This window comes from Tachysurus vachellii, chromosome 7 (assembly GCF_030014155.1).
Source record: "Tachysurus vachellii isolate PV-2020 chromosome 7, HZAU_Pvac_v1, whole genome shotgun sequence".
Taxonomy (NCBI): Eukaryota; Metazoa; Chordata; class Actinopteri; order Siluriformes; family Bagridae; genus Tachysurus; species Tachysurus vachellii.
In genome coordinates this window covers 29521310-29586197 of record NC_083466.1, presented here as the reverse complement: position 1 = coordinate 29586197, position 64888 = coordinate 29521310, and the positions used below count along the sequence as shown (strand labels likewise).

The 64888-nt window shown below is 40.3% G+C and overlaps 5 protein-coding genes across 7 annotated transcripts in view; all 5 read right to left on the bottom strand.

Moving 5' to 3' along the window:
* Positions 1-9301: 9301 nt before the first annotated feature.
* On the bottom strand, positions 9302-13541 carry LOC132849143 (zinc finger protein OZF-like). Its single transcript, XM_060875366.1, has 2 exons — positions 13392-13541; positions 9302-12286 (listed from the first exon to the last, which is right to left on the bottom strand). Exons 1-2 carry the CDS (start codon positions 13429-13431, stop codon positions 10956-10958), a joined length of 1371 nt encoding a protein of 456 aa, XP_060731349.1. The 5' UTR covers positions 13432-13541; the 3' UTR covers positions 9302-10955.
* Positions 13542-14794: 1253 nt separating this feature from the next.
* LOC132849141 (gastrula zinc finger protein XlCGF57.1-like) lies at positions 14795-28073 on the bottom strand. 3 transcript variants are annotated; one of them, XM_060875364.1, is made up of 3 exons: positions 27939-28073; positions 25423-26711; positions 14795-17804 (listed from the first exon to the last, which is right to left on the bottom strand). In XM_060875364.1, exons 1-3 carry the CDS (start codon positions 27976-27978, stop codon positions 16182-16184), a joined length of 2952 nt encoding a protein of 983 aa, XP_060731347.1. In that variant the 5' UTR covers positions 27979-28073; the 3' UTR covers positions 14795-16181. The 3 variants fall into 3 exon arrangements, with proteins under 3 accessions (XP_060731347.1, XP_060731346.1, XP_060731344.1); XM_060875363.1 differs by lacking the exons at positions 25423-26711; positions 27939-28073 and adding exons at positions 18203-18315; positions 19180-19312 and having other exon boundaries at positions 14795-18085; XM_060875361.1 differs by lacking the exons at positions 25423-26711; positions 27939-28073 and adding an exon at positions 19180-19312 and having other exon boundaries at positions 14796-18085.
* Positions 28074-41357: 13284 nt separating this feature from the next.
* LOC132849146 (zinc finger protein 850-like) lies at positions 41358-57692 on the bottom strand. Its single transcript, XM_060875371.1, has 4 exons — positions 57480-57692; positions 54827-55846; positions 51591-51608; positions 41358-42575 (listed from the first exon to the last, which is right to left on the bottom strand). The coding sequence occupies exons 2-4, from the start codon at positions 55830-55832 to the stop codon at positions 41665-41667; spliced, it is 1935 nt and encodes a 644-aa protein (XP_060731354.1). The 5' UTR covers positions 55833-55846; positions 57480-57692; the 3' UTR covers positions 41358-41664.
* Positions 57693-62066: 4374 nt separating this feature from the next.
* LOC132849145 (C-C motif chemokine 18-like) overlaps positions 62067-64888 on the bottom strand; it is a 7600-nt gene continuing 4778 nt past the window's right edge. The window contains exons 3-4 of the mRNA XM_060875369.1: positions 62408-62519; positions 62067-62323 (exon numbers count right to left, since the gene is read on the bottom strand). Coding sequence (XP_060731352.1) covers positions 62236-62323; positions 62408-62519 — 200 coding nt within the window. The 3' untranslated portion in view covers positions 62067-62235. The remainder of the gene's footprint in view (positions 62324-62407; positions 62520-64888) is intronic.
* The window catches only part of LOC132849147 (C-C motif chemokine 18-like), a 975-nt gene continuing 540 nt past the window's right edge, over positions 64454-64888 (bottom strand). Inside the window, exons 2-3 of the mRNA XM_060875372.1 lie at positions 64809-64888; positions 64454-64710 (exon numbers count right to left, since the gene is read on the bottom strand). The exon at positions 64809-64888 is cut by the window's right edge and continues 32 nt beyond it. Of these exons, the coding sequence (XP_060731355.1) occupies positions 64623-64710; positions 64809-64888 (168 nt within the window). The 3' untranslated portion in view covers positions 64454-64622. The remainder of the gene's footprint in view (positions 64711-64808) is intronic.

Genomic DNA, 64888 nt, shown 5'->3' with positions numbered 1-64888 from the left:
ACCTCGCTAATAATGAGGTGTCAGATCCATCAGCAGGCTTTCTGTGTGTTCTGCTTTGTGTTTTAGTTTTAAAATTACTTGAAACTTCTATACATCAGTCCAAGTATCAACAGGTGTAGGAAGCCAACAGAGCTTACAAAGGACCTGTGAAGCCTGAGAACCTGTTTAAGACAGATGACTGGTTCTATGTGTGACTGTATTGGTGTATTGGTATTAGATTAATTAGATTGCAGGTTATTGATGATGCATTTCATCCTGAAACTGCTGGCAAATACAAATTTTTAAAGTTGTCATGAACATTCAGTGGACAAAATGATCAGTGCTGATCCAACATGATATCCAAGCTTCTAAAAAATATGGACTCCAAATCATGCACCTTATATCCTGTGTCTGGTATCCAGCTCATTCTTTGCTGAGAGATCAACATGGGGGTCATTTTTCTGAAAAACATGCACATTTATTTAAGTTTGGTTTTTCAAGCTTGGTGTTAACTTTAGCAAACAATTTGCTTATGAATTTGGTTAAGAATTTAGCTATGAATCCAACCACTGTTTAAAGAATAAACATCACCTTTTGGTGTCTGAATCTCACCCATGTAGGTTCTGTGTTGGAATGTGTATATTTATTACACATATAAAATTGCATATAAGCCAAATGATCAGAAGGTCATGAGTTTGAATCCCAGGTCCACTAAAAGGTGCCACAGCTGGGCCCCAGAGCAATTCTCTTATCACCCAATTTCTCATTTAGATAAATTGAAAGAAAAAATATTAAGTAACTCTGGAAAAGGGTGTCTGCTAAAAATACACTCCAAGGGCATAATGGCTTTGCTCTTTGAGATTGTGTTTCCAGGCAATTTCAGCAGCCGTGCTCAGGTCTCTTCTCAGTCCTGGAACAAACTCATGATGGCTGACCACCTTATCATCACATAGGACATGCTGAAACATGATGTCGATCGGCAGCATCAGAATATGCCCAAACATAAGATAAAAAGGTGCAAACCCAGTCGTTTCATGCACAGTGTAAATGTCAATAAAGGTTAAAGACTGTAGAAGCTTACGTTCGTCTCACACCTCCAGGGTCGGGGTTCGATTCCCGCCTCCACCTTGTGTTTCTGGAGTATGCATGTTCTCCCCGTGCCTCGGGGGTTTCCTCCGGGTACTCCTGTTTCCTCCCCCGGTCCAAAGACATGCATGGTAGGTTGATTGGCATCTCTGGAAAATTGTCCCTAGTGTGTGATTGCGTGAGTGAATGAGTGTGTGTGTGCCCTGTGATGCGCTGGCACTCCGTCCAGGGTGTAACCTGCCTTGATGCCCAATGACGCCTGAGATAGGCACAGGCTCCCCGTGACCCGAGGTAGTTCAGATAAGCGGTAGAAGATGAATGAATGAATGAAAGTTAGAGTTACACCATTTGCTGTTATGAGACTGACAGTCTGGATATCACTAAACACCTTAACCTTTTCTGTGTCTGTCCTAACACCATTCCCAGTGATAACATGTCCTAAGAACTTAAAATGTTTCCTGTTAAGGACTCGCAACACACTGAACATTACTCTCCAGTTATTCAGGAGTACTGTACAACTCTTCAACAGCTATACAAGTGAAAACACCTAAGATTTTTGTGTTTTTCTTAAGAACGATTACGTTGTCTGTGGGTCCATAATTTTGAACAGCATTGTTATGTCCCAGTCTAGGGTTGAGCCACACAGCATTAGAACTTGGGATTCAGTAAGTTGATACTTTTATAATTGGGTAAAAGAACAACAAACACAAGACAGTTAAACGTTTTTTTGTAACCGGTTTGGGAATTGTCTGAATTGCCTATATTCTGCTCGACTCAAGTTTTTTACCTTCTGCAGAAATTAAATTTCCTTGGAACTTGGAACAAATTGCAGTTAGCTGTGTATGTATGTGTGTGTGTTTTTTATGCACCCTCCCTGGTTACTGAGGATGTAGCCCTTTGATTTATCACCTCAGCAAGGCCACATTCCATTTTCAGTTCTTATCGAACACCTGCACACATACTCCCCTAAAATTCCCATAACAGTTGGAAGAAGGAGGGCCTCTTGCTCTTTTCCCCCAGAATACTGTAAAAGCACATAATATTATATAAACATTAATGATATTTAAAAATTTCCACTATGTTGTAGAGAATCATGGCACCCCCCGAGGCAGACGTGTTTGCTCGCTCCGCTCTTGAATGCCGTTTTATCTTTGTTTTTTTTTTCTGTTTTGTGTTTTGTCTGCCATGCACAAATGCGGTGCACTGATTGTGTACAGCAGACAGGCATTACTGGACATCGCCAATTCATCCAACCACCACGAATTCACTGGTTTTATACCTCCGGAGCTACAACACATCAGTCGTTCCCAGAACCACCACCACCATCACCAGCAAGGCCCCAAAGCACCGAGCTCGAGTGAGATAGCTGACCAGAAGAGATCGCTCTGGAGGCGGCGATGCAAACAAGGCAAGAGGGGAGGGCTTCATGCTAAGCTAAAAGCTTGCACTAGCCGACCACCCCTACCAAGCCTGCTGTTAGCCAACATGTGATCTCTGGAAAACAAACTGGACGAGCTGAAAGCTAGGATTACATCACAGCGGGAAATAAGAGAGTGCTGTGCTCTAATTTTCACCGAGACCTGGCTTTCGGATAAAGTCCCGGAATCTTCTCTTCAGCTACAAACTCACTCCATACACCGAGGAGATCGGACCGCAGCCTCCGGTAAGGCCAAAAGGGGTGGTGTGTGTGTGTTTATTAACAACGCATGGTGTGAGAACATAAAAATTGTTTTTAAGCATTGCTCGCCTGATGTGGAGTTTTTATTGGTGAAATGCCGTCCCTATTATTTACCGAGGGAATTCACCACTGTGTTTATAGCTGCTGTTTACATCCCCCCGTGAGCTAACACCACAGTAGTGCTAGCAAGCTCCACGATGTACTAAATGCGCTGGACAGCTTCTACTCTAATGCTGACGCAGTGCGCATGTGGCAAGGCATGCAGCACATCGCAGACTACAGGACCACCACGAGCACTAATTTGAACTCCTCAGACAGCCTACCGGATGACCTTAACACCTTTTACGCCCGCTTCGAAACCTCCAGCACCGACACAGAGAGGAGGCACACACGCATTCAGCCCACCCAGCCCCCCACCCTGCCCCCTACTGTCTCATCAGCTGAGGTACACAAAGCACTGAGGAAAATCAACCCCCACAATGCAGCAGGACCAGACAACATCCCTGGGCGGGCCCTCAGAGCTTCTGCTACAGAGCTGACTGAAGTACTCACTTCCATTTTCAACCTCTCCCTCAGTCAGAGCATTGTCCCCACCTGCTTTAAGACCACATCCATCACCCCCTTCCCAAGAAGAGCCCAACATCCTGCCTGAATGACTACAGGCCAGTAGCACTCACTCCAATCATCATGAAGTGCTTCGAGAGAGTGATGCTGACCCATATTCAGAGCAGAGCAGTGTGCTGGACATATTGGACCCACTCCAGTATGTGTACCGGACCAACAGGTCCACCTCAGACACCATTGCTGCTGCCCTTCATATTTCCCTCTCTCACCTGGAAAATAAGGTACTTACACCAGGACCCTCTTTATTGATTACAGTTCCGCCTTCAACACGGTCATCCCTCACAAACTCACCCAAAAACTGCTTGTACTAGGACTACACCCCACACTCTGTATCTGGCTCCTAGACTTTCTGACTGGCAGACCACAGTCTGTTAGGATTGGAAAAAGACATCAGACACAATCATTACAAACATTGGCACCCCACAAGGTTGCGTTCTTAGTCCTATCCTTTACACGCTGTTCACACATGACTGTGTTGCCACACACAAGAACACCATTATTCTGAAGTTTGCTGATGACACCGCAGTGATAGGATGTAGCACAGGCGGGGATGAAATGGTCTACAGGCAGGAGGTGGCCAGTCTTGTAAAATGGTGTGAAGACAACAATGTTAACACAGACAAGACAAATAAAATGATAGGGGACCTGCGGAAAAAGAAGGGAACTCACAAGCTACTATTTATCCGAGAGCTTGAAGTGGAGAGGGTGAGCAGCTTTAAATACCTGGGAGTCCACATCAGCAAGGACCTCACCTGGACAATGAACACCACCCAGCTGGTTAAGAAAGCGCAACAGCGGCTGTACTTCCTGAGGAGGCTGAGGAAGTTTGGCATGTCAACCAAGATCCTCCACAACTTCTATAGTTGTGTTGTTGAGAGCATCTTGACCAGCTGCATCACTGCGTGCTATGGCAGCACTACTGCGTACGACCGCTAGCGTCTGCAGAGAGTGGTGAGGACTGCTGAGAAGATCATCAGGACTCCACTGCCCTCTCTGCAGTTCATTTACCCTTGCAGAGTCCAAAGTAGAGCTGCATCCATCCTTAAAGACCCCACCCACCCCCAACATTGAATGTTCACACTCCTACCCTCAGGGCGGAGGTACAGGAGTATAAAGTGCAGGACAACCAGACTAAAAAACTCCTTCTTCCCCTCAGCTATTAGACTCTTAAACAGCCACCCATCTCAGTGAACAGGCAGTCCAACTGTTCACCTCATTTGAACATTGTAATTCATATTGCTGCTATTACCACCACCATTATATACTGCTAATATTATTCATGTAGCCCCATCTTTATTTTGCACATCTGTTATTGTCATTGCTGTTATTGTTATACTATTTGCACTTTCTTGAAATATTATATTAATATTTGCACTCCATCTCAATTTTGCACATCTATTAATGTTATTGCTGCTTTAAATACCTGGGTTATTCCTGCCATTATTATAGTATATTGCACTCACTTGCAATACTATATTATACTGTATGTATATATTGTACAGTTTGTGTGTACAGTGTGTATGTACAGTCCTGGCATTCTTGTGGAGGGAAAAGTAAGAATTTTATTGCTCAGGGAAACCTGTTTCCTCACTGGGTATATGACAATAAATGCTATGAATCTTTGAATCTTGAATCTTTGAATCTAGAGAAGGAAAGGTTGTGAGCTTTGACTGAAGGGGAGAACAGATCTTTAGGCAGAGATATTGCAAGATCATGACCTTGGGATGAATCACCTGGGATGATCAACAGTTCAGTATTGCAAGGATTGAGCTTCAACTGATGTGTAGTCAGCCACGGTGATATTTCTGCCACACATGCTGAGATCCGAACAGAAGCTGTGGTATCTGAGGATGAGAAAGAGAATATAAGGTGTGTTTCATCAGCATAGCAGTGGTAAGAAAACCCATGTGAGGCAATAACTTTACCAAGAGTGAGAGTATACAGGGAGAAAAGAAGAGGACCAAGAACTGAGCCCTGTGTGACTGAGTGGAGCAGATGACACTCCCTCCATGTTACCTGATATGTGCATCCTTCCAGGTACTACATTGTTGAACACTATAAGATCAACAATGCTACAAAAAAAAATTCAAATCAAACTACTCTAGAACAAATTGAGTTAAGCAGAGAGTACACAAAAGTTAGAATCTTACCTTACCAGAAGAAAATATATTCAAATAAAAAGAGTTAAAGTACACTGGGCACAAATGCCACTGATATGACACACCTTACCTTCCTGTTCTTGTAAGAGAACAATCCCCAAACCTTGGTAGCAAGCATCTACATCCAGGACAAAAGGCTTGGAGAAATCAGCATATGCCAATACTGGAGTGGTGGTAAGTCTCTGCTTCAACCCATCAAAGCTCTCCTGATATGTCTTATTCCAAGCATCATGAAAACTTCACCCCAACTGTTCCTAGACTTGTTACAACCACCCGCAATCTCCTCAACCAGCCTATGAAATGAAGCGGCCAACTTGGCAAAGCCTTCAACAAAACCAAGAAAAGTTCTTGGACATTGTCAGTCTGTCGCCACTGCATTACAGCCTCAATCTTAGCAGGATCTGTTGCTACCCCCGGGACGAAATAACACTTAACCATTAATTTAACCTTCCCGCTCTAAGTGACTTAAAACAACCTCCAACCTCCCTAAGTGCTGAACAACAGAAGTGGAGAAAACCACAATGTGATCCAAATACAAAAGAAAGGACTGACACTGCTGATCCCCAATCATTTCATCAATTGCTGGAAGGTAGAGGAAGCATTGCAGATCCCAAGGGACATCTGATTCCACTCAAACAAGCCAAAAGGGGTGCAAAAAGACTTAGGCTTATCTCCCTCTGTGACAGGGACCTGATTATACCCACTGGCTAAATCCATAGTGGAAAACCAGCGGGCCCCTGTCAGCGCATCCAGCGATTCCTCATTACGAGTCAAGAGAAATGCATCCATTCTAGTCTTAGTATTAAGCTGATGGAACACACACACACAAATGTAAGCTACTGTCCTTCTTTTTAACAAAAACAATTGGGCATGCATAAGGGCTACTACTCTCCCTTATGAATTTGGTATCCAAGAGCTGATTAATATGGGCTCTCACAAAATCATGTTCAAAAGGGGGAAATCTACGATGACCTTGCCATACAGGAATATCATCTAAAAGCAGAATCTCAATTGGTACATCCCAAATCCCCTTCATGAGCAGAGAAAGTAGTCTGGTACTTCTGAAGCAAAGCCCTGGCTTCTGCTCCCTCTCTGACAACACTGACAGATCCATTGCATGAATCTGTTCCAACCTACTGTCTGGATGGCTTGGGAACACATGGAACCTACCTCTGGTCTAACCTTGGCCCTAACTCCTGCTTGTAAAACTGAGTACATGTACACTGGTCAGCGTACCCAACACTCTTCATGGGAAAAGCAAGACATCTGAAATGCCCACATTGACCACCGGTACGTGCACTGTGCGTAGTGTTACCCACAACAATGAGGGAGATGGCAACAAACCTTCCGGTAACCCTGACTGTAAGGTTTCCATAAGCACCGAACTACTTGCAAACTGTTCTAAAGGACCGCTCACTTTAACCTTGCCCACAGCCCTAAACTGACCTCCACTCTGATGGCAGTGTTGCAGAGCTTGAAAAACAGAACTTCAAAAAGTTCAGGACCACCAGCACTCAAGACAGCGGAACAATTTTACCACAAAAGGGCAATATTTATCTCCATGTGCCCGATATAAGGAATAGAAAGGCTGTTTGCCACCAGAAGCTGCAACCATGAACAGGACTGAAGACGCTCATGACCCCATGGTTCAAAATGCTGTAGAAAACAACTAATCGTGGATACCATCGAATCGGTGTCCGCCAAACACGAGACCAACACACCACCAATAAAAACATTGATATCTGGACAGGTTGACATAAGGTTTTGGAACAGAATCAGAAAAGACATTAATATCTGAGCCACCTCCCACCACCCAAGCTGTGGCACTTCAGTTGGGCGGGAGCTAGTTTTCTAAAGGCTGTGTAAACCCTGGCTGTCCAGCCCAGATGGCCCCTGAGCCTTCAGAGAATGCAAGGGAGGATAAGGCAGAACACGCTCTTCCTTACAGCAAAATGACCAGGCTTCTGATACCTTCTGCAAATAACGGGCCCTTACAATCAGGTGGGGTTCGAGGGCGACACTTTTGGCGAGTTAATAAAACTGTGCCTGCTGCAATTTTGATCTGCCTTAGCTCACACAACTCATCTCTTAACTAGGCGGCTTAATAACTAGAGATGGAATTTCACTAGAAGGGCCCACATAAAGACTAACAAATTTACCCTGCTCATGCTGCAACCCCTCATTATCTGCTCCAAGTTGAGCTACCAAATGGTGTGATTCTTGCAACTCTTCTTCCATTATCTACAACTTACAAATACCTCCTTTCACACTAGAGAAAGAACCAAGAAGGCAACAAAAGTCAGATCCCAGGCTGCTCCAAACCCAACCAGCCCAAGGTACTGCTGTCCTTGTAACAAAAACAAAATATAATTCCAAAACTTGAAAAAAAAGAAGAAAATCACAGATACAAAAGACAAACCACTCTGCAAAAACTTCTCCAATCCTATATCTAATTAAACCTGTCAACTATGCCAGATTGTGGCCAAGTTCTCCATGAATGTAATGCAGATTTAGAAAATCAATTAAAGAGCTCAAATTTAGTACACCGACTTTTATTCAATTCATTTATATAACCAGGGCAGATCAAGCACCATAAAAAATTAAAACAGAAATGGGCAGTACACCTTCTTGTCTTCACACACACACACACACACACACACACACACACACACACACACACACACACACACACACACACACACACACACTTACAAATAGACAACTATAACACCTCACCATGAGCCAAGTCAGCTCAGAATCCACCTCCCTAAATTGTCTAAAAATGAGCAGAACCGCAAGGGAGGACAACTCCAGGCCTGCCCTGAGGGCTTGAATCTTAGGACACACACAAGGAAATAAACAGTTAATCATAAACAAGGAACACAACTCAAAAAAATCAATATAGCAAACAACTCACTTACAAAGCTCACCATAAGTAATGTGCATAATACAATCCAAGACAAAAAGTCCATAGAAATTAACAAAAGGACATGAAGTCAGGATCTACTCATCCCATGCGAAACGACGAAGGACGATGATGCATACGCAGCCTTGACGAAGCACACGTTGAAGCAGGAACGTGCAAGAGAAAGCAATCCACGTAACACCAATATAAACAGCTCACAGACAAGGAAAATAATAAACAAAACCAAAATGAACAGACAACAAAGACAAATATATGCAGTAAAACAAGCAACAATAGTACCAAGAGGCAACAAAGGTCGCTGTAAAGACAAAAGTACAAAACGGCAATAAAGACTTGCCTCAGGACAACAGTGCCGCAGGATGCCACCCCGCAATCCACCTGAAAGGACATAAAGCAATTTTATACAGTGCATCAAATCAATGCAACATCTAATGATCTGTTCACCTACTGTCACTTGACACTACCGGAATTCCTGTCATACATACCCCAAGGCCAAATATTTCCCACCATCGGAGGAACAAGCCGTCAGAAGGGAGAACAGCCAAAGTCAACTACCGTGGCTGAAAACTAGACCCTATCGGCTAAGGGGAAGAAATGCAAAAGGTAAGATCATAAACCAGTCTAGTTAGCCGTAGCCCAATAGCAAGTCCACACATACTGTACCATTAGTGCAGCGGCAGCCGTGAGCCATACCGGATATGGTGGTCCCAAAGCTATGACGCACGCCGGGTGGTGCTCCATGACCCAGAATATATATACACTTGCAAATCATGCAGTAATTAATCCAGATTTTAAATGTGGATATTAAAACAAGGTATGATGATGTTTACTAAGAAAAAAGTTATTGTCTGCAGAGCATAACATAATCCCCATTTTTTACCTGATACTTTCAGTTCTTGTGTGTTGCCTTTCTCAGGAATTCTCAGAAACAAGATCATATTTTTTATTAATTCAACATGTGAATATATGCACTCCTCCTTCTACCCATAACAATGACAAGAAGGTGGCTTAACTTCTATTCAGTTTGAATTCAAGTGCTAAACAAATAACATTTAAACATCAAAACACAACACACACATTTCTGAAAACAGACTAGAGTGATGATAAAACCACAAGCATTATATCCACTGGATGAGGCGCGAGAAGTGATAAATGAGGTCCTTACGGTGAACAAGATCATCCCAGATCATCAAGATGCTCCAGAACTGACACCATTCAGAGTTTTCAGCCCTTGTTACAAGTGCAAGAAAAATTTAAACATCTTGAGCAGGACTTTATGGACAGCACAGACTTCATGAGACAGTGAGTGAAGCTTGAGTATGAATGGAGTAAATCTCTCAGACTTGATGGACATGGTGAAGCTGTGCAGTATTTACATAATTACAGTCTAATACAGTATATAGATTATTAAAGTATGTACAAGTTTCACAGCATTGTTTATGTTTCATAAATCAAGTTCAGAGATATGTCTTACACAGGAATTAACTGTGAACATTGTTAACAATATAACTGTTACCGGATATCATACAAAACAACATATTGCATTTTTCAGGCTCTGAAGAATTTCACTTATTGCTAAAGAACTGACCAGAAAGATCCAAACCAGATACGTATGTGTTAAGACTTTAAATGTCATTCTCAGTACAGTGGTACCCCGCTTATCGACCGGCTTGGACATCAACTTTCGACCGAAATTTGCGCCCGCTGAACGACCAAATCCCTGCTTATCGACCTCGACCCACGTGGCGCGAGGGGAAGGATCTTCCCAGTCTCGCCTCAGCCTTCGCCTCTATCGTAAATTAAACTTCGGTTTGTAAACAATATTAGTGTTATTTAGCGGTCAATATAACAATTTAGTGCGTGTATATTGTATACACAATACTTTGTTTAAAGTGTAAAACAAACACTTTAAACAAAAGTGTAAACTAACACCACCACTCAGCCTCCTCCCACCCACTCCATCAAGCCATCACTGCGACTTAACGAGTAAGTACAGTACAGTACAATCATTTTTTTTGTTACTTTTGTAAAGTTTTTAATGTATACTTTTTACTGTATTATATACAATATTATTTATGTACCTGTATTATTTTATGTATTATTTAGTATTAATACTGCTAAAAACGGGGCAAAAATTGTTAATTATTGGGTATCGGTGGAGGTCGGGAACGGATTAATAGGGTATCCATTATTTCTTATGGGATAATTACATTCGCTCTTCGACCTTTTCGCATTTCGACCGTATGTTTTCTGACAGATTTAATTAGGTTCCAACAAATATAAATAACTTAGTCATTTAAGCCATGTAAGCCTGACAAGCATAGAACAGAGGCAAACCCAGGAAGTTCCCATGTTAAAGAATGGTGCTTTTCTTGGTCATGCATGCAACAGATAGGAATGAACAATCAATATGCTACAGATTGTAACTATCCGATTTTTGGCCTAAACACGTTGTTTTTCTTTATCTAGCTATAGAGTAAGTAAATCGCTTGCTGAACTGTGATTAGAATGCATCAAGTGCGTCAGAGGCGTCTCCTGTGTGAATGCGCTGGTGTGATTTCAGAGTGTTCAGCTGACTAAAACTCTTCCCACACTGTGAGCAGACATACGGCTTCTCTCCCGTGTGAATGCGCTGATGGATCTGGAGATAAGTTTGGCGAATAAAGCTCTTCCCACACTGTAAACAGTGATAGGGTCTCTCTCCGGTGTGTATTCGCTGGTGTATCTGGAGACTCAGCAGGTGTGTAAAGCTTTTCCCACACTGAGTGCACTGATAAGGTCTCTCTCCTGTATGAATGCGCTGGTGTGCTTTGAGAGTGCTTCTTTTAGTAAAACTCCTCCCACACTGTGAGCACTGATACGGCTTCTCTCCTGTATGAATACGTAGGTGTGCTTGGAGAGTACTCGGCTGAGTAAAACTCTTTCCGCACTCCGAGCAGCGATATGGCTTCTCGCCCGTGTGAACAGTCTGGTGTTTTTGAAGATGGCCCACTTGTGCGAAACACTTTCCACAGTATAAGCAACTATATGGCTTCTCTCCCGTGTGAACGTTCTGGTGTTGCTGAAGATGACCCAGTTGTGCAAAGTTCTTGCCACACTCTAAGCAACTGTACGGCTTCTCTCCTGTGTGAATGCGCTGATGTGTCTGGAGACCACTTTTGTGGGAAAAACTCTTTCCACACTGTGAGCACTGATGCAGCTTCACTCCTGTGTGACTGAGCTGGTGTCGCTGGAGAGCGCTATGATGAGTAAAGCTCTTCTTACAGTGTGAGCAGTGATACGGCTTCTCACCTGTGTGAATGCGCTTGTGTCGCTGGAGAGCACTCTGATGAGTAAATCTCTTCTTACACTCTGAGCAGTGATACGGCTTCTCACCAGTGTGAATGCGCTTGTGTCGCTGGAGAGCACTCTGATGAGTAAAGCTCTTCTTACACTCCGAACAGTGATGTGGCTTCTCACCTGTGTGAATACGCTGGTGTTGTCGGAGAGTATTCCTGTGATTAAACCTTTTTCCACACTCCGAACACTTGTACGGCTTTTCTCCTGCATGGAGGTGGTGTTGAGTTTTGAGATCAACCACTTGAGTAAAACTGTTCCCACACTCTGTGTATTGGTGAAGCTCTTCCTCCAGAGGTTTGTGATTGGTGGTAGTTGGTAAATTACCACCAGTGTTCTGCTCACTACTGGAGCTTCCTGCAGGCATCATGTTTTCATATTTAATTTCTCCTAATTTCCCTTGGTGGAATGTCACTGTGTGTTCATCAAGATCAATTTGAGATGTGTAGTATAGAGGACACAAGGAGCAGGAGAAGACTATCACAGTGTTGTTCATTTCTGATGATAAAAAAATACAACGTTAAAACTATGTTTTTTTTAAATAAAGGTAAAATGCAGCACATTGTTAGACACACTGTCAGAGATTTAACAGTTTCAGGGGGGTTTCATGGTTTGGGGTGTTATACACTCTCTGTGTAAACTCTATATATACTCCATTATGTTTAAACTCTACAGACATCAGATCTCAGATCAATCTCAGATCATCAGTTTCCGAAATACTCACACCAGCCCTTTGTCTTCATTTTGATGTTTAATGAATATTAAAGGAGGGGTGCACAATGTTTGAGAGATGCTTTAGAAAACTGAGTCGGGCCGACTAACAAAACAAACATGTAGCCAATTAGCAGAAATGGGCGTGTCTTCTCAATATGCAGTGGAAAGAGTGTTCAGTGTGCATGTCTGACTTTAGCGGAAAGCGACTGAAACACTAACATGGTGGATACCTACCGTTACCTCTGCCTTGGGTTCTAGGTGTTGAATGTCGTCTTCGGCATGAAACGGAGCTAAACCTTTCAACAACTGTGTACAACACACAGTACTACAAAAACACATTTGTATTACCATAGTATTGCTCATTGTGTTCATTTACTGAAAAAATAAACCTTGACCAGCTGCCCCAGCAGGTTCCGCCATAATAGTTGCCTGGGTCACGTATGTATGTGTGGGGCGGAGCTATCAAAACAGGTGACACCCATTTGGGTTAGGGGTGTGTTTGTTTTGGTGATTTCAAATGTCAACATTGGCTTTCAAACATCATGCACCCCACCTTTAAGTGAAGCTGCTGGCTGTACCTGCATGATTTTTATTCATTGCACCGCTGCACATGATTGGCTGCTTAGGTAATTGCATGACTGATAAGGTGAACAGGTGTTCCTAATAGAGTGGCCAGTGAGCGTGAGGACACACTGTTATGAAGCAGGTGAGAAAAAAGGAAGTTCCTTACTTCCTTACTTGTTTATCCGTGAGGTGATAAAGTTGTGTAAAATAACCTGCTTTTTAGGTTTAAACCCCACAAACAACATTTAAACAGTTATTTTACATTATCTTAGCTTAAGCTAAGTCGAAATGAAGAACTCAAAGAACCACATTTACTTTACCTTACCTGGGGAATTAAAGCTGGAGACATTTAACCACTGCTTCATACCAAGGTTTAAGTTCAGATTCAAATCCAGACAGAAAAAGCTTCAGGTTGTGATGGTTAGATCAGTTGGTTTACTCAGAAAAGGTGTCTTCTTCTTTCCCTCAGTCTTTAAGTAGGTTGGTAGTTAAGTACCACCACCTAGTGGACTGGAGAATGTGGGAAATCAAGGGAGGTTTGGTAAAAAGGTGTAGTACTATGCAGGAAGCTCCTGTTAAATATAGCTACACTAACTGGGCACTTTATTACACCTACACCAGCGGTGTCCAATCTTATCCACAAAGGGCAATTATCTAATCAGCAGCACAAAAAATAAAATCATCAGACTAAGGTAAACGTGCCATCTTAGTGATTTTGTACATATCAATAAGTAAAAAAATTAAGTGAGCTTCGGGTTGTTGGGTCTAAACACATTGGTGATGAGAAATGTTAGTGGAAACACTAACAAAAAAAAACACTATTTACAAACTGGAAAAAGACCATTTCTTCCCCGATCTTCAGGTGAGTCTATTGTTCTTTGCAGACAGGAGTGGAGCCCTTGTGCTGTTCACCCATACACCTAAAGGCTTGATGTTTTGTCTCTTCCTAGCTGAGAAGTTGATTAGATTAAAGCATAATTAAGTATGCATTTATCTAATGCTGTGGCCAGTGCAATCCACCATGTAAAGGTTATTATTATTATTATTATTATTATTATGTCTGCAGTGGGGGGCACGGTGGCTTAGTGGTTAGCACGTTCGCCTCACACCTCCAGGGTTGGGGGTTCGATTCCCGCCTCCACCTTGTGTGTGTGGAGTTTGCATGTTCTCCCCGTGCCTCGGGGGTTTCCTCTGGGTACTCCGGTTTCCTCCCCCGGTCCAAAGACATGCATGGTAGGTTGATTGGCATCTCTGGAAAATTGTCCCTAGTGTGTGAGTGGATGAGTGTGTGTGTGTGCCCTGCGATGGGTTGGCACTCCGTCCAGGGTGTATCCTGCCTTGATGCCCAATGACGCCTGAGATAGGCACAGGCTCCCCGTGACCCGAGGCAGTTCGGATAAGCGGTAGAAAATGAATGAATGAATGAATGTCTGCAGTTGCCCATGACATGTAATGCTAAACTTAACAGTTTGTTAAACTGCAAAGTAACAGGATAGTTTAAATTATAACTACACACTCTACTACAACTGGGAAAATGTAAAGTTCATTATCATCATTCTGCAAAGGCAATGACCAAAGGCAAGTTTAGCTAGCTTTGTTAGCATAGTCGAACAATTTCCTGTCTGACCACAATTAAAGGAAAACAAAAACAACAAAAGTAAAATGGAGTCAACACTTGTAAAATTATTGTTTTATATATAATGTATTTTCATTGTTTAAAATAATTACATCTTTCTTAGTTTATTATTCATAGTTATTAGGAAATATCTGAATTGTCGTGTGTCACAGATAATGCAGAGAGAGATTTAAATACAGAGTTTTCATGACCGACTTTAGTTTTTATACAGAGAAAATACACAAAGAAAAGAATTTTTTTCTTGAAGAATTTTTATGTAGTTTGCTTCTACAACAACAACAACAACAAAACTAGCCAGTAGGGCAAGGACGTGCACATTCTAATAAAGTAGTGTTTTCATTCCCAACAAGCAGAAACCTCAATCTATTAAAAGCCAGTATCAACTGATTTAACAGGTGTAACCAGGTGTGGCTGTTGTGTGGTCGGACCCTTTCTATTAAGATGGGACACCCCGGCTCTAGTATTTACATTTCCTGCCCTACTGGCTAGTTATTACAGGGCTATACATCTGCCTAGAAGACCTTTTATGTTGAGGTGGCCAGGTTTGACCCAATGACTCTACAATGAGCGACAGTATAGAGTGGGACAAATGTTAAGACAGAACACCCCGGTTCTAGAGAACATTTAATTAGACAAAAAGAAGACCCATATTCAAAAAGAAAGAAAAACAACCCTTTCAAATGCTTTGTTCGAAGTGCTGGCGATCTCCAAAACTACTTATTTTTTATATTTACATATACTATTATACTGGCATATATGCACAAAGGAAGAGGTACAAAAACATCTGAATTAAAGTATTTGTGATAATTGAAGGGATAAATCATGTCCCAGGTGCTCAATACGTCGACCAATCATAACTTTAAAACCATTAACAGGTGAAGTGACCAACAGTGATTATCTTGTTAAAATGGCACCTGTAAAGGGGTGGGATATATTTGTCAGCAAGCAAAGAATTAGTGCTCGCTGATGTGTTGGAAGCAAAAAAGAGCAGGACCATTTTGTGATAACTTGATGAATTTGGGATATTATAGCTGAATATATACTGCTTAGCAAGGACTCACAAATCAGTGCCCACTCATAAAAGCATCTTGCACATTATCAGGTCAAGGATACCTGTGGTTGCCATATAGAGTAGGTCTCTGTAAAGGTTTTCTACTCCTAATTGCTCCAGAGGGGATACTGAAGCATCCCACCTACCTCCACAGACAGTCTCGAACAGCCCTTCTGCTCAGTTAAGTGTATGAACCAGCCTGCAAAATATTCCTGAAAATATAAACAAAAGACTAAATTATAAACTCAGTATGTTGTGCAGGACAAAGGTAAGTATTCAGTGCACACCTGTGAATGGGGCACTTCTTTGTTCTGCAAGCTTTATATGAGACACTGACTTCTACTTGTGTAAAATAAAAGACAGGTACCGTTACTTTATCGAGTTATTGAGCAATGTATGCATTCAGAAAAAATATTCATGTACTGTAATCAGAGACATAACTTCTGTCCTGTATGAATGCGTTGATGCATTTGGAGATTACTTAGCAGTCTAAAACTCTTGCCACAATGTGAACAGACATACGGCTTCTCCCCTGTGTGAATGCGCTGGTGAACTTTGAGAGTACTCAGCAGACTGAAACTCTTGCCACACTGTGAGCAGATGTACTTCTTTTCTCCCGTGTGAATGCGCTGATGTATTTGGAGATATGTCCAGTAATAAAAACTTTTGCCACACTGTAAACAGTGATACGGTCTCTCTCCTGTGTGAATGCGCATGTGTGCTTCGAGGGCACCACTTTTAATAAAACATTTACCACATTGTAAGCAGCGATACGACAACTCTATGTCAACAGGTTTGTCTTTTTGATGCTGATCCACTCGTGCAAAACTCTTTTCACACTGTGAGCCAGGATACGTCTTATCTCCTTTGTGAACGCGTCGGTGTTGTTGAAGATGACCCACTTGTGCAAAGCTCTTTCCACACTGAGGACAATGATACGGCTTCTCTCCTGTGTGAATGCGCTGGTGTACTTTAAGAGTACTCACCAGACTAAAACTCTTTCCACACTGCGAGCAAACATGGGGCTTCTCTCCTGTGTGAATGCGCTCGTGTATTTGGAGATGGGTCCGGCAATAAAAACTCTTCCCACAATGTGAGCAGTCAAACGGTCTCTCTCCTGTATGAATTCGCTCGTGTATTTGAAGGTGAGTCCGGCAATAAAACTTCTTTCCACACTGTAAGCAATGAAACGGTCTTTCACCTGTGTGAACGCGCTGATGTATTTGGAGGCGGCTCCGGCAATAAAAACTCTTCTCGCACTGTAAACAGTGGAACGGTTTCTCTCCCGTATGAATGCGTTGATGTATTAAGAGTGGGCTCCGACAATAAAAGCTCTTCCCACACTGTAAACATTGGAACGGTCTTTCTCCTGTATGAATACGTATGTGTGCCTTCAGGGTACCACTTTTGGTAAAACTCTTTCCACACTGTGAGCAATGATAAGGCTTCTCTCCTGTGTGAATGCGCATGTGTGATTTAAGAGTGCCACTTTCAGCAAAACTCCTCCCACACTGTGAACATGGAAAAGGCTTCTCTCCTGTGTGAATAGTCTGATGTCGTTGAAGATGACCCACTTGCGCAAAATTCTTTCCACAATACGAGCAGTTGTACGGCTTTTCTCCAGTGTGAACACGCTGGTGTTGCTGAAAATGACCTACTTGTGCAAAACTTTTCCCACACTGTGCGCAATTATACGGCTTCTCACCAGTGTGAATGCGCTGGTGGATTTCCAGATTACTTCGGTAAGTAAAACTCTTTCCACACTCTGAGCAGCAATGACGATTCTCACCCGTGTGAATACGTTGGTGTGTTCGGAGGTTCGCTTGACGGGTAAAACTCTTCCCGCACTGCGAGCAGTGATAGGGCTTTTCTCCTGTGTGAATGCGCTGATGTTGTTGAAAATGACCTGACTGTGCAAAACTCTTTCCACACTCTAGGCATTTATACGGCTTCTCTCCTGTGTGGATGCGCTGATGTACATTGAGATTTGCTTGGCAATTAAAACTTCTCCCACACTCCAAACACTGGTAAGGCTTCTCACCTGTATGGAAGTGTTGCTGTGGTTTGAGATCAACCAGTTGAGTAAAACTGTTCTCACACTCTGGGTGTTGGCGAAGATCTTCTTCCAGAGGTTTGTGATTGGTGGTAGTTGGTAAATTACCACCAGTGTTCTGCTCACTACTGGAGCATCCTGTTGGCATCATGTTTTCATATTTAATTTCTCCTGACTTCTCATAGTGACATGTCTCGACATGGCTGTAGAGGTCAATCTGAGATGTGTAGTAAAGAGGACACAAGGAGCAGGAGAAAACTTTTTTGCTTTTGTTCATTTCTGTGGTAAAAAAAAGAGAAAGAAAAGTGTCAATACCAATTTTTTTTAAACGTGAAATGGAAGCATTTAAGGTGTCTGCTTTTGCATAATATTTGTTATGTAAATATGTGTAATAACTTCTCTGTTATCGCCTTGGGCTGCATCACACCATAATGAACTCTCTTCCTATAACAGCTTGTCCATATATAAATAAGTTCCAATCCAACCCATTTATTTTTTGTCTTACTAACCTGAAAACAGAGAGAGAAAAAAAGATATAAAAGTGAATGATTGTAGCTACTGTAATATAAATGGTAGCAAGAAGTAACTTGTTTCCTGGATGATGCATATAAATAGATCTAAAGTATGATCTCTTTTTAATGAATAAAACAGTCCCAACTTTTGGAATATTGTTTTGTGATTAGAGGAAGGCACGACTTCTACTTTTTCCACCCTGGTTTTATTCTTTAAAATGTACATTAGAGAGGTGAGTCAATTGTTCTACCAGCTGTTAGCTGTTACTTGTGACGCATGTTTGTAATCACCTACAGTCTATACAACGTCCATTCATTGTTGACTAACGAATAATCGGTGTCTACTAGCTAACAAAATCAACTTTAATAACACACCTGTGCTTATTAAAACTATACACAACATTAAACAGGAGCTGTGTCTAAGGAAAAGGATTTTGCGAGTCTTGGCCAAAAAAAAAAAAAAAAAGAGAGAGAGAGAGACAGGGCAACGTTTTTATTTCGTTTAACAATTACTAAAAAAAACGAACACGTGCAGCACGTGCCTAGCAGAAATAATAAATTAAATTAAATTGTGTGCGCGTGCTGCAACTTAATCTTTAAAGTAAACGCGAAAAAAAGAGGCAAATGTCCACAATTATGATCCAGATTCAAGAGTGAAGGATGAAATATCTGAAGCTGCACTGACATCTGTATACATTTGTATGGCCACAGCTACAAAAATAATTCGATAAAATATTTAATTTAATTAAAAAAAAACACCACTCAGGCCTTAAACACGGTCTCTAAGTGACGGTCAGTGATTTTGTCTGTTGGTTATTAACCGTAATCCTGTCAGCAGCCCTGACACCCAGTTTCACTTACCTTAGGATTTAAAGCCCAACACATTTAACCCACTCAAACGCTGTTGTTTTCAACTCGATGACATTTAACTGTCGCAGTCCGAAAGGTTTTTATGTAAAGATGAAGCTCAGCTCGAAAACATACACTGATTTACCTCCACCTACTGGACTGGAGTTTGGGGCAAAAACATCAGAAATGACCAGTAGAATGCCTCAGTGTCAGTACCACCTTGAACTGTTCAGAGAATGTATGTGCAGAAATAATAATAATAATAATAATAATAATAATAATAATAATAATAATAATAATAATAATTCAATTAAAGTTTATTTGTATAGCACTTTTTACAATGGACATTGTCTCAAAGCAGCTTTACAGAACAAACATAGAACAGAAGATAAACATAAGGAGTAGTATAAAGAATTAATATAATAAAAATTCAAAATATATATAGTTCACAGTGTGTATGTATGTATGTATGTATGTATGTATATGTATTTATCCCCAATGAGCAAGTCTGAGGTGACTCAGGTGACTGTGGGGAGGAAAAACTCCCTTAATTGTTAAAGGAAGGAACCTTGAGAGGAACCAGACTCAAAGGGGAACCTCATCCTCATATGGGTGACACTAGATGGTGTGATTACAAATATACAGTCAGACAAGTGTTGTACTGGTGTAGGGATCACATGGAGTTCAGATCTCCTCTTAGTATCATAGAGTCCAACTGGAGCTGGTAGATCTGTAGATGTCTCAGGATTCTCACAGAGTCGGTCTCATCTCAGTGGAGGTCCAAAAACTTCATCGCACGGAAGACGATCGGAGCTGGTACAATGTCTGGGTGTCTCGGCATGGGTAGAAAGAGAGAAGAGCAGTGCAGAGGGATTAACATATCTGCTGTTCATAAAAATGTATAATTTTTAATAATAAATTATTTAATAATAATAATAATAATAATAATAATAATAATAATAATAATAATAATAATTGCATAAACCTCAAGGCAAACACAATTACATAAGTGCTTTCAATTAACTTGTTGACAGTCATTTTGCATATAAATTCAAATCACATACAAATTATACCAACGTAATTGTCAAATCGGTATGTTTCATTTAAGTGTAAACATAAAATACATCAATAATTAATTTTTTAATAATTAAAATAATTTTACATTTAAGACACAAAGTATGTGCATCCCGTTTACTGAAACAAATTTGTATTTCTGCAGTGCAGCATAAAGCCATTATTATTCAACATCCTAAATATCTGAGACTGAATGTTGTTTCCTTTTGTAAGGTGTTTTACCACCACCTACTGGAGTAAACTGTTTTTTTTTTTTTTTGGTTTAAAGATTACTTTCAGCCATTCTCTCTGTCTGATACAGAATCAGATTAATTTCAATCTGGATCCTATCCTGGCATCACATGGCACAATGTGAAGGAATTCACCTAGGATGCAAACCACAGGAAAACAATCACACATCTTTTTGTCATTGATGTGAAACCCACAGGAACAAATGGAGTACATGTGAAACTCCACACAAGCAGGTACCACTGCTGTGTGTCACCCTGATACCGATTATGTTAAGAATATCAGACAGTGAGCTGTTCAGTTGTACAACCCACATCATCCTCAAGATGATTCTTTTTTAACTAAAGTCCATAAGGTGTAAACAAAAAACTGTCTCTTTTTACAGCCAAAAAGCTTAACAAGGTCATGTTGTTGGAGAAAATTAATAATATAATTTTATTAGTAGAATACTTGGTCACAGCTCACAACCTTATGGTAACCATGTGGTAACCATGGACAACTGACTGTCCTGTTCCTTGCATGTTGCTAATATGTCATGCTCATGTCTGTTTCGTCTCTACAACCTCAGAAGGATTCAGCCATTTTTATCCACACAGGCTGCTCAAGTACTTGTTCAGTCTCTTAACATTTTGAGCTCTCTCTGTCAGGTCTGCCTATGAAGACAATTCATCCTCTGCAAATGATGGTGGAATGAAGTGGAATGAACTTCCCCTAAATGTCCGAACAGCTGAGTCACTGGATATCTTCAATCTTCAAATGACAAGTGAAGACCTACTAAACACTTAAACTAGCACTTTCTCCCTTGTTTCTTATGTGTACATTTAAAAAAAAAAATAAATAAAAAATAAATAAAACCTTAAGTCTGTAACCTAGTGAACCAGTATTAATGTATTTATCAAGAGACTTAAGAGCACTTTTGTACATTGTACGGTCTGGATAAGGGCATCAGCCAAATGCTGTAAACCAAAAATTCTACGATCAATTGCATACATTCATCTGCAGTGCGTGATATTTATTACACCTCCTAATACTTTGATAAAGTTTAAACCACTCTGACAGACTACTGAACATCCTTCAAGTAAAGTCAAGTCAAGTTTTATTGTCACTTCAGCCATATATAGCTGATGCAGTACACCGGGGGCCTGTTTCAGAAAGCAGGTTAAGTGAAAACTCTGAGTATGTTAACCCTGAAATGAGGGAAACTCTGGGTTTTCCATTTCAGAAAGGGAGGTATGTTAAACCCGGGAAAGCAGGTTAAGTTAAGCCCGTTTCTGAAAGAGAGGTAACTTATACTCAGAGTCAGTTACCATAGTAACTTACTCTGTGAACCTAACCTGGTCGGGAGCAGGTTTTCTTCAGTAAACCCAGAGTTTCTTTCGGTCTCCTCCCCCTTTTTTAAAGAGGAAGCGACGTTTAAACACCTCATTCATTGCCCACATTTCAGTTACACAGAGAGCATCAAAGGGAATGAAATGGCACGTCCTTTCATGGACGAAAAAAAAGGTTAGATTTTAATATAGTTTCAATACTTCCTAGAATTCACCTGTGACCATACACTCACCTTTAGCTTTTGTTTCAGAATCTCTATTTCCAGATCTGCCTTTTGGACCTGGGGGTCCAAGTATACAAGTTCTTTGCTGTTTTTTTCTTTCCGTACAAAGGTGCTTAAGTCTCTAACATTGAATACATTAACTCTGGTTCACTAGGTTACAGACTTAAGACACCATGAGCCTTAATCACTGTAAAGTTGTTTTTTTTACACTCATAAAACAAACAGGAAAGGAAGTGCTAGTCGAAGTGTTTCATGAATAAGTCGGTCTTCAACCTTTGTTTGAAAATAGCCAGTGACTCAACTGTCTGGACCCCTAGGGGAAGTTCATTTCACCACCTTGGTGCCAGAACAGAAAAGGGTCTTATAGTATCCTTACCTTTTATGCTGAGTGATGGTGGGACCATTGGAGCAGTTCTGGTAGCTCTGAGGGTGCGGGGTGCAGTGTGAGGAGTGATGAGGGCTATGAGGTATCAGTGTTTTGAATCTGATGCGTGCAGCTACCGGAAGCCAGTGGAGGGATCGCAGCAGCGGGGTGGTATGGAGAACTTTGGCAGGTTGAAAACAAGACATGCAGCTGCATTTTGGATCATTTGTAGAGGACAGGCTGTGTTCATATAGAGAGCTGCAGTAGACCAGGCTTGAGATGACAAGAGACTGAACAAGTACCTGAGCAGCCTGTGTGGACAAAAATGGCCGAATCCTTCTAATGTGTTAGAGAAGAAACCGACATGAGCGAGTCACATTAGCAACATGAGAGGAAAAGGACAGTTGATTGTCCATGGTTACCCCAAGGTTGTGAGCTGTGGCTGAAGGGGAGATCAGATTGTTGTGCAAGGATATTGCAATATCATGACCTGGGGATGAATCACCTGATGATCAGCAGATCAGTTTTGCTAGGATTGAGCTTTAACTGATAAGCCGTCATTCACGATGATATTTCTACCAGACATCTGATCAGAAGCTGTGGCATCTGAGGGTGGGAAAGAGAAGATAAGTTGTGTATCAGCATAGCAGTGGTAAGAGAACCCATGTGAGGAAATAACTTCACCAAGAGAGTGAGTATACAGGGAGAAAAGAAGAGGACCAAGTACTGAGCCCCTGAGATACATTGGAGATTATTATACTTATGTTAAAATATTTTTTTTAATCAATATCACATGTTACCTTTAATACCTTTATACCAGAATTATTCAAATACACCTTGTAGTTTTTGAGATGTACTCATTTGAATTTGAGCATGTCGTTTTCAAGCAAGAGGCTTAAAATTAGGCCTGCGGTGAAAAAGGCAGTGAAGGCAACAAGGTCTGATGGCACTCACTAGGAAAAAAATAAAGTTATTGTCTGCAGAGCATAACAAAAGGAAAGGAAGCAGGCATTTTATATCATTTTGTAACCTGCAACGTTTGAGTTTTAACCTGGACCAGACTTGGAATAATAATAAGAAGAAGGCAGGTTTATTTCTATTAAGGAGTTATTATTGAGAATATTTATGAGTTCAAGTGGTATACAAGTAACATTTAAACAGTCAGAAGACAATACACACATCAACACAGTTTTTCTGAATACAGGCTACAGTGATTATAAAACCACACGCATTTTATCCACTGGAAGAGGTGTGAGAAGTGATAAATGAGGTCCTTACAGTGAACAAGATCATTCCAGATCATAAAGATGCTCCAGAACTGACACCTTTTCAAGTTTTCGGGCCCTTGTTAAAAGTGCAAAAAAAACAAAACTGAATTGAATTTAAAATTAAATCTTGAGCAGAACTTAATAATAATAAAGTATTTATACTAAAATAATATAAGATCATATAACTGTTACTGGATACCATTCGAAACAACATATTGTATTTTTCAGGCTCTGAAGAATTTCACTTACTGCCAAAACGTCTGACCAGAAAGATCTGAAAGTATTTTAAGCCTTTAAATGTCATGTTCAGTACTTTCAAATGTGGCACAAATACAAAAAAATGAAATAAATAAATAAATACAATTACAAGCAGAAATATTCAAACCTCAAATAAAGCAAGGATTTTGAACATTAAACATTTCTGCAGAACATGATTTTTAACAGTTCAGACACAAACCTTCATGACTTTGGAAGAAAGACCAAAATCTTGTAAAGAGGACTTAACCTTTTCATCAGGAAAATGAAGACAGTCTGCAGGGTAACTGCAAAATCTGAAGAACCCCTATCAAAGTTTTAGACTGATGGTATTCTTAGTAAACCAGTATCAAAGTATTAATTGATGGCAACTTCAAAAGCACTTCTCTAAGTCTCTCTGGGTAAGTACATGAGATTATAAGATCTGATTATAAGATCACATCATGGCCAGACTCCACAGATCCCAGTCTTGCCCAGAAACACAAAAGAGGTTGACTGGAATATGGCATTTGAATAGACCTGGAGTGAGGAAACAAAACCAGAACTGTATGGCCATATGGATGTCAAGCACCAAGGTGGGTCAAGGACGATGTGGGGATGTTTTTCTGATTCAGGAAGTGGCGACCTTGGTCGGTAACATTCATCATGGATTTTCAGATCAAGCCAATTTGGAAAAGGATTGCGGTGAACTTGAACCTTGCTGACATTTGGATTCCTCAACAATACAATGATCCCAAAAACACTCTCATATCAACCGAAACTTGGTTGATGAATGCCCTTGAGTGGCCTTCTCAGTCTCCAGATTTAAATCACATAGAAAATGAGACACCACACAAGATAGGTTTCAAAAGCCAATGTTCTTGTCTGTGTTTATGAAAACCGCTTGTTAGAGGTTATAAAGGCAAAAGGATGCGCCACCAAGTACTGATGGGGGGTTTAATAACAGTACACATGAACATTTCTAAGGAGAACTATGTTGATATATGTTCTAAAATTGCTTGTATATAACACTTGGAGACCTGGGTAGGGGTCAAGATGCAGTTTGTTAAAAACTAGTTGGCTAGCTTAAAAAGCCTGAACATTAGTGATCAATTTATTATGTCTAGATCACAAAAAAACTCAACAGGTGACTTGGACGGTATCAGAGCAATTATACACATGACAAGAAGAGGTTGACCAATCCCATCCGCTTGGACTGTCATTATTTTATGTTTTCTGACAGATTTAATTAGGTGTATTCCAACAAATATAAATAACTTAGTCATTTAAGCCATGTAAGCCTGACAAGGATAGAACAGAGGCAAACCCAGGAAGTTCCCATGTTAAAGAATGGTGCTTTTCTTGGTCATGCATGCAACAGATAGGAATGAACAATCAATATGCTACAGATTGTAACTATCCGATTTTTGGCCTAAACACGTTGTTTTTCTTTATCTAGCTATAGAGTAAGTAAATCGCTTGCTGAACTGTGATTAGAATGCATCAAGTGCGTCAGAGGTGTCTCCTGTGTGAATGCGCTGGTGTGATTTCAGAGTGTTCAGCTGACTAAAACTCTTCCCACACTGTGAGCAGACATACGGCTTCTCTCCCGTGTGAATGCGCTGATGGATCTGGAGATAAGTTTGGCGAATAAAGCTCTTCCCACACTGTAAACAGTGATAGGGTCTCTCTCCGGTGTGTATTCGCTGGTGTATCTGGAGACTCAGCAGGTGTGTAAAGCTTTTCCCACACTGAGTGCACTGATAAGGTCTCTCTCCTGTATGAATGCGCTGGTGTGCTTTGAGAGTGCCTCGCTTAGTAAAACTCCTCCCACACTGTGAGCACTGATACGGCTTCTCTCCTGTATGAATACGTAGGTGTGCTTGGAGAGTACTCGGCTGAGTAAAACTCTTTCCGCACTCCGAGCAGCGATACGGCTTCTCGCCCGTGTGAACAGTCTGGTGTTTTTGAAGATGGCCCACTTGTGCGAAACACTTTCCACAGTATAAGCAACTATATGGCTTCTCTCCCGTGTGAACGTTCTGGTGTTGCTGAAGATGACCCAGTTGTGCAAAGTTCTTGCCACACTCTAAGCAACTGTATGGCTTCTCTCCTGTGTGAATGCGCTGATGTGTCTGGAGACCACTTTTGTGGGAAAAACTTTTTCCACACTGCGAGCACTGATGCAGCTTCTCTCCTGTGTGACTGAGCTGGTGTGTTTTGAGGTTGGTTTGCCGATTAAAACTCTTCCCACACTGTGAGCAATGATATGGCTTCTCTCCCGTGTGAATGAGCTGGTGTCGCTGGAGAGCACTGTGATGAGTAAAGCTCTTCTCACACTCTGAGCAGTGATACGGCCTCTCTCCTGTGTGAATGCGCTGGTGTGTCTGGAGATTTGTATGGTGATTAAAGCTCTTCTTACACTCTGAGCAGTGATATGGCTTCTCACCTGTGTGAATACGCTGGTGTTGTCGGAGAGTATTCCTGTGATTAAAACTTTTTCCACACTCCGAACACTTGTACGGCTTTTCTCCTGCATGGAGGTGGTGTTGAGTTTTGAGATCAACCACTTGAGTAAAACTGTTCCCACACTCTGTGTATTGGTGAAGCTCTTCCTCCAGTGGTTTGTGATTGGTGGTAGTTGGTAAATTACCACCAGTGTTCTGCTCACTACTGGAGCTTCCTGAAGGCATCATGTTTTCATATTTAATTTCTCCTAATTTCCCTTGGTGGAATGTCACTGTGTGTTCATCAAGATCAATTTGAGATGTGTAGTATAGAGGACACAAGGAGCAGGAGAAGACTATCACAGTGTTGTTCATTTCTGGTGACAAAAAAAATACAACGTTAAAACTATGTTTTTTTAAATAAAGGTAAAATGCAGCACATTGTTAGACACACTGTCAGAAATTTAACAGTTTCAGGGGGGTTTCATGGTTTGGGGTGTTATACACTCTCTGTGTAAACTCTATATATACTCCATTGTGTCTAAACTCTACAGACATCAGATCTCAGATCAATCTCAGATCATCAGTTTCCGAAATACTCACACCAGCCCTTTGTCTTCATTTTGATGTTTAATTAACATTAAGTGAAGCTGCTGGCTGTACCTGCATGATTTTTATTCATTGCACCGCTGCACATGATTGGCTGCTTAGGTAATTGCATGATTGATTGCATGATTGATCCTAATAAAGTGGCCAGTGAGTGTGAGGACACCAGGGCTCTCATGTATCATGCATTGAGCATGACAGTCACTCATTCTGTTTTTTTGTTACACTCTCCCGCCACACATTGTATTTGTCACGCAGAAAAACGTACTATTTATCATATATTTAATAAGCCGCAGCGCCCAAAATGTTACAACAAATTCACAACTTGTTTGACACAAACAATGACATTGTGACTGCTGTTAGAGACGTTTCCCAGATCATCAGCAGGAGTTTTTCATGAGTGTCTGTAACTTTGCTAACAGTTTTACAGCCTGTTCACTGACACCACCTGCTCAGAACAAATAGTCTAGGGTCAGTGGTTCTTAAACTGGGGGCCCTGAGATGGTGCCAGGGGGCCCCGGTTCACTGACATTTTATAAAATAATGGATGCATCATAAATTAAATCTCAGAAAAATAAGGCTACTAACCACCAGCACTACATTGTATAATTTAATATGTAATTTAAATAATAAGTTTTGGGAATGTTTTATGTCATAAATTTTCTTGATGGGTGGGGGGTGTGGGGGTCAGCTTTAGACATATTTAAAATATGTCACTCTTGCCTGTCTTCAAAACGTGAGAGCCCTGGGACACAGTGTTATGAAACAGGTGAGGAAAAGGTAGATAAGGCTTAACTGTTTAATAAAGTTGATTTTAAGATGAAATTAAGACTTTAGCAGTTACGCTTCCTTACTTGTTTAACCTGAAGTGATAAAGTTGTGTAAAATAACCTGCTTTTTACGTTTAAACCCCAAAAACAACGTTTAAACAGTTAGCTTAGGCTAAGATAATGTAAGATTAGTCTAAATGTAGAACTCAAAGAACCACTTTAACTTACCTGGGGAATTAAAGCTGGAGACATTTAACCACTGCTTCATACCAAGGTTTAAGTTCAGATTCAAATCCAGACAGAAAAAGCTTCAGGTTGTGATGGATAGATCAGTTGGTTTACTCAGAAAAAGCATCTTCTTCTTTTCCCTCAGTCTTTAAGTAGGTTGCTAGCTAAATACCACCACCTAGTGGACTGGAGAATTTGGGCAATAAAGGGAGGTTTGGTAAAAAGGTGCAAGTCAAGTCACTTTTATTGTAACATCACCACAGCACATGTGCCTTGGTGAGTGAAATTCTTAGGAGCCTTAAGTTCTGGAGTTCATGTGTACTATATTTTGACATGTGCCTACCTACCTAAACATTGTTGCAGACCACATACATGCTCATGGCAACAGTGTTCCCTATAGGCAGTGTCCTCTTTCACCATTATGTTTGCCCCCTGCAAAAATTAATCAGAAATGGTTTGAGAAATTGAAGAATTGAAGGTTTTGTCTTGGCCACCAAATTCCCCAGATCTTTATCTGATTAAGCATCTGTGGGATGTGCTGGCTGGACAAACATGGCTTCTCTCCTGTATGAATTCCTTGGTGTGTTTTAAGTTGGCCCTTTTGAGTAAAACTCTTTCCACAATCTGAACAATGGTTACGTCAGTCTGCATTTGTATGAGATGATTACTGAAGCTTTTCGGGGGCATCATGGCCTCATTTATTTCTAGGTGGAAAACAGCTGGAACGCAAAAATAAACAGAAACCCAATGAGAAACATCAAGACATAATGAGTTAATGTTAATCTCTAATAATAATTACATATTAATATCTGATGCAATGGTGAGTCTAGATCCTCCAAGCCTCCAAGTTTTAGAAGTTAAGTGGAGTTACTACGATCCATCAGTCTTCTTAAGTGAAAGCTGCATCACAAGGAAGAAACATCAATACAAAACTGTATCCCAGCAATACAGCATAAATCCACTATTATACAACAGCCCAAATATCTGAGGCTGAATGTTGTTTCTGCTGCATGACTGATTAAAGCAGCCGAGGTGTAAAATTCCTGGAAGCTGAAAATGTACCTCATGAGCCTCAGTATGGATCATCTTAAAGATGCAGCATGTAGTTCAGACACCACAGTTTGGGATTGCACAGAAAGGCCAAAGCTAAAATCCAGGAAGGAAATTAAATCACATTCCAAGATGATTATGGATTTGGGTTCACACATGGTTCCTCTGAAATTGATTATTTTAAGGCAGGTAATAATCCTTCAATAAAGCATTCCATAAACCCGACAACTAGGGGCAGTGGTGGCTCAACTGGTGAGCAAGGCCCTCAACCCTCCCTGCTCCAGGGGCACTATATCATAGCTGCCCCTGCACTCTGACCCCTACCCCCTAAGTTAGGGTGTGTGAAGAAAAGAATTCCACTGTGCTGTAATGTATACTGTATGTGGCGATAATAAAGGCTTCTAAACCCCCCATTCACCCCATGTAAGGAGTAAAGGATGCTACGTCTACAGCTAAGCTCACAAACCTTAGAGTCTGATCAGGTTCTGACCACGGGGCAGCTCGAAACTCCAGTTTCACACTCCAGTTTGGCTGAAACTGTGCTTGGGATAGCTTCAGATTTCTGCCCTTATCTGACAGGAATGAAACATTATGATGTGGTTTGCTACTGCTGTAGCTCATTCATCTCAATGTTGAGTCTGCTGAGATGCGTTTCTGCTCACTGCAGTTGTTAAGAGTGACTATATGAGTGACTATATCATCAGACCAGTCTGATCATTCTCCGTTGATCTCTCTCATCAATATAGCATTACAGCCTGCAGACTCCAACTCACAGGATGGTTTGGGGTTTATTTTTTGAAACTCTTGAAACTGAAAATCAACGTGTGATTCAGAACATTTAGCTGCTGCCACTTGATTGGCAGATTAGAGAAATGGTATAAATGGTCTTTAATGTTCCTAATAAATTGAACAGTGAGGGTGGTTGGTATATAAATGTTAGTTAGGTAATCAGGGCTCTTGAAAGCAATCCTGACACACTTGTGTAGCAGAGGGGCAGATGAGTGGTACATTAGTTAATAAAGTGATTTATTATATTGTATAATGAGTCATCAGATTATTAAGCTTTACAGATTCCATGCTTACATCAAAATAAGTTACTATACATTGAGCAGTGAATTATATTATATATTATAATATTCATTTCCTCTCAGTTTTGTAGGACCACGATACAATGAAACTGTCAGCAAAAACTCGACCCAGTAATAAGAAGACAAACTTAACTTATCTGCTTAACTCTGAATAATACCTTATAATGCATGAGCTTGTGTTCAGAATCAGTTGAGATACGTCAGTGTGCACAGTTGGATTGGACCATTTACATCAGTAAGTTATACATGAGCCAACATCATCCTAAGGTGGTTTCACAGCTAAAAGGTGTTCTACATATTGGACTGCACTGTCGGAAAGGAAGTTAAAGATCAATTTAAATCTTCCTATTTTAGGTTCATTATCAATCAATTAATAAATCAATCAACCAAATCTGTTTAATTCCTTTTTTTTAAGATTTCTTTCAGCCATTCTCTCTGTCTGATACCAAATCAGATTCATTCCGATCTGGAATATTCCTATCCTGGCATTACATTTCACAATGTGGAGGAATTCACCCAGGATGGGACGCCAGTGCAAAGCCCAGGACAACATTCACACATCTTTTAGTCATTGTTGTGAAATCCACAGGAAAAAATGGAGTACATCTGAAACTTCACAGATACACTTAACCCTGATGTGTATCACCCTGATACCGATTATCACCCTCAAGATGATTCTTTTTCAATTAAAGTCCATAAAGTGTCTTATGTCTCTTGTTACAGCCAAAAAGATGGACAAGTTCATGCTGTTGGATAAAATTAACAGAATATTACTAACAGAACTAAAAATTCTATAATCAGTTGCATAAATTCATCTGAAGGCTGCTATTTATCTGCTCATACTGTGATTCATTTTAAACCACTGTGACACAGACAAGTGAACACCCTTTGTTCTCTTCTCTCTATTAAACAGAGGTATTGAGGACTACAAACAGAGCTACTGAAACTCACACTAGGTAAAACACCACATTACACTTGGTCAGATAATTAAACCAATAAAATCATTGAATCCGCTTAAATGTGTTTATTCGTAAACAAGTGTTAGTTTCGGTGCACAAATAAATTGGACATTTCTCACCTACATGACAGACTGCAATTCTTTACCAAAAGAACTCATTTTCCAAACTGTTTTTATCATGAAGTGTCTTGAGTACGTTTTCACCCCCTTAAACTGTGTTGTGTTACAGCCTGAAGCTGAAATCAATCTATTTTAGTACTTTAAATATGGATAACAGAGGGATGGTACAGGATGTGAACGTTTTTGGTTAACTGCTCGATTTTGCCTGCTAGTACAATAACTTTTTTAAAGTACCCAGATTATTGGTGGGCCAGATTAGAAATGTCATCTAGTTCATATATAATATCCCATGACACAGAATGATGGACACTGCACCACTTAATAAATTCTAATCTCTGACACTGTATTTTGTACTTCCCTTCTTAGATAAGCTGTTCAATTTTACAGAGTTAAATACTTTGCGTCTATTCATTACGGAGGGAAAATCATGGTTCAGGCCTCAGCGTCATTACAGCTAGTTTTATGTAACTGTGTATCTAATAACCCCTGATAGACACCAGGGTTTTCTGGGACTGGAAAGTAGCAATTTCACCTCTTTCACCACCAAAAATAAAAATTACATTTAAGATCATGTCACATTTTCATGTCCAATGCAGTTTGTTGATGGAACGCTTGGGTGTCTCTGTTCAAAATATAAGCAAACAGACCTAATACAGCTTCTGTCTCATGTGAACGGCCTGGTGTTTTTGGAGATTACTCGGGTAAGTGAAACTCTTTCCACACTGTGAACAGTGATACGGTTTCTCTCCCGTGTGAATGCGCTGGTGATACTGGAGTGTATCCTGTCGATTAAAACTCTTCCCACACTGCGAACACTGAAAGGGTTTTTCCCCCGTGTGAATGCGCTGGTGTGCTTTGAGTGCGCTTCTTTGGTTAAAACGTTTTCCACACTGTGAACAGCTATAAGGTTTTTCTCCAGTGTGAATGCGCTGATGGGTCTGGAAATTACACTCCCGATTAAAACATTTCCCACATTGTGAGCAGTGATACGGCTTCTCTCCAGTGTGAATGCTCTGGTGACGCTGGAGGGACCTGTTATGGTTAAAACTCTTCCCACACTGTGAGCAGTGATAGGGTTTTTCTCCGGTGTGAATGCGCTGGTGCTGTTGGAGAGCAGTCTCTAGATTAAAACTCTTTCCGCATTGCGAGCAGTGAAATGATTTCTCCCCTGTATGGATTCGTTGGTGATGTTGGAAATTACTCATGTCTGCAAAACTCCTTCCGCATTGTGAGCAGTGATATGGCTTCTCCCCTGTATGGATTCGTTGGTGTGTTTTGAGAGTACACTGGTGAGTAAATCTTCTCCCACACTGTACACAGATAAACGGTTTCTCTCCTGTATGAATTCGGTGGTGTTGTTGGAAATTACTAAGTCGAGCGAAACTCTTGCCACACTGTGAGCAGTGATGTGGCTTCTCCCCCGTGTGAATGCGCTGATGTAGCTGCAGATGACTTCTCTGATTGAAACTCTTTCCACACTCGGCGCAGAGATATGGCTTTTCTCCTGTGTGAATGCGCTGGTGCGTTTGTAAACTATTCTGGTGAGTAAAACTCTTCCCACAGTATGAGCATTGGAGAAAGTCTGTGTGCATTCGTACTTGGCTGGTCATAGTATAAAGAAAACCAGCAGTGGTTTGATGTTCAGTGGAATCTCTTGTGGGCATCATGTTCTTGTGTGTATCTGGGGAGAAAAAAACAGTGAAGTCAATAACATTAAAAATACAAAGCAGAAAAATCTCAATGCCTCATAACTGGTGAATTTTTTGTTCATGCATTAATACAAGGAGTTCATTCATCTTCTACCGCTTATCCAAACTTCTCGGGTCACGGGGAGCCTGTGCCTATCTCAGGCGTCATCGGGCATCAAGTCAGGATACACCCTGGACGGAGTGCCAATCAACCTAATCACACACTACGGACAATTTTCCAGAGATGCCAATCAACCTACCATGCATGTCTTTGGACCAGGGGAGGAAACCGGAGTACCCGGAGGAAACCCCCGAGGCACGGGGAGAACATGCAAACTCCACATACACAAGGCGGAGGCGGGAATCGAACCCCCAACCCTGGAGGTGTGAGGCGAACGTGCTAACCACTAAGCCACCGTGCCCCCTTAATACAAGGAGTTAAGGAGTTTAATTCCATTGCTCAACAATAGCAGCAGTGTCAACATTTAGCATACCAAGTATGACTGAGTATACAAGGACCTTTTTGCCTGTTTATAGTGATACATAATACATTCACACATACAAAAAGTACACTATAGTGCTGGATGTAAACATGACACAGAGTAATACAAAGCACTAATGACAACTACCACATGACAGTTAAACACTAACACAAAGCAGTTAACACATTGAGAGTAAAGCAATCTCACAGTCCAGTGATTGTTAGAAAACAGTATTATGTATGGATTTTACCACAGGATTTTTAGCTTTCAGACAGATCAGGAGCTTTCTGATTCATGCAACAATCTTCCAGCCACAGCTTTTTATTAATTGTAAAAATTACTTTACAAAAAAATCATAATAAACCTATAAATAAACATATATTAAAGAAAGTGGAAACTACAGTTTGCATTGGAGTCGTCAGCTACGAAAGGTTCAGATATCCAGTTCTGTGAAGGTCTCAGGTTCTTGTTCTTGGTTTACAGGAGTGGAACCTGATGTTGATTTCTACTGTAGCTCATCCATCGCAAGGTTTGATTTTTTGTCCATGCCGAGTTACTTTTTTACTCACCTTAGTTGTAAAGACTAACTACACGAGTCACAATATCCTTCCTGGCGACTTGAACCAATCTGGTCATTTTCCTCTGATCTCTCTTAGCAAAGAGGTGCTGAGACATGATTGGCTGAGTAGATAACTGCATACCTGTGCAGGTGTTCCTAATAAAGTACACCGTGAAGGTATAACTCCTGAAAGGCTGGAACTGGCTGTCTTAACTGATCAGTGTAATTATGTTGGCTTTGTAGAAGCCAACATTCTGTTTTCCTATTTAAGCTTAGACAAAAATTTAATCAAGAGTAACTCCTCCTAGGGCTTTCGAGCCACATGCACCAAATTCAAATATGTTGTAGTCCCTGGTCTGAAGTTTGTTGCTATTACTTTTATAAGCGATCCGAGTACCGGTACTTCCGGTATCGGGTCTCAATATGGCCTTTTTTCCCCATAGACTCCCATTATAAAATTTGGAGGTTTATAACTCGGCAAGCTTTCGAACTCTCTACACCAAACTCAACCAGCTCCTTTAGGTTGATACTCTGAACAAACTTTTAAATTGGTGTACTGACTGGCCTTCCGGTTGTGCCACAGCCCCGCCCCCAAAATATGCAAAATCAAAAAACGTTTTACAACATGGACATGTGACATATCAAAACACTCAGAACATGCTCGTCTCCACTTACCTCCAAATGTTTTGGCACCCTAGCTTTCTGTTTACTTGCTTCCAAAAGTAACAGTGACCCTTATGTCCACTCGCCTCCAAAAATATACTTGCCTCGTCAAAGCCAACATCAAAGTTTGTCGCGACAAACTTTACAAATCTAGTTATAATTGAGTTGTCCTGACAGTGCGACGACACAGGGATGATGATGATGATGATAATTAAGATTAATGTGGAATATGTTTCCTAAATTAACTTCTTCAGTAAGAGAAAGCAAATTATAAAAACAGCAATCAGATTTATGTAAATACTTAATTAAAGGTCTCCTTCTAAACATGTGAAGCAAAGTGTCAATGTTATTATCTGAGAGAAAGAGAGAGAAAACATCTCAGGTAAACAGTTTCACTTTAACTTACCTCTTTGTGCTTCTAGTTAGAAGGTAGTTAACCACACCAACCACTACAAATACAGACACAGTAATGAGCTTTTCTTCTAACCACCTAATCCTCAGGCAGAAGAGGTGTGCAGGACAGAAATACAACCATATTCTTTTGTAAACAGGAGAACTAGAGCTTCTTCTGCTTCTTCTTCGACTTGAAGTGGATGACAGATGAAAGATGCTTTACTACCACCTACTGGTTGCACCTAATAAAAATAACATTTCCCCAGATCCTGTGATGAAATTCTTTTATTCCATCCCCTGAACTCTCAAAGAATGATTTCATGACTGCAGGACCATTTGTGACCCACTGTCTTTACAGTTTACGAATTTAAGAAATTCGTATTGAAGAAATAAAGGACCTTCATGACAACATGCATGCTTTTAAAAAGAACAAATCTGGGACTAAACATTAATTGAAAATGAACAATAATGAACTCCATATATATTTCATTTATTTCTAGATCCATCGTTAAATTATTACTTCATTGTTTTATCACAAAATGACTCTTTTGTGGACTCTTTTGAATTGTGAATTGATTTTATTTTTTACTATAATAAATGATACAGAAATTTGAAAAGAATTGGGCTTGTGGACTCTGTTTAAAGGAATTTGTTCGAGAAGTGAAATACAAATGACATGAATATGGTCCTTAGTTTAAAACATGCACATATACAAAGTGCTGTAATTCCTACACTGTTGAACTGATTTGGATTTAAATACCTTATGGTGATGTACTGTGGTGGTCAGCTAAAATAATAATCCTGTCAAGTCCAGAATAATATGGAATTAAAACGGAAAACGGACATCGCTATGTTACTGCCTACACCTGTGTGTTTTAAAATTACTTTACATCTCTGTTGTACGTGTACATGTAGGTGCAGGTGTACATAGTGGATACTGGTGATGTTGGAGATGATGCAGATCTGGTGTCTACACACTCTGTGAGCAATGATGCACTGTTTTTCTCCAGTATGAATGCGCTGGACTTCTTGGAGGTTTTCACGTGTGACTTTCTTGGTGGCGTTGGAAAGTACTTATATGAGCAAAGCTCTTTCCGCAGCGGGAGCATTGATACGGCTTCTCTCCCGTATGGGTGCGTTGGTGTGTTTTTAGAGTGCCTCGCTGAGTGAAACCTCTTCCGCAGTGTAAGCAGATAAAAGGTTTCTCTCCTGTGTGAATTCGCTGGTGTTGTTCGAAGTTACTGCGTCGAGTGAAACGCTTTCCGCAGTGTGAGCAGTGATACCGGTCGTCTCCCGTATGGATGCGCTGGTGATCTTCAAGGTTGCGTTCTAGATTGAAACTCTTTCCACACTGTGAGCAGCTAAAGGATTTCTGTCCTGTGTGAATTCCTTGGTGGCGCTGGAAATTATTCATGTGAGCAAAACTCTTTCCGCAGTGCGAGCAGTGATACGGTTTCTCTCCCGTATGGATGCGTTGGTGTGTTTTGAGAGTGCCACAGTGAGTGAATCTGCTCCCGCACTCTAAGCAGATAAACGGTTTCTCTCCTGTATGAATTTGTTGGTGTTGTTTGAAACTACTGAGTCGTGTGAAATGCTTTCCGCACTGTGAGCAGTGATAAGGCCTCTCTCCCGTATGGATGCGTTGGTGTGTCTTAAGGTTACCCAGATGAGTGAATCTGCTCCCACAGTCTAAGCAGATAAACGGTTTCTCTCCTGTGTGGATATGTTGGTGTTTCTTGAAACTACTGAACCGAGTGAAACTCCTTCCACACTGTGAGCAGTGATACGGCTTCTCTCCGGTGTGGATGCTCTGGTGTCTTCTGAGAGTGCTCGACTGAGTAAAGCGGTTTCCACACTGTAAGCAAATAAAGGGCTTCTCTCCAGTGTGAATTCGCTGGTGTTCCTTGAAATAACAGAGTTGAGTAAAACTCTTTCCACATTGCAGGCAGCTGAACGGCTTCTCTCCCGTGTGAATTTGTTGGTGTCGTTTGTAATTTCCGAGTCGATTAAAACGCTTCCCACATTGCGAGCAGTCATAGGGCTTCTCTCCTGTGTGATGGCGCTGGTGTTTCTTAAGACTACTGAGGTAAGAAAAACTCTTCCCACAGTCTGAACACAGATGAAGCTCAGTCTTTATTTCAACATGACTAGAGACGGGACAAGCTGTAGCAGAAGATTGCTGCTGATTACTGAAGTCTCTTGTGGGCAGCATGTTCTAATCTATCTCAAGGAAGAGGGGAAAAAATAAATAAAACATTGCTGACAATAATAGTATCTAAAATAAGACCACTCAATGGCGCCACCTATTGGTGCAATGATGTAACTTCGAACGTTTTGATGTAAACAGTCACTGAAAGAATCAGAGCATGAATCATTTTTGGTGAAATAAAAAATTCTAGAGCAAAAGGATATTTGCACATGAAAAAGAACGATTCACTCAAGTCAATTGTTAACCCTGAGTCATATAAAATGATTCGAAGCATCACAGTTTAATTACTGAGTTTTTACACTTTGTAGATAACAGAAACTTGGTTATTGAGGTTCAGTAATAACAGGTTCCAATAATCGAAAACAAATGAAACGGCTAGCAGTAAGAATGCATTTATTTACCTACCATTTAATTATATAAGAAAGTAAAAATCTAACTATCTGCATTGGAGATTATTACATATGAACCAGAGATCCATGGAGAAACTCAGGTAACCAGTTTCACTTTCACTTACCCCAGGATTTAAAGCTCCACACATTTACCCTCTTCAAATGCTGTTAGCTTTAAAACACTCAGATTTAATACTGTGCTGTGCGAATGCAGGCAAGAACATCTTCATAAACAGATGATTAGCTCGCTCTTCTTGTTCAGTACAAGATGATTTCACAACTGAAAGATGATTTATCGCCTCCTACTGGACTGAATGCAAATGATCATCTTCTCAAACCTTACTGTATTCTGTTTAGTAAGTCTAAAATTACCTACAAATTAAAAAGTTCACCTGGGATTCACCTGGAATAAGCCCCCCAAAATTAAATTTTTGTTCTCTGATGAGATTCATCACACCGCCTCATCCATCAGTCATGTCGAGTTTAAACCACTTTGGCATTCACAGCCTAATCATTTTACTTCCTATTTCAGTTTTGTCACAATATCAAAAGCTCTAAGAAGATTGGAGGAAATATTAAAGTGAATACAAGAATCGTGTAGAACAAGATAGTGAATTATACTTGTGGTGTGGTGTCTGTTCAGTCTTTATAAAAAATATTTTATATATACACCAATGAGCCATTACATTATGACCACCCCCAGCCTGGAGCATTGATGGTCAATTTCTGTTAATGTCTTGGCTTCCAAATTTACCTGGCATTAATGCAAACATTTGTGGTTCCACTTGGAAAGGCAGGTTCGCGCTACATCACCGACACCCCACAAGATCTGCTGTTGACATTATGATACCAGATCCCCCAGAGGTGTGGCCACTGCTTTGCAGGCTAAAGGAGGTCCCACAAGCTCTTAGATAGATAGTCATAATGTAATGGCTCATTGGTGTATGTAAAGCCATGTGAAAAAATTAGGACACCCCATTAAATATTGAGTTCTTTATTTAGAAATGTATTTATTTATTTATTTATGTCAATTTCTGATCTTGTTTTAATATGCACCTGTAGATGAAAGTGATGTAACCACATGCAGACAACTAAAAAGAGTTGATTAGATATATTACTTGAATCCTTCAATATTGTTAAAATGAAGATCAAATGGCCAAATGTTTAACTATGTAAAAAAAACAAAAAACACAGACTTTCATGACATGTCCTAATTTTTTTCACATGACTGTAGATCCAGAAGGAGGTTGGGTCAACTAAACACTAGTGTTTTCTAGTACAGAAAGGTTAGCTAGAAATAAAGGTAAATATGTGAACCAAGCCAGTATATATACACAGTTATGTTTGAGCCCAGTGTTTTGAAGACATTTACCTCAGAAGACGTGTTGATTCGTTGCGACTCTTCTTGAGGAGAAATATGCCGTGAAGCTCTCCCGCGGAGTGAGGAAGAGGTGGACAGTTGAAGTGTCCAATGGAGTTATGAGATTTGCGCTCAAGCTATTTTCAAGACTTTAGATTGGTTAATAACTTGTAAAAATAACAGACCCACGTGGGGACTGACCAATAGCATCCATATGTGAAAAAATATGAAATTGACCAAATTTGGACATACGAGGTTTCCGCCCGACAGCGATGATATATAAAAATATAGTGAAAGTTATAGTGATAGTGAAATTTCTCAAAACAGGTTTAGTTTTTTAGAGTTTAATTGGTACAAATACTGCTTTCTCTTCCAAGGCCAGAATAAAAATTAAAAATTAAAAAATTTATGCATCAAAAACAGTATTTGAGTTTTATTGTCCATTCTGTGTCTATGAAGAATGTAAGAATGCCTGTGCTAAAAAAAACATAGGCTAAAATGTACTGGATAAACAGTAATTATGCTGCCATTATGAAATAAGGTGCCATAACAAAATCTCATTTTATATGTTTATTATTCAATATAAAACCATTTAATTCACTGTTACTCTTTTTATTCATTTACAATTTAATGGATAATAATACCATAGCTAGCTAGCATAAGCCACTACTGAGTTATGACAAGTCAACATGTCTTTGAAACATATTTTCAGAAGATATAAACATGGGATATTAAAAAGACACTGGTCCATGAATCAGTTATTACTAAAGAGGTTTGTTTGAAATGTCATATTGGCCACAGAAAATTGACTATTCTCTAATGCCCCTATGAATCAAAGTGAAAAGTCTTAGTCTTGTGCCAAATGTCCTTGTTAGTTTTAGTCATATTTAGTCTTTCACATATCTTTTTTTGTTAGTCAAGTTTTAGTCGACTAAAAGTCTCATCATTTTAGTCTAATTTTAGTCAAAAGAAAACTCAAGGTATCTTAGTCAAGTTTTAGTCGACTAAAAGTCTTTTAATTTTAGTCTAGTTTTAGTCAAAAAATTGTAGTCTTTTTTAAAATAACACATTATTACTGAGATTATTACTGATAAACATTTCAGTAAAAAAAAGTGTTTCACATCTGTTTCACTCGAACTTGACCGCACATCACATTTTTTACTTTATTGATAGTGATTTTAATTGTAATGCAAAGACCGGTCATCGGGACATATTTTTTTGAGCGGCGTGTGGACGAATTCTTTCTACACACACTAAACAGCGCGAAGCCGCGAACTCGCTCTGAATATTTTAAAGGCGTAACAGCCAATGAAAAAGCAGACAATTGTAGACGAAAACGAAGAGAAGAAAAAATCTTTGTTTTTATTTTATATAAAACATTTTTGTCTCGTCTTTTTTCGTCAACAATAATGCATGTTAATTTAGTCTTAGTCAGTGTTTTTGGACAGTGAATGTGCTGGTGTCTTCGGAGAGTACTCCTGCAATTAAAACTGTTGCCACACTGTGAGCAGTGATACGGCTTCTCCCCTGTGTGAATGCGCTGGTGTCTTCGAAGAGCACTCTTGCAGATAAACCTCTTCCTACAATGTGAGCAGTGATAAGGTTTCTCCCCTGTGTGAATGCGCTGGTGGATTTGGAGTTTACTCTGGGAAGTTAAAGTCTTTCCACAGTCTGAGCAAGTGTGACAATCTTTCTTCATATGTGAAGAACTGGTTGTAGTATCCAGTGTACTGGAAGTCTTTTGAGGGTTACTGGAATCTCTTGTGGACATGATGTTTTTGTGTTTGTCTAAGAAGAAGAAAAATACATAAAACAGTATTGTCCCAATGCCCCAAATGTAAGATGTAAGAAAAATTTGCAGACAATTTTTTTGGAATTTGCTGACAACAAATTAACTATTATAATATGTAAATTACTTAGTTGTATCTTGTAGAGACTATGCTGTGCACAATGATTGTGCAATATCCAGTGCTTTACATAACATATAGGACAAAGACTTTCATTTTGTTTCCCCAATTTTAATGCACCATAATATTCAGTGTGTTTTATCATTGGTGTTTGTTATTACTCAAGTGGAATATAAAACTTAAGGAAATCATAATAAGTAAACAAATACCAACAGTCAGAGACATCTTCTAAACCCTTTGACTTGTTTGGAGCATTATTAACCAGGGAGAACCAGGGAGCTTAGTTTGGACAGAATGATGTTCATTATATTCACACATAGTTTTAGGAAGCTCTCCTGTCTGCTTCTCCTTATGGAACTCCTTTTTAGTTATGCTGACTATAGCTAGTCATAGAGTCCCTGCTTGCACTCTGCACACAATGTACATTGTCCTTAACCATCGTGTGACTAAAAGCATACCTAATAACCTCTTTCTCTCTCTTAATGCACATGGTTCGCCTGGGATATTGGTATCCACCGTGATGCCCTACTTCTGGTTGAAGTTGTATCAAATATCGTCAACAATAATGCATGTTAATTTAGTCTTAGTCAGTGTTTTTGGACAGTGGTGCAGTCTTGTCATCGTCTCGTCTTAGTCATGGAAAAAAAAAAAGGTTGTTGACGAACATATTTTGTCTCGTCTCGTCTGACGAAATTAACACTAGTCTGAAGTACCATAAGGAGAAAGTCAAAGAGGAGAAAGTCTGCTGGCCCCCTGAGCAAGGCCCTTAACCCTCAATTGCTCAGTTATATAAAATAAGCTATAACATAAGTCGCTCTGGATAAGAGCTTCTGTCAAATGCCGTAAACGTAAAGCTTCCCCTACACTGTGAGCCTGTGAATGCGCTGGTGTGTTCGGAGGTGACTTCTTTGATTGAAACTCTTTCCACAATCTGAGCAGTGATATGGCTTCTCTCCTGTATGAATGCGCTGGTGTCTTCGGAGAGCATTTGAGAGACTAAAATTCTTTCCACACTGTGTACAGTGATATGGCTTCTGTCCTGTGTGAATGCGCTGGTGGTTTTGGAGAGTACTCGGCTGAGTAAAGCTCTTTCCACAATGCGAACACTGATATGGCTTTTGTCCAGTGTGGATGTGTTGGTGGTTTCTTAGAGTAGTCGGTCGAGCAAAACTCTTTCCACAGTGCGAACACTGATACGGCTTCTGTCCGGTGTGAACATGCTGGTGGATTTGGAAATGACTCTCTCGATTAAAACTCTTCCCGCAGTGTGAGCAATAATAGAGTCTCTCTCCAGAGTGAATAGTCTGGTGCTCCTGGAGAGACGTCTTGTGTTTAAAGCTCTCCCCGCACTCTGAACAGTGATACGGCTTCTCTCCCGTGTGAAGTCTTTGGTGTGTTTTGAGATTACCGCGCTGAGAAAAACGTCTTCCACACTGTAAGCAGATAAACGGTTTCTCTCCTGTGTGAATTCGTTGGTGTTCACGTAAAATACTCAGCCGAGTAAAACTCTTCTCACAGTGCAAGCAGTTATACGGCTTTTCTCCTGTGTGAATGTGCTGGTGTCTTCGGAGAGTACTCCTGCAATTAAAACTGTTGCCACACTGTGAGCAGTGATACGGCTTCTCCCCTGTGTGAATGCGCTGGTGTCTTCGAAGAGCACTCTTGCAGATAAACCTCTTCCTACAATGTGAGCAGTGATAAGGTTTCTCCCCTGTGTGAATGCGCTGGTGGATTTGGAGTTTACTCTGGGAAGTTAAAGTCTTTCCACAGTCTGAGCAAGTGTGACAATCTTTCTTCATATGTGAAGAACTGGTTGTAGTATCCAGTGTACTGGAAGTCTTTTGAGGGTTACTGGAATCTCTTGTGGACATGATGTTTTTGTGTTTGTCTAAGAAGAAGAAAAATACATAAAACAGTATTGTCCCAATGCCCCAAATGTAAGATGTAAGAAAAATTTGCAGACAATTTTTTTGGAATTTGCTGACAACAAATTAACTATTATAATATGTAAATTACTTAGTTGTATCTTGTAGAGACTATGCTGTGCACAATGATTGTGCAATATCCAGTGCTTTACATAACATATAGGACAAAGACTTTCATTTTGTTTCCCCAATTTTAATGCACCATAATATTCAGTGTGTTTTATCATTGGTGTTTGTTATTACTCAAGTGGAATATAAAACTTAAGGAAATCATAATAAGTAAACAAATACCAACAGTCAGAGACATCTTCTAAACCCTTTGACTTGTTTGGAGCATTATTAACCAGGGAGAACCAGGGAGCTTAGTTTGGACAGAATGATGTTCATTATATTCACACATAGTTTTAAAACAGGCCTAGCTCCAAAGCCAGGGAGGAGATAAGAAGGCTAAACTGACCATCTGCTAACTGCAATGAGTCATGATCTAAGTTCTAAAATACTGAGTATGTATTTAGCAGAAACATGAATTAAACCAAATGAGTATGTGGCATTAAAAGAAGTAAGTCCTCCAGGATACAGTTTCCTACACTTGCTTCGTCTAACTGGCAGATGAGGAGGTGTTGCAGTCAAGGGAAAAAGCTAGCACCCGGGTATAAATCACATGCACCTTAAAAACAGACAACTGGAAAATTAGAATGTAAACTGTTACGTGTTTCAACAAATCTAGACAGACGCCAGCTTAATAAAACTGAGAAATGTGTAAAGAACATTAGACAGTGGACGCTTACTAACTTTCTCCTGTTAACCCTGACAGACAGAAGTGCTTGTACAAGGACCACATGCAGACAGGAGTAAGCTTTCTGATTCCTGAGTAACTCTGGATGGTCTTTCTATTTCATCATGTTCAGTAATAAAAAAAAGACCTTGGTGTGATTATTGACTCTGGTCTCTCATTTGAAGCTTATGTAGATAATATTACTATGGTTGCTTTCTTTCATCTCAGAAATATTGCTAAGATAAGAAATATGATGTCATTACATGATGCAGAAACACTAGTTCATGAACTCTAGGCTGGATTATTGTGATGCCTTATTGTAGGGGCATAAACAATCACCAGTTAGTCCAGAACGCAGCAGCTAGTCCTAACTAGAAGCAGAAGATATGACACATAACTCCTATCTTATCCACACAGCTCCTAAAGTGACTACTACTGACCTACAAAGCACTGAATGGTCTCACTGCACAGTACCTGAACAAACTTTTGGTCTTTTATTAACACACCTACTTTGATCAAACAGTACATACTGTAATATTGTTGGTACCTCAAGTATTAAAGGCTACAGCAGGGGGCACTGCCTTCTGTGAAATTCTAGGCTGATGTTTCTTTCTCAGGTTTGTTGATAATGCAGTGGCTAACTACTTTATGTCCCAGGAAGCTCTCCTGTCTGCTTCTCCTTATGGAACTCCTTTTTAGTTATGCTGACTATAGCTAGTCATAGAGTCCCTGCTTGCACTCTGCACACAATGTACATTGTCCTTAACCATCGTGTGACTAAAAGCATACCTAATAACCTCTTTCTCTCTCTTAATGCACATGGTTCGCCTGGGATATTGGTATCCACCGTGATGCCCTACTTCTGGTTGAAGTTGTATCAAATGGAGGCTGCTCAATGCTGCTGAAGATGGTCCACATGGAGAACCTGGGGATACAAGAGACTGTTGTGGAAAATACCAGGGAGATGGCTCACTTTTGTGGCTAGTGGTTTAGACATTAATGGCTGTGTGTTGAGTTATTTTGTATACACTGTTATACAAGCTGTACACTCACTACTTTACATTATAGCACAGTGTCATTTCTTCAGTGTTGTCAAATGAAAAGTTATAATAAATGTGAGGGGTGTATTTACTTCCGTGAGATACTGTAAATCTAGTTCGCTCTAGATAACGGCATAAATGTAAATGCAAACAAAATAAACTTAATGTTTAAACTACAGTAGAAAAAAATTCCAGACTACCCAATTAAACTTTTTGACAACATAGTACAGTTATAGACATGATATTATTCATGATCACACTATCGAGCTTCACCCAGATGAGGCTAGGATCCCTTCGGAGTCTGGTTCGTCTCGAAGCTGCTTTCTAATTTCATCTCAGTGGGTTTTTTGCTTGCCACCATCATCTCTGGTTTGCTCAATAGTAATAAGTCTTTACATTGAACATTATGCAAATAAACTTAATTGAACATAAAGGGACTGGTAAGGCAAGAAAGACCTCTACAGCTGATGACAAGAAAATTCTCAAAGTCAACTGAGGACTCAGCAGCAGAAGTAAACAATAGCACTTACATTGTACTATCTTTAGATTATACTGTATACACATGTATTTGTTTTAGGAGACAAATAATGACGTATAATAATATACGTCACAGATAACTGCCTAGCAACAATACCTAAGATGAAGGCGTCATCAACAGAGTTATGCGTTTATATTTACAGATTATTGAGTAATAAGTCCCGTTACTTCGTGTTTCCCAGGTCAATAGTAAAATAAAGTCAACACTATGATCATTCATATTCAGAAATAACGCTTAGACGATGAGGATAATGTCAGCTGAAGTAAACTAAAGAAATATTAAAGTTAAAAAATTAAACTCTTATTCTTCTTATTAGGTCTGTAGACACTATTAAATATGAAGCAGAGATCTAATTAGAATCCAGTCAGAGATCTTGTAACGGATCCCGAGCAGCTCAGAGAAACAATGTAACTTACCTGTAGATTTAAATCTTAACGGCTTTTTATTTAAAAATAAACCGAATTTAACCGTCGCCACATACAGTAGATGTAAACATAGAACTGCTTCTTTTTCTGTGGTTTCAGAGCTGAAAAGTGTTTTACTGCCACCTACTGTAGCACCTTCATCCAACTCAAATTGCCCTATATTCTGTTCCATAACTTTGGAATGGTGTTCTAAGTGTTACATCTATACAATATAGGTGTATATTGATGTTACACTACCTGAAATGTCTGGTTTCTGTGGTATTTTTTCTTTTGTTTTGTTTCCAGCAGGAACAAGATTACTTACTAATTCTTTCTATAGCTTTACTCCCTGTTAAACGTTTACATGAAGGGATATAATATCTGGATGAAGGCTGGAATAGAAGATAATCTATTTATTTATTTATTTACTTACTTACTTACTTACTAGACTGTGAATGTCACAGTAATAAACCAGACACTACACACATGGTGACATGGACATCATCACAGAAATTCTAATGGTTTCCACTGTAAATGACCATTGTTAACCATTAAAGGCATCATTAAATCATGATCAAAGTAACCTAGAAGCATGGATCTGGATGAGTAATGATGTCCTTATAATGGCTCCAGTAGATACCATGTGATCTACAAGTTATATTAGACCTAGGGTTAGGTACTATACCAAAATAGTACTATTTTCTATTAGTGTATTAGCAAGAGGAGGTCATTTATAACCAAATTTGGCCAATGGAATGCCAGCAATTATGTATTTTATGGCTTTGATTATAAAAATGTCTTAAGTCTCATGGCAGAAAATGCAGACCGAGACAATGCACTGTCTCAAACCTGTTAATATTCATTCATTCATTCATTCATTCATTTTCTACCGCTTATCCGAACTACCTCGGGAGCCTGTGCCTATTTCAGGCATCATCGGGCATCAAGGCAGGATACACTCTGGACGGAGTGCCAACCCATCGCAGGGCACACACACACACACTCATTCACTCACACAATCACACACTACGGACAATTTTCCAGAGATGCCAATCAACCTACCATGTGTTACACACAAGGTCCACAAGTGTGTTGATATTTAGACAAATGGTTCGTTTATTTCAAAACTTTGTGAGCACAACGTGGATCAGTATATTACTGCACTTCCGCATCTCGCATTCTCGCGCACTTCCACTAATAACACCTGTCTGTCGAGCTCCGGTTTTTTAAAGACACAGACACAAATATGTTCAACTAAGGGAACATGAAAAAAAACCCAAAACATTACAAAACCCAGAAGAAACAAATGTCATCAGCATTAACAATACAATCCAGTTAACAATCATAAGCATAAAAAAAATAAACAAAACATCTGGGGGGGCTTATTTCCCTTACACTCTCCCCTCCAAAAATGATGTCGTCCCCGTCATCCCGTTTAATCCCAACATCTGAGACGTGTAGGTTGAGCCGCAGGAGTCAGTTATAGTTATGCAAGGATACAATATTGGCTTAGCCAAAATCACATATACAAATATCTCCTATGTTCTTGTAATGTGTCTGTAGCTCACATCATTGTGCACCATGAAATCAGCTACATTGTCTGTTTTTAAAACATATACAATATCCTTCAGCAGGTCTTTTATACCGTCAACTCAAACAACCCTACTAGATTAATATGTGGCACGTTTTAACGCAATTCAGTCTCTTATGGCACTTCTTCCAGATCTTACTCTTGCACACGACTTCTTATTGCCATACTCTCACCAATATGTCATCATCATGTCTGATTAAACAGGGTCAACGGAAAATTCAACAATTTTCACTCCTAACACATCAATTGTATCAGTAACTTGTATCTTAAAATGCTATACATCAAATAACATACAAAAAATAAGTAGAGTGAATGTTTTCTTTCCCTCCACAACCTCTCTACCTGAAAATGTGTATGCATGTATAGGTACGTATGTATGTGTTCGTCAGTATGGATGAATGTGTGTGCCTGTCTGTAAGTGTATGCGTGTAATGCTTGTGAATTAGACTATTCTAGTGTAGGTTGTCCTAGTGTGTGGTACGTAAATGTCTGCTTTTGCTTTCTTTTTCTTAAAGGATATAACCTCTGTGGCAGTGCAGGTTCTAGCCTCTGGACCCCATCTTCATCTAGCTCGCAGATGTCTTCATTTGACTCAGTCCTTAGCAGCTCTGGTTCCCTCTCAAATCTCACCACTTCCTCTGTCTCTGAGGACTGTTCTTCTTCAGACACACTTATTCCTTCCTCTTCCCCCTCTTCCATTCCTTTCTCATGATGCTCGGCTGGTTCTGTGGATGAGCTGTCCATTACTGCAGGTTCATTTGTAGTTCCTGGGTAGAACTCTTTAGCGTCAGGACGGAGCTGTTTGTGGAACTGACCAGTACTAAAAGTACCCTGAAATCCAATCCAGTCACTCTCATCCTCTGAGCTACTGTCTCTCGCCTGCTGCTTGGTGTTATTTTTGCTGTTATTTAATTTTAATGCCTTTTTCTGAATGACTTTGGCATCTTCTACTGGCAGGAATTCACAAGGAAGAAGCATGTTACGGTGAAGCACCCTGACGCGCCCTTGTCCTGTTTCAGGGTGCACCTCGTAGACTGGGCACTCTGATCTCTTTTTCTGGACCACATGGACATGTTCCTCCCAATACGATCTAAGTTTACCTGGGCCCCCTCTTTCTGTCATATTCCTAATGAGAACTCTGCAACCAGGCTGTAACTCTGCTCCATAGATCTTATTGTCATACCTGCTCTTGGCCTTTACACCCTCCACCTTTGATGCTTCCGAAGCCAGCTGATAGGCCTGATCCATTCGTTTCCTCCAGTTACTCGCATATTCATGATGAGATGTTGATTGGTCCCCGGGGGTCAGGTTGAACATTATATCAATTGGAAGCCTTGGGTGACGTCCAAACAGCAAATAGTAAGGTGCAAATCCTGTGGCTTCATTGCGTGTGCAGTTGTATGCATGAACAACTTGGGAAAGGGAGTTCTTCCAATCAGCTTTTCCCCTGTCAGTTAAATTCTGTAACATCGATAGGAGTGTTTGATTGAATCGCTCGACCTGCCCATTCCCCTGTGGATGGTAGGGTGTCGTTCGGGAACCTTTAACACCACTGTGCTGCTGAAGTTGTGCAAACAATTGGTTATCAAACTCCTTCCCCTGATCATGATGCAGCCTTGTAGGGAACCCAAACTTTAACACAAAACCCCCAAAGATCTTTTGGGCTGCTGTCTTGGCTGATTTGTTGCGGCATGCGTAGGCTTGGGCAAAGCGTGTAAAATGGTCCATGACGACCAAGATATACTCGTATCCACCTCTGCATCTCTCCAGGTGGAGGAAGTCAACTGAAACCAGCTCAAAAGGGTGTGTTGTTTCAATGGAGGTGAGTGGTGCTCGATTTGGCTTGTTGGGGCGTTTCGTCTTCAAACAACGACACACTCTTAAGACATGCTGTTCAACATCCTTTTGCAGGTGTGGCCAGTAAAATCTGTCTCTTATCAGGTTAAGCGTCCTCTCTACACCAAGATGACCCATGTTCTCATGCAACTCCTTAAAAACCAAACCGTGAAATTTCTTGGGCAGTACAAGCTGTGAACGGGTTGCTGTTTTCCTGTACAAAACTCCATGCTCGTCCAAGACCAACTTTTTCCTTTCTCTCATCAGTACTGACCGGCCATCATGACCACTCCATTCTCCATCTTTCGGCCATTTGCCTTTCTCTATGCAACCCAGCACTTTGCTGATCACTGGATCCTCTTCTTGGGCTTCTCTCAGTGCCGTCCAGCTGAAAGCCAATGGGTCATTCCTTTCCTCACGCAGCGCTGTCTCAATAGTTACTGGACACATCCACGGAGTGTGTTCTTTTGACTGGATACTGAGGGCCTTGGTTACACAGCTGATGACATCTGGACTCACTTCTTCTGAACACCTCTGCATATATTCCTCCATTTCCAGCGGCATACGAGACAAACCATCTGCATCTGAGTTGGCTTTTCCTGGACGATACTTAATAACAAAATTAAAATCGGCCAGCTCTGCGACCCAGCGATGTGTGGTAGCATTTAGTTTGGCTGTCGTGAGCACATAGGTCAATGGATTGTTGTCGGTGTATACAACAAATGAAGGGGTATAGTATAGGTAGTCCCTGAAGCGTTCACATATTGCCCACTTCATGGCCAAGAATTCGAGCTTCCCAGAATGAAGATGGTAATTTTTCTCTGGGGCTGTTAATGTCCTTGATCCATAAGCAATGACCCGTAACTTGCCCCCCTGTCTTTGATACAAGACCGCCCCCAGGCCTTCTTGGGATGCATCACAGTGAAGACTGAATGGTTCTTCAAAATTGGGATAACCCAGAATAGGTGGTTGTGAAAGAAGACCGATCAACTGGGACAGAACCTTGTGATGCTCTGGCGTCCAGATAATAGGATGGTTTGAGGGGAGCTGTCCCTGGCTGTTCCCTTTCCGAACGGCTTTCACTTTACTTTTAGGTTTTGTCTGGCCTGGACCCTTTTCCTGGCTCAGAAGGTCATAGAGTGGTGTAGCTATCCTAGAGAAGTTTGGTATATATGAGCGGAAATATGATACAAATCCTAACAATTTCCTAACATCTCCTACTGTTGTTGGTGTCCTCTCTCTTAAGGCCTGTACCGGTGCTATGTCGGCAGGGTCCATGGTATATCCATCTTTGGACACCAGTCTTCCCAGGAACCTCACTTGACTCTTAAAGACCTCACATTTCCTTGCTGTCAGCTTGATCCCATGCTGTTGATAGCGACGCAAGATTTTCCGTAGGTCATTGAGATGGTCGTCAAAGGTTTTGCTGTGCACAAGGTTGTCATCCAAGTATGGTTGACATATTTCATCTCTCAGCCCTACTAGACACTCCTCCATGCAACGTTGGAATTCTGCGGGTGCCGAAGACAGACCAAATGGAATTCGGATCCATTCGTATAGGCCCCAGGGTGTAATGAATGCAGTCATTGGACGACTGCTCTCCTCCAAAAATCCTTGGTGGTAGGCTTTTCCCTGGTCTAAGATGGAGAACCAAGCACTTCCACTGAGACTATCAAGCATGTCTTGGATGCGAGGAATTGGATGACGATCTTGTATGCTTTTCTGGTTCAATTCGCGATAGTCGCAACACAGTCGCAGACTTCCATCTTTCTTTCTCACACAGACAATGGGCGAAGAATATTCAGATCTTGATTTTGTGATCCATCCGCGGTTTAAGAGATCTTCCAGATACTCTTTGACTTCCTTATGAAGTGGTTTTGGCACAGACATGTATGTTCGCCTGACTGGTGTTGTGTCTTTGAGTCTGATTTTCAACTCCAGCGATGGAATACAACCTACATCTTGATCATCTTTGGAGAAAGCAGCACATTCTTCCCTCAGCAGTTTCCTCACCTCTTTCTGCTGTTGGGGTGACAAGTGGTTAACTGGAACAGGTGGGTCCCATAGATCTCCATTACACTGGGTCATCGATCCCGTGTTCAATTCTTTGGTTGTTATGGGGTTTTCTACTGCTGGTGATTTCATGCTGTGGTCCACTGAGTCTTCTATCTCCACAGGTTTTGCAGCAGCAGGGTAGACCGCTTTTACGCTCTGTACATGGCCTAACACGGTGCGTGGTTGAAGTATAATGTCATGGCATGTATCATTACATACTGGGATGAGGGCCTTTGACCAGGTGCCTCTCTGGAGCCTGACTACATTCTCAGTGACTGTGAGTCCTTCAGGCCACTCAGGACTCTCAACTGGAACAAACAACATCTCCTGGTTACATGTCAATGGAACAGTCCGCACAGAACACTTTACCATTTTTGTCTCACCAGGTGGTATTTTTGTTCTTTGTCGGCTTCCTCTAACTGTTCCCTCACAAGTGCTGGAATCTCCTTGTTTGACCAATCGTATGAGCCCCTCGGCCCTTTTACAATCCACTGAAAAGGCTGCGGTCAATGTATTTATGATAGCTTGAGATGGTTGTTCTTTCTCTTGCTGCAAAAGATGTTCAATAACATTATACCCAATGATTGGCTCTTCTGCCACACCAGGTGTCTTTGATACCAACAGTGGCACAAGTAGCTCTGTGTTAGATGTATTAGAGGTGTCCAGCTGGAACTTTACCTCAATCCATCCGCTAAAGGGGATGTCTGTCTGATTCACAGCCCTGCCCATCAATGTCCCAGGTCCAAGGATTTCCTCTGTGCCTCTTACTCTTACATGAGGTAGATGCTCTTTACGCCACTGTTCATTAATCAGACAGACCTGTGAGCCAGTATCCCACAATGCTTGAGCAGGAACCCCATCCAACAAACACTTGACAGTACATTTCTTTCCCACCAAGTTCAGCAGCTGAGCTTTACGTTTCGGAGAGAGGTGGGCTGCGTAGATGGATCCTTCTAGCCTGTTTGCACTTGCAAATTGCTGCTTTGCATCTACTTGCTGTTCAAGATGTTTTATGCTTTTGTTAAGCAGCCCAGCAACAATGTTGCATGGTCCATCCCATCTCAGTGTTTGAGTGTGAAGCTCCATTTGATCAACTGCAATTACTTAGTCCACATTAACTGTATATCTTTGTGCCCTACAATCCTTTGAAAAATGTCCCTGCTGACCACATTTAAAACAATGATTACACTGCTCACTGTTCCCACTGTCTTGACATATTTTACATATCTTTCTAGAGGATGGACGACCATAACGAAAGGAGGGTTGTGATTCATGGATGCTCTTTTTGATTTCTGCTATCTCCTCTTTTAACTGTTTGACAAGTTCGAACAATTCAGCTTCTCGTTTGGAGGAGGGGCTCTGACTCTTCTGTTCTTTGCCTCTAGCCGCTGCCCCGTCCCAGAGTTTATGTCCATTATCTGTTGCTTCTACTTGTCTATCCAATCTTTGTAGTGCTTGTACATCAGCCTGGAGCTCATTTACTTTTGTCACTTTTGCACATGCATTTTTCTTTTGTTTCTGTTGTCTTTCTGTTTCAATACCTGTAGCGTCATTCATCCTCTCGATGAGCTCTTCATCTGTAATACTCTGATTTTCCAAGTCAACTTTCAACTGAAATTTTATGTGGTCACTTATGAGACCCGTACTGACAGACCGTAAGAACTTCTTTTGAATCAGCTCAACACTATACTGCTCCTCGGCCTCACCATCTCTGGAGGCAATCAGAAGTCTCTCTTTCAGTTCTATGGCCCTGAACAAGAAGTTTTGAGGCGATTCCCGGTTATCTTGTGTGATGTTTACCAGTTTGTGGTACAAATCAGTGGGCCCATCCTCTTTGAAATGGCCTTTTAGGATAATCTTTAATTGGGGAAGCGTCAAATTGCTTTTAATTTCAAGCATATCTCGAAGGCTGAGTCCAGGAGTGATAGATCTTACAACAGCATCCACAATTTCTGTCTCAGCATGTCCTTTTTGAACTCCACTGTCTATCTGATGCATCAAATTTGTGTATGACAGTCTATCCTTTTGACCTCTCTCACCTATTTGTCCCCAAATTTTAAAATCACGTCTGATGGTCACTTCTGGCACTCTTGATGGCTGAGACTCGGCATCCCTAGGTATAGCTGAGGCTGACCTGCTCTCTTTTTTCTTTACTTGATCACTAAGCCTCATAATTTCGCTCTCCAATGATTTTGTGGAACTCTGAAACATCAACTGGAGGTCTGCATATTGTTTTTTTAACTTTGCCAGCTCATCTTCGTCCTCGCTTAAACTCTTTTCTGCCTCCCGAGCGTTTTCATTTTTCATCCGTTTTATTAATTCCAAAACATCTCCAATAAACTGACGTGCTGCCTCCTTATCTTCCTTCTCGATAACTACATCAATCTCTTCATTGATTAGGTGAACGATAACATGCTTTTTTCTCACCTTATCCACAGGAACTTTTGCAAATTCAGCCAATTCTTTAAGCTGATCCCATGTCAGGTGCGGTAACTCCGCGCCGAGCTCCTCGTGCAGCTGCCGAAGATCCATCTCCGTTTTCCGCGTTGATCTTTTTCACTCACGCGCACACTATTGAAGCCGCACTCTCGCTATTTTCATGTATGAAATCTCCTGGCTGGCTCGCCAATTTTGTTACACACAAGGTCCACAAGTGTGTTGATATTTAGACAAATGGTTCGTTTATTTCAAAACTTTGTGAGCACAACGTGGATCAGTATATTACTGCACTTCCGCATCTCGCATTCTCGCGCACTTCCACTAATAACACCTGTCTGTCGAGCTCCGGTTTTTTAAAGACACAGACACAAATATGTTCAACTAAGGGAACATGAAAAAAAACCCAAAACATTACAAAACCCAGAAGAAACAAATGTCATCAGCATTAACAATACAATCCAGTTAACAATCATAAGCATAAAAAAAATAAACAAAACATCTGGGGGGGCTTATTTCCCTTACACATGCATGTCTTTGGACCGGGGGAGTGTTGAATTTCTTTGTCATTAAAATTGTGTATCAAGTATCTATGCTTTTACATAGCCTACTATGGGAAATACATTCATAGAAAAGTTCAGAGACGGACCAGAGACACAGGACGAATGGAATTACCAGACACATTAAAACACGCAAGAAACACCAACAAGCAAACTTTACTGCCACCTACTGGACTACATTGCTGGGCAAAGACATTCATTTCCCTTTATTACGTACAATATATATAAAATCACAAACATGGGTTTCTACATAGTTTTTATTTATCAAAGGCTTCCTTCCACCTGCTCCATTTGTTTGGAGAATTTGTGACAAATCTGAATTATAATCATGTATGATGTTCCTTGATGGTCTTGGGTCCCTGAGTGTAGGAGTAGATTGTTTGTTTAAAGGATAAGGGTTTTGTATCTGGTAGCAAAATCTTTGAAGTGATAACAATTATAAGATTTAGTTTTGTTCTCACATATAACGGAGTTATGAATGCTTTGACATTTTTCCTGACTTACAGGAGATACTGTAAGTAAGTGGTCAATGTTTGTATGCAGTGTGTTAGACTCTTAATGCTGCTACTCTTTGTGATAGTTAGTCTCAGAGTTTTCTCTGAGTGAGAATAAGTGAAAAAGTGAGAATACAGGGTTAGTACTAATTGTATTATACACAATTATATATTATATTGTATAGTATTATAAATGTTTATTGGGAAGCACGACAAATACCTACAGTTTACACAGTTAACACAAAAACGACTCTCTTGGCACATTTGTGTTATTTTTTTTGTTTGGTTTATTCCCCCAGTGTGAATGCATTGGTGAAACTGGAGTTTAATCAGTTGTGCAAAACATTTTAGTCAGTAATGATGGGAATTATCCTTTGTGTGAATGCGCTGGTGTCTTTGGAGAGTACTCGGGTGGGTAAAACTCCTTCCACATTGTGAACAGTGATACGGTTTCTCTCCCGTGTGAATGCGCTGGTGATGTCTTAGTGTATCCTTTTGATTAAAACTCTTCCCACACTGCGAACACTGAAACGGTTTTTCCCCCGTGTGAATGCGCTGGTGTGCTTTGAGTGCGCTTCTTTGGCTAAAACGTTTTCCACACTGTGAACAGCTATAAGGTTTTTCTCCAGTGTGAATGCGCTGATGGGTCTGGAAATTACACTCCCGATTAAAACATTTCCCACATTGTGAGCAGTGATACGGCTTCTCTCCAGTGTGAATGCTCTGGTGACGCTGGAGGGACCTGTTATGGTTAAAACTCTTCCCACACTGTGAGCAGTGATAGGGTTTTTCTCCGGTGTGAATGCGTTGATGCTGTTGGAGATTACGCAGGAGGTTAAAACTCTTTCCGCATTGTGAGCAGTGAAATGACTTCTCTCCTGTGTGAGTTCGTTCATGCTGTAGAAAGTTACTAATATCAGCAAAACTTTTTCCACAATGTAAGCAGTGATAGGGCTTCTCCCCTGTATGAATGCGCTGGTGTGTTTTGAGATTGCCCTTGTGAGTAAACTTTGCCCCACACAATACACACATAAATGGTTTTTCTCCTGTGTGAACTCGTTGATGTTGCTGGAAATTACTCAGTCTGGCAAAACGCTTTCCACACTTAGGGCAGTCATATGGCTTCTCTCCTGTGTGAATGCGCTGGTGAAGTTGGAGAGTGATCAGCTGTGAAAAACTCTTCCCACAATGTGAGCAGTCATACGGCTTCTCTCCTGTGTGAATGCGTTGGTGTCTTTGAAGCATACTCCGATGACTAAAGCGCTTCCCACAGTCTGAGCAGTGGTGAAGCTCAGTCTGCATTCTTTCTTCATTGGTCATAGTACAGAGAATAGAAGCTGTCTGCTGAATACTGAAGTCTTTTATGGGCATCATGGTATTGTCAATTCCTGGGAAGAGAAAAACAAAAAATAAGAAGAAAAACACAAACCTTATTGTCCTAAGACATGCACTGTTGATAACAAAATGAGAAAACTATTTTAACCAATCAGGGCTCATGGAACTTCTTTTTAAACCACTGTGCTAAGGAGCTAATTCAAGTGCTACTTACAACCCTTTAATATATATATAGTTGTTAGTAATCATTGTTGCTCATGTGTGTGAATGAAAGGGAGGGAAGTGGAATAGTAAGGTTACAGGGTGAAGAGGTGAAGAAGGTACAGGAGTTTAAGTACTTGGGGTCAAGAGTCCAGAGTAATGGAGAGAGTGGGAAAGAAGTAAAGAAGCGAGTGCAGGCAGGTTGGAGTGGGTGGAGAAAGGTGTCAGGAGTTCTGTGTGATAGGAAAATATCAGCAAGAATCAAGGGGAAGGTGTACAGGACAGTGGTGAGACCGGCCGTGCTGTATGGTTTAGAGACAGTGACACTGAAGAAGAGACAGGAGTCAGAGCTTGAGGTAGCCGAACTGAAGATGTTGAGGTTCTCTTTGGGTGTGACAAGATTGGACAGGATTAGGAACGAGTACATCAGAGGGACAGCCCATGTTGGACGTTTGGGGGACAAAGTTAGGGAGGCGAGATTAAGATGGTTTGGACATGTTCAGAGGAGGGAGAGTGAGTATATTGGTAGGAGAATGTTGGACATGGAGCTGCCAGGCAGGAGGCAAAGAGGAAGGCCAAAGAGGAGGAATATGGATGTAATTAATGAGGATTTGAAGCTAGTGGGTGCAAGTGTTGAGGATGCAGAAGATAGGGTTAGGTGGAGAGAGATGATTCGCTGTGGTGACCCCTGAAGGGAAAAGCCGAAAGAAGAAGAAGATAAATCATTGTTGCTACCTGAAGGTCTTTTCCATAGTCTCTCTAAATCCCTTCACTGCCTGAGCTTTTGTAACTACCAAATGTACCAAACCCTTCTGTCTTTTCTAAACTTCTCGAGTGAATGATGATAGCCTTCAGTGACCATTATTTGGAAGGTTTCTTTCTTCATCTTGAAAGCTTCCCTATAGCAAGGACAAACATGCTTCCACCCAAAGCTTCTTAGTGCTGCCTTTATAACTATGGATTTGTATACTGTCACCTGCGGACACCACACCTGGGCCTGGCTCCAGAGATTGGTTTGACACCAGTATATCTAACCATTATTTGTTAATCAAGTAATTAATTAAGATTGCTTTGGTACAATTTCTCCTTTCAGATTGGTTCACCAATGTTGGCCTAACTAGGAACATTATGATTATTAACGAAGATGATCAGGCATGGTACCCACACAAACCCAACCTTGACCAGTGCCATCAACATCACTTGAACAAAATATCAGACCATTGTACTTACAAAGAAACATTTCCTCAGTAATTCTGCTTGGTTTAACAGACCAAATATCATTGAGAAAGATCTACTATATTAGAACAGGACATTAGATTTATGTTCGTTTTAGAGGCACAATCTTCACCTGAAACTAAACACCATCAAGAAAAACCTGAACCATCTGTTTTCATTGTTGTGGCTAATCTCTGTCCCTCACATGCATACATGTAACTGAAGGTTTGTTAGATGAGGTTAACTGATTCAAACCATTTGTATACTTACTGATTCATATTCATTCAGTGATCCAGTCAGTAAATGTTAGCAGCTCAAAGGAGCAGTTTCACTTTAAGGAATCTAAAACAAAACACATTTATCCACCTTATTTTTATAAACAGAAATGTTGTTATAGAAATATACTAGCCGAAAATATATGTAAAGTCCATGTGGTGATGGTTAGCTTGGGTAAATATATCCTGTTCTTCAAACAGAAAAATACTGCAGTTCTTCATCTATTTGAGATGATTTCACTGATGAAAGATGTTTTACTGCCATCTACTGGTTTGCATTGTAGATTCCTCTACACAAATGTCCCTATTATGTTCATTAAGAGTGTTAAACTGTCCTTCTTTCTGTAAATCATTGTGATCCAACCTCCTGGATTATTCATGTCATCCTTTAATCATTTCCCACTTCTGCAGTTTATTACACATTGGTTGTGTAGGAGGCAGTGGATTAGTTGCTAGTTTTGAGGGTTTCCTCTTGGTGCTTTGGTGGGTTTCCAATACAAACACTTTCCTTGAAGGCTGAATTGTTCATAGTGTTTGAATGGGTGTGTGTGTGTGTGCACTAATGCCCTGTGATGGATGGCACCCTTTTCAGGGCATCCCCTGCACTGTGCCCCAAGGTTATTATAATTTCAATTCAATTTATTTGTATGGTGCTTTGTCTCAATGCAGCTTTACAGAAATATAGAAACAGAATAAAAAAAATAAATTAAAATTAAGTTACTATTTATCTCTAACATTTATCTCTAATGAGCAAGCAAAGGGTCGACAATGGCGAGGAAAATCTCCCTGAGATGATATGAGGAAGAAACCTTTAGAGAAACCAGACTCAGAAGTGAACCTCATACTCATTTGGGTGACACTGGACAGGAAATAATGTAAATGTAAATAATGTCAATCTCGGAGTTCACCACAGACTCAACACTAATTCCTTCCTGTCAAAGTCTTCAAATGATTGTTGATAAAGACCAGACCAGACCATACAGCTGACTGATATAACAAATGACATTTTATGACATAGGACTTTCTATGATATTTCACAGTATAGGTACTCGAAATGCAACAGAGCACTGTTCAAATGAAGAATGTGCAGCGAATGGATAAATAACAAGCTTATGTGCAGTAGATTTAAGTCAATATGTGACAGTGTGAACAGTTATTCAGAATTAATCAAAAAATAACCATGATGCCATGAGTAACAATCGTGTCTTTTATTTGTGCTGAATAGAAAATAAAGCCAAAAGCTTAATCATGTTACACAAAACATTAAACTGCTTTATATGTTAAGTAAGTAACATTAGAAAATTAGAAAACAATGTTAGACGTAAAAACGTCTATTAGAAAACAAAAACGTAAATTAGAAAACAATTCCCTAATTAGTTATAAATATGCCTTTTATTGGTGCAGAAAATAAGATTAAGTAAATAAACTCAATAGCAAATAGCAGGTAAAACGAAGCATTCTGAAAAGTCCCCTGAATCTAGGTTGAGTTTTTAATTTTGATGACCTTCTGCACCCAGTCCACCTCAGGGTCTGCACACATGCGATAACCCCTCTTTGTGGTCAAACTGTAGTAAAGAAGATTCACGTCAGTGTAGAACTGTGAAATGAAGTAAAATGATTTTTTTTTTTAAATGAATAAGCAGGGTTGACTTACATGACACCAGGAAGTGTACAGTCAGGTCTTGTTTCTATGTAAGACACAACGTTCGCTGCGGGGAACGGGCTTTTATGAAACTCGAAACAGCACAATCCTGCTCCATTTGCATCTGCGTACAAACATTTAGCTATTTATTTCTGAACTTATTTGAAGAATAAAAACCATGAGTCATTCTTAAAGATCTAAATGAATATTCAGAATCATTTTTCAGTCCGTAAAGTGATAGAGTTCATTTGAATATGTGACCATCACTCTTTAAAATGATCATTAATGAACTTCAATAGATAAATACAGAATTAATTTAATAATAAAAATCACAAAATCTTACTCTGTGCCACTGTGAAGCTCTGAAGGCAGGAAAGACCCAGCAGAAGCAGCAGGAGAGTACATGAGGACATGGCTGCTGATGGAGATGATGATCGTGCTGATGTGTGATGTCTGAAAATAATGCAGTTTTGACCATCGGTGAGGGGCTTATAAACCGATCAGGGGAAGAGGAAGAGGAAGAGAGTGTGTGGTGGGGTGGAGGGCAGTTTGAACATGACGGAAAGTTCCTGTCTGACTAAGTAACAACAAAAACCCCTATATATTTCTTCCACAAGAACCATCTGTGGTTTTTACCTCGAACTAGAAAGACCTGATCAGCAGTTAATATTTCTTGGACAGTTTTGCCTCTCCTAAACGTTATTGATCACACATGAGAAAAAGGTAAACAGCTTTAAGAAACAATAAATGAAATGATGAAAGAATAAAATTGGGCTGTAAAAGATTAGTACTTCATCATCAGTCTCACCCTGAACATCAGAAAGACCAATTAGAAGGACATGGACCTGACAAGAGTAGAGCGACACCAAACTTTACTGCTGATGAGAAGATCCAAGGTGGAGAGAGAGAGAGAGAGAGAGAGAGAGAGAGAGAGAGAGAGAGAGAGAGAGAGAGACAGAGAGAGAGACAGAGACACAGACACAGACACAGAGTGAGAGAGAGATCCTGGACGTCCACATCCCTCACAGAACATGTCTCCATTGGCTCAGGAACCATGGAAGCAGATCTGCTCCCTGAGGAACCCTAATGCATTCACCTGAGGATCTCAAAAACATCTACAGACTCCTCTACAACAGGAGAGATGAGCTGGCAGTGTCCTCAGGATCTCAGGATCTCATTCTGTCTCTCACTGTTCACATCTATGAATTCTCAGGGCTCTCAAGCCAAGAAAATCTATGACATAAAACATTCCAAAACGAAATATTTGAATTAAACAAAACATATTAAATTGTACAAAGTAGTGCTGTTGGTTATTAGCCTTATTTTTCTGAAATTTCTTCTTCTTCTTTTGGCTTTTCCCTTCAGGGGTCGCCACAGCGAATCATCTCTCTCCACCTAACCCTATCTTCTGCATCCTCAACACTTGCACCCACTAGCTTCAAATCCTCATTAATTACATCCATATACCTCCTCTTTGGCCTTCCTCTGAAATTCTGAAATTTAATTACACAAAATTTATGATAAATTCATTATTTATTAATTATTTATTCATTATATATAAAATATCATAAAGCCAGGGCCCCTTGGCACCATCTCAGGGCCCCCAGTTTAAGAACCACTGACCCTAGACTACTTGTTCTGAGCAGGTGTTGTCAGTGAACAGGCTGTAAAACTGTTGGCTAAGTTACAGACACTCATGAAAAACTCCTGCTGATTATCTGGGAAACGTCTCTAACAGCAGTCACAATGTCATTGTTTGTGTCAAACAAGTTGTGAATTAGTTGTAACATTAAAACAGGAGATCATGACTTACTCTGTGCTCAAAGTGATGCTCGCAGCTCCAGGGCTTTTCTCTGTGGGTGAACGAGGATGATGCTGAACAATTCCAGGATCTGCTTTTTTTCATTGGTTGTTTCGTTAAATCTTACCCAGATACAATAGTGCTATTCTCTGATTGGCTGTTGTGAAGCCTCTTTTTTTGATTGGCTGTTAAGTGTCAGGCTTGACTATAGAGACAGCGGTGAGGACAGATACATTTTGGACACTGCGGCTTATTAAATATATGATAAATAGTAAGTTTTTCTGCATGAGAAATACAATGTGTTTGGGAGAGCGAGACAAAAGACCCAAATGAGGGACTGTTACACTCAATGCGTGATACTTGAGAGCCCTGAAATCTGGTAGCATCACTGCCACCATTTCACACCTTCCACGTCCATCTTCCCGTCACTCACTCCAACACTGTCAGCGTGTAAATGCTAAGTGTGCAGTTTTTACAGGAAAACACAGAGTTACTTTAACATCTATTTAGACATACACGTTAGTGTAAACTGCACAATACGTCACCTCATACAAATATAGTAGCAAAAAATAACAACTAGAGTGTGTTTACTGTATATCACTGCAATTTATTGTTTTCATTTTTTTATTACACATTTCACACATTTTCACTGTAAGAGAGTGTGTGTATTAGAAAAAGTTTTTATACCTCATTTCTCTTTTATACACTAACTTATCCTCTTATCCCCTTTACCTCATTATCTTTTATTCCTCAATATATCACACCTCACTGTCCCTTAAACGTCACTACCTCTTACACCTCATTGTTCCTTATAGATCACTAACCTTTTTACTTCATTAGAACTAATAACACAATATCCCATAGACCCTTATACCTCATTATCACTTTTACCTCATTATACCTTAGACCTCAATATCTCTGATGTGTGATTTCCCCTTACAGTATTCTCAGTAAATACACCTGATTTATTCTTTAACTCTGCCTTAAATATTTCTCTCTATGTGATAGTGATGGTATTGCACATCTTAACACACCTTAACACACCTTAACACACCTTCCACCAGCTGAAGCACCTGATTATTATTCAGTGTGAACCGTGTTTCTGTAAACCTCGTAAATTAAAAAAACGATGATAATAATGAGTTATAAATGTGTGCTTTATTTATGCAGAAGATAAAACAGACTGAAAAAAAGCTTTGTCTTGTTACACACAATATCAGATTGCTTTAAGTACTGTGTAGGTAAAATGAAACATTCTGCAAAGTAAAGCTAATTTCATGGAGAGACGCTTTAATTTGTCTTCTGAATCTAGGCTGGGTTTTTAATTTTGATGACCTGCTGCACCCAGTCCACCTCAGGGTCTGCACATATGCGAAAACCCCTCTTTGTGGTCAAACTGCATGAAAGAAGATTCGGGTCAGTGTAGAACTGTGAAATGAAATTAGATTAATAAAAAAAAAAGGAAGCAGGGTTGACTTACATGACACCAGGAAGTGTACATTCAGGTCTTGTTTCTACGTAAGAAACAACGTTCGCTGCGGGGAACGGTCTTTTGTGGAACTCGAAACAGCACAATCCTGCTCCATTTGCATCTGCTTACAAACATTTTAATATTTACCTTTTAATTTTTTAACTAATTTAAAAAATAAAAAAAATGAGTGAGTAAAAATATTCTAAAATATCAAAATGAATATTCAGAATCATTCTTGGGTCCATAAAGTGATGAAGTTCATTTGAATATGTGAACATCACTCTTTAAAATTATCATCAGTGAACTTCAATAGATAAATACAGAATTAAATTAATAATAAAAAACACAAAATCTTACTCTCTGCCACCGTGAAGCTCCGAAGGCAGGAAAGACCCAGCAGAAGCAATATGAGAGTACAGGAGGACATGGCTGCTGATGGAGATGATGATTGCGCTGATGTGTGATGTCTGAAAATAATGCAGATGTGACTCTCAGTGCTGGGCTTATAAACCAATCAGGGGAAGAGGAAGAGAGTGTGTGGTGGGGTGGAGGGCAGTTTGAACATGACGGAAAGTTCCTGTCTGACTAAGTACAGTAACAACAAAAAACCCTATATATTTCTTCCACAAGAACCATCTGTGGTTTTTACCTCGAATTAGAAAGACCTGATCAGCAGTTAATATTTCTTGGACAGTTTTGCCTCTCCTAAACGTTATTGATCACACATGAGAAAAAGATAAACAGCTTTAAGAAACAATAAATGAAATGATGAAAGAATAAAATTGGGCTGTAAAAGATTAGTACTTCATCACCCATTATACCACAAAATATACTTATAGTCCCTTTTCAAGAAGATCAGTCTCACCCTGAACATCAGAAAGACCAAAGAGAAGGACATGGACCTGACGACAGTGGAGCGACGCCAAACTTTACTGCTGATGAAAAGATCCAAGGTGGAGAGAGAGAGACAGAGAGAGAAAGAGAGAGGGAGAGAGAGAGAGAGAGAGAGAGAGAGATCCTGGACGTCCACATCGCTCACAGAACACAGATCAATTGGTTCAGGAACCATGGAAGCAAATCTGCTCCCAGAGAAACCCTAAGTCATTCACCTGAGGATCTTAAAAAACATCTACAGACTCCTCTACAACAGGAGAGATGAGCTGGCAGTGTCCTCAGGATCTCATTCTGTCTCTCACTGTTCACATCTATGAAATCTGGTAGCATCACTGCCACCATTTCACACCTTCCACCTCCATCTTCCCATCAATCACTCCGACACTGTCAGCGTGTAAATGCTAAGTGTGCAGTTTTTACAGGAAAACACAGAGTTACTTTAACATCTATTTAGACATACACGTTAGTGTAAACTGCACAATACGTCACCTCATACAAATATAGTACCAAAAAATAACAACTAGCCCTCTGATGGGTTGGCACTCCAAAGACGCCTGAGATACTGTAGGCACAGGCTCCCCATGACCCGAAGGTAGTTCGGATAAGCGGTAGAAAATGAATGAATAAATGAATGAAAATAACAACTAGAGTGTGTTTACTGTATATCACTGCAATTTATTGTTTTTATTTTTTATTACACATTTTACACATTTTCACTGTAAGAGAGTTTGTGTATTAGAAAACCTCATTATCTTTTATTCCTCAATATGTCACACCTCACTGTCCCTTAAACGTCACTACCTCTTACACCTCATTGTTCCTTATAGATCACTAACCTTTTTACTTCATTAGAACTAATAACACAATATCCCATAGACCCTTATACCTCATTATCACTTTTACCTCATTATACCTTAGACCTCAATATCCCTGATGTGTGATTTCCCCTTACAGTATTCTCAGTAAATACACCTGATTTATTCTTTAACTCTGCCTTAAATATTTCTCTCTATGTGATAGTGATGGTATTGCACATCTTAACACACCTTAACACACCTTAACACACCTTAACACACCTTCCACCAGCTGAAGCACCTGATTATTATTCAGTGTGAACCGTGTTTCTGTAAACCTCGTAAATTAAAAAAACGATGATAATAATGAGTTATAAATGTGTGCTTTATTTATGCAGAAGATAAAACAGACTGAAAAAAAGCTTTGTCTTGTTACACACAATATCAGATAGCTTTAAGTACTGTGTAGGTAAAATGAAGCATTCTGCAAAGTAAAGCTAATTTCATGGAGAGACGCTTTAATTTGTCTTCTGAATCTAGGCTTGGTTTTTAATTTTGATGATCTGCTGCACCCAGTCCACCTCAGGGTCTGCACATATGCGAAAACCCCTCTTTGTGGTCAAACTGCAGGAAAGAAGATTCGGGTCAGTGTAGAACTGTGAAATTAAATGCAATTAATTTTAAAAAATATATAAAAAAAAAAAGCAGGGTTGAAAACTTACATGACACCAGGAAGTGCACATTCCGGTCTTGTTTCTTCGTAAGAAACAACGTTCGCTGCAGGGAACGGTCTTTTGTGGAA

What these genes read in the sequence shown, in the direction of transcription:
- LOC132849143 (XM_060875366.1), bottom strand. Translation starts at nt 13,431, where the DNA reads ATGAAGCAGTGGTTAAATGTCTCCAGCTTTAATTCCCCAG. An exon ending in CTCCAGCTTTAATTCCCCAG is followed by an intron (nt 12,287 to 13,391) that starts GTAAGGTAAAGT and finishes TTTTATCATCAG; the next exon opens with AAATGAACAACACTGTGATA.
- LOC132849141 (XM_060875364.1), bottom strand. Translation starts at nt 27,978, where the DNA reads ATGAAGCAGTGGTTAAATGTCTCCAGCTTTAATTCCCCAG. An exon ending in CTCCAGCTTTAATTCCCCAG is followed by an intron (nt 26,712 to 27,938) that starts GTAAGTTAAAGT and finishes TTTTGTCACCAG; the next exon opens with AAATGAACAACACTGTGATA. An exon ending in CTCTGAAATCACACCAGCGC is followed by an intron (nt 17,805 to 25,422) that starts ATTCACACAGGA and finishes CCACAGCAACAC; the next exon opens with TTCCATACAGGTGAGAAGCC.
- LOC132849146 (XM_060875371.1), bottom strand. Translation starts at nt 55,832, where the DNA reads ATGATGCCCATAAAAGACTTCAGTATTCAGCAGACAGCTTCTATTCTC.